General features: G+C 38.1%; 3 protein-coding genes across 3 annotated transcripts; all 3 read left to right on the top strand.

The window, feature by feature from the left end:
- The first annotated feature begins 28003 nt into the window (after window positions 1-28003).
- On the top strand, window positions 28004-28936 carry LOC130880647 (olfactory receptor 2A5). The gene has a single exon (XM_057779789.1). The coding sequence runs from the start codon at window positions 28004-28006 to the stop codon at window positions 28934-28936; it is 933 nt and encodes a 310-aa protein (XP_057635772.1).
- A 12885-nt stretch (window positions 28937-41821) lies between these two features.
- Window positions 41822-42751, top strand: LOC130880716 (olfactory receptor 13-like). Its single transcript, XM_057779896.1, has one exon. It carries the CDS (start codon window positions 41822-41824, stop codon window positions 42749-42751), a length of 930 nt encoding a protein of 309 aa, XP_057635879.1.
- A 21078-nt stretch (window positions 42752-63829) lies between these two features.
- Window positions 63830-64762, top strand: LOC130879522 (olfactory receptor 2A12-like). The gene has a single exon (XM_057778145.1). The coding sequence runs from the start codon at window positions 63830-63832 to the stop codon at window positions 64760-64762; it is 933 nt and encodes a 310-aa protein (XP_057634128.1).
- The last annotated feature ends 7327 nt before the right edge of the window (window positions 64763-72089 follow it).

Genomic DNA, 72089 nt, shown 5'->3' with positions numbered 1-72089 from the left:
GAAAGCAGGCTCTGGGAGAGGACAGAGCTATAGATTGACTGAGACAAACAGGCTCAAGATAAGAGTCTGGGTGCCTGGCCATACAGATAGCACAGTGGTCACCAGCCTATCAACACCTTTACTCCCAGCCTTCTAAACAGAAAACAAGTTATATATCTCTCTTTTTGAAGAGATAACCCTGCAGGGTTTATCATTCCTGGTTTCCCTAGCGCTTACTTATAAGTACAAGGACCTCCATGTCTCCTACAGAGAGTTAGTGCCATAGGATCTCTAAGAGGAGAAATTAAAGCCTGCTGGAAAGGAGGGCAGCTTTTTACCCTGAAGTCTAGAGAAGAAGGGCCAGTCATGAAAAGTGCAGAATGGGATCTAACACAAGCTGAGGCTGGTTAGAAGAACGTTCTTGTTGTGTGTATTTGTGCTGTGGGGTGACGTCCTGTCCATGAAAAACACTAATACTGCTGGAAGTACATAAAGGCGCAAAATGGATGATCTTCCAATGTAGATAGTTGCACTAAATATGTGGGTATGATTATGTAAACATAACTGATGAGATGCTTATTATGATGTTTCAGAAGACAAGAGAAGCATCATGTTGAAAAACAGAGAATGGAGGAGGAATATCTAACAATACCCTGAGGCCTTAGGAAAGTGGTACAAACTGTCTCTGATGAAAATGACAGAAAATGTCTCCTACTATTGAGTGAACAATGATTTATAAATAATTACAAAATGATGTGCAATATAATCCCATAAAATGAATATGTGTAGAGTGTTAGTGTGTTTATGGACAGAGGAAAGAGGGCATTTACTGTAAGGATGCCAAGGTGAGAACAGATGGGTCCAATATTAGAAGGGAGACTAATAGTAACAAGATAAGAGAATAATGGTGCCTGTTTCACGAATCTGCACTTTCTCATATTGTGCTAGGGATGCCACATGAAGAAACCATGAGAGTAGTTAGTGGGGGAAATATGTAAAATATGTTTGTGCTGTTTTGCTTGTATTCACTGTCAAATTCAGTTAGAAAACCTTTGCACTGAGCCCCTTCCGACCAGTGAATAAGCACATCTCTGCTTCTACGTCAGTTATACTTCCCTGAGTCCCTTGTTGCCTCTTGGCCATCACTGTTTTCCTGACCCTCCTTCAGGCTATCATTGACTCCCACGGGTCCGTGTGTACTGTTACAGCCCTTCGACCTGCATCTCTGTCACTTACTTCTCACTCCTTCCAAGAGGCCAGCAGACACAACTGTAGATGGAGGCTCTGCTGGTGAGACTGGGTGAGAAAGTCTTCAACTGTACCATCATCTACTGAGTGAACCCTGGAGACTTGACTTGAATACTCTACATTCTCCACGGCTCATTTCGATGTACTTTTCTTGTATAATGTGAAACTGGACTGCAAGATTTTCTAAAATACCCCAATTCTAATAAATAACTCAGCAAATTCTTCAGCTGAATGTGGTATCTGTGCAGTAGGCATTTTCTCATATATATATAGTGATTTTTGAAACAATACTTCATGTCTTTCTGTTCATATCTACTCTTACCAAGAAGAGTAGCTGTCTCAGACAACTGTGATACTGTATGTACAGGGCAAACAATCAATACATATTTGATAGATAAGGTATTTGAGTTTCCTTTCACAGAAACCCTTCCATAAAGCTTTTAGAAGGATATCTTTTTGGTTTTATTAGCAAGCATGTTCAATTTCAAAACTAGAACAGCTATGTTATTTTCTGTTTCTAGATTGTAAATTATATTTAAAATGACAGATAAGATAATCATTTTGTTGAGCCTAGACATATGGGTAGATCAGTGATGCAATCTCATGTAAGGTGTAGAGAGCCCAACTTGATTGAGGAGTGGCAATGGGACCCTGTTGCTCACTCAAAATAAAGTTTCAGTTTTATAAGATAAGTTCTAGATAGCTACACTTCAACATGATGTCTGTTGTTCATGTTGTATCATGCATTTTGTGTTAAAAATAATATGTTAATTTTTCACAAATGAAAATAAAGAAGAAACAAATAAGAACCATGAAAGGATGAGAAGACATTTCCGATTATATTTTGTCCCATGATTGGTTTGAGGGCATCATTGGTGTCTGAAGAAATCTGTCACTTATTTCTCCAACCACAACCAGTAGACACAACAACCTACCCATTATATTTCGGTCACTAATTTAAAAATGTACAGGCCCTTTGTGCACATATTATGGTTTCTAGTTTTGTGTTTTTATGGGTTTTCTGTGTGTGCAGGTGAGAGAAAGAGAGAGAGAGAGAGAGAGAGAGAGAGAGAGAGAGAGAGAGAGAGAGAGAGAGAGAAAGAGAGCGCTTTTGGGGGCGTTTTTCTTCTGTTCGTTTCCTTGTTATGTCGTATTCTGGTTTGTTTTTATTTTATCTTCTTCCACTATTTTTTTTGTTTGTTTGTTTTTTTGGATGCCTGCTTGTATTCTAAAGAGAGAGAAAGAAAGAAAAGGTGTGGCTTTCGGTGAGTGAGGAAGAGGAGAGGGTCTGGGAGGTGTTGGGGAAAGTGAGACCATAATCACAATGTATTGTATGAATTTTGTTTTTTGTTAAAAATATCTCTTCTCGATTAAAAAAAAAAAAGGTAGAGACGCTTCCAAATGGTGTTTATTTGGTGCTGCCTCCATCTAGTGGTCAATATAGGTAGTGCTCAGCTAAGGAAAGATTGGACTGTCAGTGCTGAGACAGGCAAGGCCTCTCACCTGGTCCAACATCCTCTATTATACTGTGAAAAAAGTCAATATTTGAAACTAAGAATCTTCTCCTGATCTACATTAAGCTGAATATCTCTTACGTGAAATTCACTCCTCATGTAACCTACCACAACAGGATGGCATGGAAATGAATTAAAATGGATGGAAAGATATATGAATTAGTCGGTGAATAAAATAGCTTCGTATGAAGGAACAATTTCAATAATAAAAAGTACGGTGATTAAATAAAACGAGTTTTTATTTCAGGAAAGGTAGACTTTGCATTGGATTTTGAAAGCTCTGTAGAGTTTGGATGGCTAGAAAAGCCAGGATAGGATAATGACAGTGGGGGATCGGGAGGAGGAAGGCTGTGTTAAGGAACAGACAGCCTGGGACGATATGAAACTGGAAGGCAGTGTGCTAAATCACAAGTAAAATGCCAGTTGGCAACAAAGGAATGCTTTAAATCTATAAATGTAGGGCACTGTGCCCAGCGAGTGTCACACATGAAATCAGAGGCACAAGCTTGGAGATAGTCCTTTCAGTGCTTAAACAATCACAGCCAGGACCAGCCTGCAAGCAGAAACCCGCCTCCGGGCTGCATGCCCCACCCCCCGCCCTGGAGCTACCCACCGAAAACTACCGATTAACCCCAGGCACCTGAACATCTTCCTCATGGCCAGCCCTCCCCCTCAATCTCAGCAAACTACATATGCCCAGGTGCAAACCACATCAGTTGGAAAAACAGACGAGTGACTGGCCTCCTAGCTGGACCTCCCCAAAGTCCAGACTCTAAACCTCAGGGCATATCCTGTACCTCTCCCACTTCCATTCAAGCACCAGCAAGGGAACTTGCTGGTTCCGTGGAACTCCGCTGCTATGGTGCAGTCCCCGCCAGCTGGGCAGCAGGTGAAAGACCTGCCTCCAGGCTGCACCACCACCCCTGTCATCTTCTGTACTCTGTACCTCCAAGGCCCGTTCTGCCGCCCAACCCCATGCACCTAAACATCCTCTCCATGGTCAGCCCTTCCCTGCAACCCCGGCAGAATGTATAGGCACAACCACAGGCACAACCCACACCAGTGTAAGAATACATTCAACCACTGAATGTATATGGTACCATCAAAACCCAGCGATCCTGCAGCAGCAAGACTGAACATTCCAATGCATCTGAAGCACAACTTTAAAAATAACTTTATGAAGATGGTAGAGGCCCTTTAAGAGGAAATGAAAAATTCCCTTAAAGAATTTGAGGAAAAGATAAACAAAAAGTTGGAAGAAATCAATAAATCCCTTAAAGAGAGCTAAGAAAGAGAAAGGAGGTGAATAGAACAGTTCATCGAAATAGAAACAATAAAGTAAACATAAACGTAGGGAATTCTGGAAATGGAAAATCTGGGTAAATGAACAGGAACTACAGACATCACCAATAGAATACAAGAGTTGGAAGAGAGAATCTCAGGTATTGAAGATACAATAGAGGAAATAGATTCAACAGTCAAAGAAAATGTTATATTGTTGTAATAAGAGCGGCGGGGCTGCGTCCCCGGCACCCGGCTGCCCGCATGGCTTTACCCAAAATAATTAAACAGAAACTGTATTCTTTTAATCACTGCCTGGCCCATTAGTTCCAGCCTCTTATTGACTAGCCCTTACATATTGATCTAACCCATTTCTAATATTCTGTGTAGTACCACGAGCTGGCTTACCAGGAAAGATCTTAACCTGCATCTGTCTGGAGTGGGAGAATCATGGCGACTCCCTGAATCTGATTCTTTCTCCCAGCATTCTGTCTGTTTACTCCACCCACCTAAGGGCTGGCCTATAAATGGGCCAAGGCAGTTTCTTTATTAAATGAAAGTAACTCCTCCATCATTTCCCCTTTTCTTGTTTAAACAAAAAGAAAGGCTTTAACTTTAACATAGTAAAATTACATATAACAAAATGGTTATCAAGCAAGAATTACAGTTACAATATTTATTTCTATTTTATCTCTTATCATAACTAAGGAAAACTATAACTATCTATCCATTCTTCAACTCCATCAAAGACTCCAGAAGGATATAATATTACCTAAGTAAACAAGAAATCCAAAACTCTAGAAATAACAGAGACATTTCGCTGCCTGGACAGTCACTCAAAGTTCCTCTGTACCGTTGTGGCATCCATCTTCAGCATACAGGCCCATAGTATCCAGCAGACATTTTCATCAAGCAGGAAATTCCAAAGACAGTTCAGTCACTTTTTGCTGTGTCTTGCAGAATGTCTCGCAGACTCATGAGTCAGGAACCCCGAAAGACCATCTCACCTTTAGGCAAGTTCAGCAGTCCTCTTTCTGTGGGTTCTCTGTGTCCAGTTTATGCAACAGTCCAGGCAAGAGAAGTTTCTTGCCCAAATGGCTATCAAACTCCATAAGGAGCCTCTTCAATGCCCATCTTCCTCTTGAAGTAGCTGGTGCTGCCAGAAGCAGACGTGTCTCATTGTCATGAAAAGCCCTAAATTATTAAAACATTTAAAATGCCATATTCTGTAGTCTTTGAAAGATATGAAGAATGCCTATCTAACTGAAATATATCTCTATATATCTAGAAAATCTAACTAACATGACTACAAGCTTGACTATTATTTATGATTATCCATTAGCAACCTATATTTCCTAATTATACATTACATTTTTAAATGAACTACACAATCACAATACCTTAATCAAGATCAGAAATACATATACATATAACAAAATTGACCTTCAAATCCACACCAATGCAAATTATTCATATCTATATCATATCCCCCTTTAAATGTAAAAGAACATTTATAAACAATATTTGGGAATATGGGCGTAGTTTTTTCTCTCCAAACTGCTTCCTGCTGAATGGGGGCGCTGTATTCAGATCTTTCATGGTGTAACCTGTGTGTCAGGGTCATCTCAGTTGGCAGTTGAATGAAGTAATTTTCTGAAGGTGTTCACAGCAACCTTTCAGGAGGGCGTGGTCTATCATACCATATCGGGATAGACGCAATCCACAGAGTCTCATCCTCTGTGAAAACAAAAGAAGACCCTCTCCAAAGCATCATATCCTTAGACCCATATTCTGAATAGAACAGTTCATCGAAATAGAAACAATAAAGTAAACATAAACGTAGGGAATTCTGGAAATGGAAAATCTGGGTAAATGAACAGGAACTACAGACATCACCAATAGAATACAAGAGTTGGAAGAGAGAATCTCAGGTATTGAAGATACAATAGAGGAAATAGATTCAACAGTCAAAGAAAATGTTATATCCAATAAACTCCTAACACAAAACATCTAGGAAATCTGGGGCACCATAAAAAGATCAAACCTAAGAATAATAGGGATAGAAGGAGAAGAACCCCAGGTCAAAGGCACAGAAAGCATATTCAGAAAAATCATAGAAAAAAATTTTCTCAACCTAAAAAATGGACATGCTATAAAGGTACAAGAAGCTTACAGAACACCAAATAGTTTGGGGACCAAAAAAAGTCCCCATACCACATAATCATCAATACACTAAACATACAGAATAAAGAAAGAATATTAAGAGCTTCAAAAGATACAGGTCAAGTAACATATAAAGGCAGACCTATCACACCCAACTTCTCAATAGAGTCTCTGAAATCCAGAAGGTCCTGGACAGAGACTTTGCAGACATTAAGAAACCACAGATGCCAGCCCAGACTACTATACCCAGCAAAACTTTCAATCAACACAAACATAGAAAACAACATATTCCATGACAAAACCAGAATTAAACAATATTTATCCACAAATCCAAACCTATGGAAAGTTCTAGAAGGAAAGTTTCAACCCAAGGAAGCTAGCTACACCCTCAAAAACACAGGCAATAGATAATCTAACACCAGCAAAACCCAAAGAAGGGAAACACAAAAACATATACACACATACATTCATGCACACACACGCAACTACCACCACCACCAACAAAACCAAAAAATAACAGGAATTAATAATCAATGGCCATTATCATCTCTTAATATCAATGAACTCAATTCACCAATAAAAAGACACAGACTAACAGGATGGTTATGAAAACAGGATCCATTCTTCTGCCGCATACAAGAAACATACCTCCACTTCAAAGACAGACGTTACCTCAGAGTAAAGGAAGTAGAAGAGAGACTATCAGGGAAAGGGAAGAACGCTGAAGAATAGGGAAAGAAAGAGGGAAGAAGATGGCAATGTACAACACATCACAAATGCATGTGGTGAAGTAGCAGAGTGAAACACACTTGTTTGTAACATGCGTTGATGGATATAATAGCAATAAAATGAAAAGACATGCATATTGGAAAGAAATAGATAAAGTATTTCTGTTCAAAGATGACCTGATAGTTTCTGTAGAATCTGCACAGAAACTCGTAATACTAAGGAGTCTACCTAATTTAGTATGAGTGAGACATGTCTGCTGGAAACCTGAAGGTCATATGAGAGAAATGGAATTCTTAAAGTATTGTGTTTATGGATGGGAAAGTCCAAAGTGAAACTATGTTGTTATTTTATTTTTGCAGTCCTTATAGTAACTTGAAGAAATGCAATTTCATTTTGGAATTCTGTTCATGTTTTAGGTCTCAATTTTAGTCTTTCCTCTCAATAACTTATTTTTTAACTTCCTTATATAGTAGAATAATTTTCCTTTGTTTCTGTGATGCATGCGATTAGAGCCTGATGAATACTAAGTGAACACTCAATCACCAAGTCACATCCCTAGCCTCAATCTATATTTGGGACATTCTTCATTTTTCGTTTCATTGCATTGAATTAATTATCTGCTACTGGTAGGTAATTACCTGCTATGAATGATGATGAACGCTGTTCTTTGTGCTCATTTCCCTGCCTTACTTCTCTCTCTTCTCTCACCTGATTTTAGCTGATCATGTCATCATTACGGGTGTTGAGTTTTATCATGCAAATGTACTCCTCAAATCTTCAACCAAGTTTTCCCAATCCAAGTGGAAAATTTTGAACTCTGGATGTGATCTCCCATCATTTTTATGTATAAAATCTTGTTATTTATTTTTACTTATCTATTTCTTTGATGTTTATTTAGCATTTACATTTTTCCTATATTATTCATCATACTTGTATTCATCATAATCATGCATGTAGAGTCAATGCTTTCTACTGGTCCTTCCATTGTATATTTTTGGGTGGACTGATACTCTTTTAATCGAATTGCATTCTACACCATATGTGCCTTTTGTTTGAACAACCGCTTGGCTGCATATAAAACTTGGGTGATATATAATTTCCTAGAAGACTCTAGGTGTTTCTCTACAGACTTCCGCTTTGTGTATTGCTTTGGTAATGTGTATGTCTGGGCTGGTTCTGTAGGTAAATGTTGGCTTGTTTGTTTGTTTGAGTTGCTCTCACTGTGTAGCTCAAACTATCCTTGAACTGGTGTTCCTCCTTCTTCTTGAATTGGAAAGTCAAAAATTCTGTTATGTTTCCCTGGGACAAGAAAATGAGAAACACTTCACAGTTAAGTCCTGGATGGCGCACAGATTCCACAGAGAACAGAGCCGGAAAAGCATTCAACTTGCAATCAGGGCAAGTTTCACAGATAGGGAAGATTATGGAAGAACTGGAAAAACACTTGTCTAGTGGCAAAGTAGGTTTTTAAGCTGATGAAACTGGCTTTATACGGACATTAGCAAAGGAACCTGCATAAAATGTTAGGAGTAGAGGGATCTATAAGACCTAACCATATATTTCCTGTTGGGGAAGCTGCTCAACATTTGCACACTTGGTACTTTAAAGAGCACAGCTGTCATAGATAATGGGCCTTAGCAGTGCTTTATGGCTCCTTTAAACTACCGTTGAAGCTGACAGTACTCTCCTAAATAACTTTGATGGATTCATGAGACAGAAGAGCCCAATTCATAGCACTCTTCCTTATTAGCCAGTTTTCTATGTGTTTCTGAACTGTACTCAAAGACATCTTTGGGAGTTGTTTTTACAGTGAAAATGATCTCTTACTGGCCTTTCTGCACAAAGACCCTCTTTGTACAGGTAAGATTTGTCATGTTGATGCATATTCCATCCGTCTTTTCCATTTATCCGATCCAAACGAGGTCCGTGGGTGGTCTTACCGGCAGTATGCCTACTGAGCTCCATGATAGCTTCAGCTTGGTGCTTGGAAAGATGGAAGGACCCCCCGCCCCCCCAAAAAAAAGCTCAGAAATCTATGTGTTGAGGAAATAGAGTTCAGACTCCTGGAATGCTAACCTTGCTAGAATTAGCAGGACCATAAAGAGAAATGTCACAGCAAGACAAAAAAAAGAACTCCTAAGAGCCACACATTTCCCTAACTGATATCTGAGTATTGATCAACACACAATAGGGCTGGGGGAAAGAAACTGCGGGTGGGGATTGCTTTATGCAGCACCTTGAATAGTTCTTGTGACCATCATCTAGAATGAAAATACATCTTAATTTATGCACCACAGAGCAGAATCCTAAGAAAATGGGAATAGATGAGAGAATCAATAATTTGAATCAATAATGGAAATAAAAGTCCCTTGCATTCCAGGCTGCTCTGTACTTAGAAATATTGCTAGCTGGCTTCAAAATAGCAGGTTATCACCACATGTTTAAATGCTTCTCAAATAATACTCAAAAATATTTTGTAGGAAATAAAAAAAGGCCACACAAATATGAGATTTGAAGATGTTCCAATTTACACACCTATTTTTGTGAGACATTTATTACAGGCGAACCTAAAGAATATTTGTTTAGTATCAGAATGGTCACATAATATTTAGTTTCTGGTTGATAATAGGTTTAAGTATATTAACAGTGGTTAAGACAACCTTCTTTTTCTATTATTAAAATCAAAAACACCAATGATAGCCTTTGCTGGAGAGGTTGTGGAGTAAGGGGTACACTCATCCATTGCTTGTGGGAATGCAAACTTGGCAACCACTTTGAAATCAGTGTGGCAGTTTCTCAGGCACCACCCACAATGAACTGGGCCTTCTCCCATCAATTACTAATTAAGAAAATGCCTTACAGCTTGATGCAAGAAGTACTTCTGTATATGTGTTGCTTTTATTGGTTAATGAATAAAGAAACTGTCTTGGGCCTGTGCAGAGCAGAATAGAGGTAGGCAGAGAAAACTAAACTAAACTGAATGCTGGGAGAAAGAAGGAAGAGTCAGAGAGAAACCATGTGACCCTGCCAGAGATAGATACCTGAACTTTACTAGGTAAGCCACAGCCTCTTGGTGATACACAGAATAATGGAGATGGGTTAATTTAAGATATGAGTTAGCCAGAAATACACTTAAGCTATTATCCAAACAGTGTTACAGTATTACAAAAAAAAAAAAAAAAAAAAACATGGAGAAGAAACATCAACTCTGTAGCTTATCTAGTGTGCACAGACCACAGTCATGGTACATGATGTACAGTCAGCCTTCTTTTCATTTTTCCAACCTAAATATCGTGTTTCTTTCTTGTGTTTTATTGTATTTCCTGTATCATTCATACAGTACTGAATTTAAATCGTGAGAGAATCTTCACATTCTTCCTGTTCCTGAGGGGAAATTATTTAGTATTTTATCATTTGAAGCAGTTCCCATCTTTTCTTAAACTGAGCAGACTACGCATCATAGTGGATTAATTCATTTTCTCTAAATTTTTACTATTATAGAAATTTAATAATTAATATCTGAACATTTATATCTCATTCTCATATGTTTACTAGTTCCTATTATTAACACTTAGACATGGTTTCTATTTGTCATTTATTTTTGTTGTTTTCTCAAGATAGCTAGACACTCAACACACAGAAACACACATCAGAGAAAGTACATACATGTGCCCTCAAAATACATGGCACTGCCCAGGACATTTTTTATTGCTGTTGACTAAGGGTAAAGGATTCTGTATCTAGTAGATGGGTATTGAGGATGAAGCTAAAAATTGTATAATTCATATTGTTCTCTCTGCAAGAAAGAATTATTCAGTAAATATGTCACTAATGCTGAGTTTAAGGGGAAATCTACAAGTGGTGTGTGTGTGTGTGCATGTGTGTTCACTTAAAATATTATTTAGGAGCCTCTAAGAAACCCCAGAGGATAAAAGCACTTGCCGTGCAAGTGTGACAATGACCTTTGTTCAATCTCTAACTCAAGGTTGATTGAAAAACCAAGCACTCATCCACTCACACACACCACACACAGACCTCCAACAACATGCACTCCTACACTTACACACTCACACACAGAGACCTCCAACAGCATGCACTCCTACACTCACACACGCACACACACAGCCCTCCAACAGCATGCACTCCTACACTCACACACACACAGCCCTCCAACAGCATGCACTCCTACACTCACACACACACAGACCTCCAACATCATGCACTCCTACACTCACACACACACAGACCTCCAACAGCATGCACTCCTACACTCACACACACACACATTATGCACACTTTATAATCATAAATGAAACTTAGAAAAATGTGAATTTAGACATTGCAAAACCCAATAAAGCATGCAGTACACTCCTTTCTTCATCCCTGAGTAATATAACCAGTATTACATAAGAACAAATATTAAATACAATAAATTCATACAAATCACATGCATGAAATTAAATATTGATGAGACAATATCACCTGAAAAGAGATGTTTGAGGTTAGTTTTAAATTCAGCATCTAGTCATTGATGTAGGATGTCCTTCTGTATATGTGTTGCTCTTATGGGTTAATGAATAAAGCTGCTTTGGCCTATTGCTCAGGTTTCTTATTGTCTAGCTTTTGTATCTTAAATTAACCTGTTTTTATTATCTTTGTATTGCCACGAGGCTGTGGCTTACCAGTAAAGATTCTGGGCATCTTTCTCCTTTGGCAGATACTTGTCATCTCTTTGACTCCTCCTATTCTCTCTCTATATTTTTGTTTAGTTTTCCTGCCTAGTTCCCTGCCATAGGCCAAAGCAGCTTCTTTATTAACCAATGGTAATAAAACATATTCATAGGATACATAAGGGAATCTCACATCAAATCATGATTGCTTTCTTTGGTTAGCTTTGTATTTGTTTAGTCTCATTTCCTCTCAAGGGTTTCTCTCTTCCCTTGTCTGTTATGCTATTGACATTCTTTGAAGACTCTAGGCTGTTTGTTACGTAGACTGTCCTGGAGTTTGAATACCTCCTATTTAGATCGAGATATAACTTAGTTTTGGTGAGGGGAGAACTCTGTACAGAACACGCTATGCTGCTCCCCAGCAGGCATATGATGTCAGTGTCTCATGACTGATAACACAAAGTTTGGTGTTTTGGTTTGTGACTCCCACCAGATTTCTCCACTGGAAAGGGAAATCTCCCTGTCTTAGTAATTGAGAGTAATTAAGGCATAGAAACCTCCCTGCCTTAGTAATTAAGCACTCCACAGCATGGCAGTATAAGTCTTCAGGCCATATTGGGGTCCTGTCTCCTAATATCATTGCCTACTTGAATCTGTTATTAAGGAAGCTGGTAAATTATGGTTTTCTACTTCTATTTTTTTTACATGAGTGGGGTAGTATTCTTTCCTATGTATCCATCTATATTACCCCACTCTCTACCCTTCCTTCTTCATTGTGTGAGGAAGCTTTAAGAGCAAAATGGGGCTGTGCTGCCCTAGGGTTTCTAGCATTCTCCAGATTCCTCCCTTTTTCCCTCATGATATTTCCACAATCACTCTATTGTATATATGATCTTATGTCTCCTGCTTCTCAGGGGATCCTTACACACTCTGTGATATATTAATCCCAAACATGTCCCATACCATGATCTGTGATAAAGGCTTGCAGAGGGGACTGGACAAATTGGTACCAGTTCATTATTTGCCTTGTCAAATAGATCCTATTGTATTAGCAAATTTCTATCAGCAAATCATCAAAGGTGCCTTAGTGGAACACATGTCAAGGGAAGGATGGAGTTGGACCTGGCGATAATAGCCACTGGAATAGACATTTGCTAGGAGCATGAGATGTTAAATGTGGAATAGTCCATTGTATACATTTTATTAGCATCAAAAGAATATGGAAAAGGGAGTGGTCCCTGTCTCCCTATTCACGAAGGAAAAGCAAGTACAGGCAAGTCTTGTGACTCCAGCAACAGTTCTTGGATTTACAACTGAATCCAAGCCTTCTTTATTTTTCTGCTGAAAGCCCAGCATGAAGGCTGGCATGTTCTTCACACCTACACATAGTCCCTTGCATCCCACCTTAGACGAGGTAAGAAAATATATAAAGGGCCTACTGCAGTGTTTAAAGTGTCTAAAGATGTTTGATTTATTATTCTTCAGATAAATGTGTGTGAATGGGAAGAACTTCATTCATTAATAAGAAGTTGGGATCGTCAGTCTCCCAGGGAGGGTAACCGCTTGCTCTAGTGCCCCTTAGCTGAGTAACCCAGACTTTACCCTAAGACTAAGGGCACCTGGTCTCCTGAGAGGATGCCTGGGAAGACTGCTTTTGTAATTAATAAGGCTAAACTTTTAATGAACCCCACAAGGAGATATTTTCCATGGCACTTTTTAAATCTTGCCATGGTTTCTATTCCTTGGAGATCAATTAAAAAGGTTTTTTTTTTCCTTCCCATTTCATCTTTGCCAAGATGCCAGAGGCGGCTTTCCAGCTGTGTGTCTTTAATGAGTTCTCTAAAGGGCTCCTGAGCCTGGAGGAGTGGGCAGGAAATCCAGGGCAGCCACGGTTTGGAAACTTCTGAGAAACCCGATGTCGGTTACCTTGGACAGGCTCAGAGACACACATTCCTTTCAATTGGAAAACCCCTGGACCCAGTCACAGCCTCAGAAGAGGACAGGAGGCAGACAGGGAACCCAGAGCTTTAACGGACCCTTTATGGGAAAAGCTTTCCCACTTAGTGTTTTGATTGGGGTGCAGGTTCTGGGCCACTCAGTTGTCTCCCGTCAGTAACAGGAGGCGCTCCAGACTGACCAAGTCTTCAATCGACGTCATGTGTCCTATCTCAGGAATTCTGTGCTCAGACACAGACTGCCCACAACTTCTTAATTCAATGGATACATTTGTTGATCTTCAAAGCCTAGAATATCAGGCCTCAATGTATAGAAAAACCTCTCTCCCCCAAAAACAGCTAAAAATTTTGATTGAATTGATTAGTTACCTCACAATGAAAATTATTTAGTTTAAGCTGCATTGTAGAAGGAAGGTTTTGTCCCTTTGACCAATTAATGATATAATGACTTTAAAACAAAACAAAAATGTAATTATTTACTGGGTGACGGGGCACTGGAACACCATGGTTTCTGTGTGTGGAGGCCAGAGGACAACTTTCTGACGCTGACACTGTCTGTATGCTCTAACAATAACCATGCTTATAAAAACAATTCTAATTAAACACAACGGATCAAAGTGGAATAGGGCATGGAAATTCGAGGGAAATACTTGTAAAGAAGAGGGTTGCAGGAGTGGGAAGAGTTCAGAGGGGGTAATGAGTGGTGGATATGATCTCATTTCATTGTGTATATCTGAAATCTCTGAATACTGGTATTAAATTTCACCGAATGTCCCTTCCGTAGCACCATGATTGAATACTATAATTAAAGCCTCCTGATATTTTTAAGAGCTACTGTGAACATTTCTGAGCATGCTTTTGTGCAAACATAAACCTCTGTCTCTCAGAAATGTTCCAAAGTGTTCACTTGCTGTTCCACCTAGTGAGATCTCTGTGTCATTGGTGAGTATATATGTTACATGACAGTGACTATTGTTGTCCCAACTTATATTTTCTTAGTCAGCTTTCTGTCACCATGACAAATAACTGAGATAATCACCCTAAAAAGATTAAAGATCAGGAGGATGGAGAGAGACCTCAATGGTTAAGACAGTTTACTGCTCTTACAGAGGACCCAGGTTCACTTCCCAGCACCACAACAGGTAGCTCATAATCACCTATAATTTCAGCTCTAGTGGATCAGATGTCCTCTCTAGCCCTTAGGGCATCCACACATAAATACATATAACCATGCACAGATACACATACACCTTTTAAAATATTTTTTTAACTATTAAGGCTTATTTTAAATTGTGTATGAGGAAATTTTATTCTCTGACTGGTTTGTCGTGTTTCTCTTGGATTTGTGACAGTGCAGCACATCATGGCAGGACTGCATGGTGGAGCACAGCACAGCACACCATGGCAGGACTGCACGGTGGAGCATAGCACAGCATAGCAGGGTTGTATAGTGGAGCACAGCACAGCACCACACCATGGCAGGACTGCGTGGTGAAGTCCTTCACTGTGCTTCTTAACTGTTTCATGTTTTATTCTGCCAGGTATCAGCTCGGTACATTTACTTACTTTAAATTAGGCCATTTATATTCTTATTAAATTATACATTTTCATTAGATATTCTGAATACAGGTTCTTTGTCAGAAATATAATGCATAATGAGGCTGTTCCAATGGTGCCATTAGTTAACACACAGTACATATACACTATATTATACATATTCTTGAATAATTAATATTTTATTGAATATGGTAGTTTTTACTTTTAAAAGGCAATCAATATTCTCTGCTTTAAGAAGAACTTGAAATTTTTTTCAAAATAATTTATACACTTATCTGTTTATTTGGCTAGGGAGGTGAGTTCAAATGTAGAAAAAAGTCAGAGAAAAACTTGCAGGACATTGGGTCTCTCTACTGTATAGGTCCCAGTGATCAAACTTAGGGTGGTGAAGCTTGACAGCAGACCCCTTTACACACTGAACGTTCTTGTCAGCCCCTTTTCACTTTCTTAATGTGATTTTTCAAAGAGCAACACATTTTCACCCTAAGAACAATTTATTTGGGGAAATCTATGCTTTTTAAATGCTTATACAGAAATAGTTGTGGGTATGTGTATAAGTATGCAACTGTGCCACTCTAGAAGAACTGGTTTCCTGTTTTCATTGAGCACACTGAGAGCCAGGTCATGAATTGTAAGCAGTTCTTACACAGAGCATCAGGACTGCTTGAATAAATGGCTCATCCCAGAACAAAAATATACAAGATGCCATTTCTATGATGTTGTGTATACCAGAAACTAAGAAATTTCTCCAAGAATGATGGCATGTGTTGGAGGGAACTGATACTATCCAGAAGGGACTCTCACTGTCTCCAAAATCATAGTACTTGGGAGATAGAGAGAAGAGGATCAGAAGTTCAAGGCCAGTTCTGTGTATATCACAAGTTTAACGTCAGCCTGGGCCACACAAGAACCCATGAAGAAACAAAGAGGTGATGAAGGAGAAGAAAATAGGAAGAAGGGGAGAGGATGGGGGAAGGACAGCAGGAAAGGATTAGATGACAATCCACAAACATTCCTGTTGGAGGAGGTCGCTTATTTGTCCTAACCACCCAAAATCCAAGATAACTATACAGAAACTATATTATTTAAATTATTGCTTGGCCCATTAGCTCTAGCTTCTTATTGGCTCACTCTTACATCTTAATTTAACCTATCTACATTAATCTGTGCATCACCACAAGGTTGTGGCCTATCAGCAAAGTTTTAGCATGCCTGTCTCCAGCAGTGGCTCCATGGCTTCTCTCTTACTCTGCCTCCTTTCTCCCAGCATTCAGTTTAGTTTTCCCCACCTAGCTAAGTTCTGCCCTGCTATAGGCCCAAAGCAGTTTCTTTATTCATTAATGGTAATCACAGCATACAGAGGGGACTCCCACATCACATTCCTGAGTTGATGCTGATCTAAATGAATATAAAACAGTGGAAATGTAAAAAGCTCCCTCTTACAGGAACGATGGTCATAAATGCAAAGCAGCTGTGGAAATAAGTTTTCATTTGGCAGCTTTACAATATTGGTGTTTGTAATGGACCTATGAGATGAGTTAAACCTTGTGTTAAATGTCTGATAGGAATCAAAATATCCCCATGCTATGAAAATATCTATCATAAACCCTAATGAACCACAAAGAGAACAGGAGGCTTTACTGTCAAAAAGCCTTACAACAACGTATTATTGAAGTTAGAATGTTACCAGGAGCAATTGGTTCAATACCGCATGGCCCCTGATGTATAGACAATATCCCAGATAATTCCTTATGTGCTCTGGACAAGCAGCTCTAACCTCTGTCTGTTAGGAATCATTGGATCAGATAGAGGCACACATTACAGAACACAAGGTCCATAATCTTTAAAATTATTGAGGATGTGAAAGTCAGGGAAAGACTGAGTGCCTAGAAGAGGATGTAAAATGGATAAATAATGCAAGATCATGAGGAGAAAGTAAAAGAAACCCTGCTGAAAAAGTCCCACAGCCTCTGTATATGAGACAATGGTTTCAGAAATGTTTTCTCCATAGCTCAGCACATTGTGTGGCAGCTGTGTGAGATCGTGTCTGTGGTCATGAGGTTCGTGTTGGAGAACTGAGTGGTGATGAGGAGGCTTATCTGCTGTTTGCTTTTAGGTAGTTCTGAAGACAAGGACAGTGGATGAGACTGTGCACATGTTAGAAGAGACTGGAAGAGGATCTGGGAGGTCTGGGTAGTGTATTTGCTAAGTTTTTCTCTGTAAACTGCTTAAAATTGGCTTACTTTTAACAGAATCATGAAGAAAAGAAATTCATTTTTAAGGTGAAATTATCCTTTACAATTTGCATTAAAATGTTAAAACCTCAACTTCAAACTATGAACTGAAGTTTTACACTTTTCAAAACCATTTTTGCCAGTATCAAATGTTTGGATGCCCTTTCTTTAATAATGCTGGAATTCTCCACATGAACTAATTTTTTTAAATTCAAATTTTAATTAGATTGGCTTAATTTATTTTCAGCCAAAAACAAAAGAAATATTGAACATATGATATGACCAGGTGAGTTAATAAAGTGTAAAAATAATGAAATGGCTAAAGAAATTACAAAGCTTCTGCCATAAGAACTCAAACATTAAATGGGAAATTTACTTACAGCAAGTGAAACACAGCATCTATAAATCTTAATAAAAAGTAGCATGAGTGGGACTAGAGAGAGGGGTCCACTATTAAGAATACATTGTTCTTACAGAGAACTTCTTGTGTCCAGTTCTCAGCATCCACATGGCAGCCCACAAGCATTTGCAAGGCCAGCTCTTGGGGACTGGATGTCCTTTTCTGGTCTCCACAGACACCATAGACCTAAGGTTCACACACAGACATACATGCAGGCAACACAACCACACACATAAAATAAGAACAAATAAATACTTTTAATCTAAATAATAATAGTAGTACAAGTAAATTAGTAATTACTGCAAAGTTCTTGACCAACCTTTATTTTCTCCTTCCCTCATTCTCTTGTCTCCTCCTTCCCTACCTCCTCATTCTTCTTTCAGTCACTCACTCGCTCAGCAAGCATTCAGCATTTATCAGCTAGGTCCTAGGATGTGCACTATCGGCAGAAAGATGTGTCAAGTGAACAAGGGGTGTAGACAAGTTACTCAAGAAAAATGAAAGTCCAATGGCCTAATTGTCTATTTGTCCTTTCATCTTGCTCCAATTAGGACTCCCAGTGTTGGTCAGTATTGTACCCAGTTTGCAGATGAAGAAATGGTTCCTGCATATTAGACTTTTACCCACAGTAATACAAGTAATAAACTGCAAAATAAGACTCAGGTCACTACCTCTACCTACTCAAGTCATAAATATGAATGTGTTTCTAATTTTATTCAGCAAGCTTCAATCTGAAAATTAAAGAGTTAAGCCAAAGTACAAAAATCGTTTTTGTTCACAAAAATATTATTGTTTATTTCATAGAAAAAATTAGCTATCTAAGAAATAATTCACTAATTATGTTTTGTTAACATGGTAAAATATTATTGTATTTATTTGCATTGATAGATTACCTAGATCATTATGATAAGTTGTAAGCATCATAGGAAATGTTACAGTATGAACGTTACTATATTAAAATCTGTAAAGTTAGCAAATTTAGTTCTGAGTGATGATTTTCCTTTATTTCTACCACAAGCGTGTATGCCAAAGCACTTCCCAAGATGTTCCGTGTAATAAACATAAGGATTATTGAAGCTGAGCAGACAGCAGAGTGTCTGGCCATGTGGCTTGTACATCAACACGTCTCTGAGTTTCTCACAGTGCAACACGCCAGACAAAGAACAATGTGTTAGTTAAAGGCATGGGATTTAAAGTTACGCATACCCAAGTTTAAGGTTTGAGATTCCTTTAATCTCTTGGATTTTTAAGGTTCTGATTCATATGCAGTCATTCCATTTTGAGTATGTATGTTGCAATTGCTGCATAGAATGCATAGGAAAGTTTTCCAGCCCAGTTCCTAGCAGACTCTAAGCCCTGAACCTATGTGTCTGTTACCATTACTTATTAAGCTACTAAAGTGGGGATTATCTTTCCAGAAATAAACATGAACTCAGGTCAAGGTTTTTGTATACAGAAAGCAGCGAAGCATGCATTGACACAGGGTGTATACCGAGGAAAATATGTAAGTTTAAACCAGAACTTTCTAGTGTATGCCAAAGGAATTTATCCATCACTGACCACTCAGAATTTTACTGTAATAGACAATGCATCTTCTATGTTCTAGTTCAGATGATGGGGATTGGGCAGGCACATCTCAGATATTTGATTTTCTCTATATGACCAAGGTGAGGTATCTCAGAACCTTGAGTCTTTGAGGCCATTTTAGATTCTGTGGGCAGACATTTCCGTATCAGACATCATTAAATACTGTGGATCTCACCTAGACCTTAATCTGGGCAGTTGAAGAAAAAAACATAGTCTCAACATTAGCTTCCCATATTCCTGGATTTTCTTTTGATTATTCCTTATTTGAGGTATTAAAAGATGAAATCTTTTTACTTGTTTGATCAACAACTCTTTGATAAATATTCAGATATGTCAAGTGTTTCACAGAAGTTATTATTAAGGAAAAAAGTCTCCTGACTCTTCTGAGACTAACCATAGCCATAACCACTATACGATAAAAATCGTTGATCACTTGCAAGTAACTCACTGCAGACGTTTAGGGAAAAGAAATTATTTAACTACTAAAGATCAACCTACTAGCTATTGGTTGAGAAAGGAGGAAGAATGAATTAAAATTAATAAGATATTTTCTTAAAGTGAAGCTTCTTGGATTACGATGGAAAGCTATGTCACTAGACTCTGACTTAACCCAAGATGGGGAGGCAGGGGATCAAGGAGACCATGAATTAGTTGGACCTTCAGAATAATGGTTTTGGGAATTTTCTTGTTCTGTTTTATTCATTTGTTTTAGATTCATCTGTCCTTGCTATTTTTAACCTTGATACCAAAATTCTTTTGTCTGAAATTCTTAATTAGTTTATGGCCAAACCATGACTGGACGCAGTCTATAGTGTGAAGAGGAAAGGGCTCCTGTTGAGGAGAAAGGGCAGAGAGAGCGAAGAAGCAAAAGGGCGGTGACAGAAAGACTAGAAGACCAGCAGGGAAGGGGGAGAAAAAATACGAGAGAGAAAAAGGGAAGGGAAGAAAAAGAGAAATGGAAAGGTGAGAGGAACTGAGGGTAGAGCTTACACGTGAAGTGCTGGATCAGCAAGCAGGAGGCCCTGGATTCAACCCACAGTTCACAAACATAGAAATGGAGGAGAGAGTGAAAATGATAGGAGTTAAAAAACAAGAACTTAAGCCAAGGAATCGCAATATCTGAGTGCCTCACAGTCCTGCTGTTCAGTGACATCAGCTACTAGAGCAAAGACAGCAAGTTTACATACAGTCAAACACACATATACACTAGCAAATAAAACAGAAAATATGAAATAAAACTTTAAAAATATACTTGTCATAAACAATACAAAACATTTTTCCTACTTTTTTTTTAATCTCTTGAAACCTTTGTTGCCCAATCTTCAACAATGTAAACTCCAATTTCCCTTTAAATATTTGAAGACACAAGATCCTCTTGCCCTGATGCTTCTTTAACCACATCCTTGTTTTTTCTCTCTGGTCAGGGCCAAAAAGACAATGGACCAGAGCGATGTAGTGTATGGTGCTCAGATTTTTCCAGCCTCCAGTTCTCTACATTTTCTTGCCCTTAATGCCAGGAGTGTGTTATGCCCTAATGTTCTCGTGTATTCTTGTCACCAGTAACACTACCAATATCTAGCAAAGCAGCACATGTCACAAAGTAAAATCACACAGTTGCTTTCCCATGCTTTTTTTTTTTGTCTTCTCTGTTAGAAGCTCCTTTCTGAGCAGCAACTGTGTCTAGTTTATGTCCTTGTCCAAAAACCACAAATAGTGTGAGTTAAATGAATAAGTCAGTGAATAAATCATACTTAGGCTTATTTCATAGCAAATATTGAGAATATATCAAGGGTATTATATATTAGTAACTTTTTATACTTTCATGGAATATGTGCTGTTTAAAAACTGTGTTTTCGTAGTTCACATCTGGAATCTCAGCACTTGGAAGGCTAAGGTAGGAAAGCTGTCCATGATTCTGAGGCAGCCAGAACTACAAGGTGAGACCTTGTCTCAAAAGTAATTTAAGGGAAGTAATAAAACTTAACAGGATGGGGGGGAGAGGACTTTGGAGAAAACTAAGCACCTCATGTTGACTCAAGCAGGTTTGAGATGCCTGAGTTATCCTAAATCTGCTCTTGATCTTGGAGAACCCTCACCCTTCTAGCCCGAGAATATTTATGGTGAATGTGACAGTCTTGGATAAAATGTCTTTATGGTTTTCTAAATTTTAAATTTTGTAATGTGTTTTTGGCTCATTCAAAAATAAAACACTGTCTTTGGACCATGCTTTGAAAAACACTCTTATATTATACATAAGCCCCACCAAATACTGAGCAGTGAAAAGATGGTGGAAATAGGGGTGATGGGAGGATTTATGGTTTTCAAAAGAAAAGGAAAAGAAGAAGAAACTCAAAGATATGCAGTTCATCTTTGGGAATCGTATTATTAATACCCTTTAATTCCTTTTGTATATAGCACTGACTTTTCTGTGTTTGAAAGTGTCATTGTTCCTTTTCTTTTCCTTTGGGTCTGCTATGATCTTGGGAGATGTAAGAAGTTGAAGGGACTCTAATTCCATAACTGGAGGAAGCATGAAGTGTAAAATTCCATGACTTTTCTTGCCACCATCCTATTCTGAATGCGTTGAGAGATTACGAATGTGTCAGTGGCCAGAACACAAGGTGTGTTTCCGGGGTAGTGCTAGATGCTCTCTCTGTTTTAACACAGTTGACTTCTGCCAGGGAGACATGTCCATGTCTTCCTTCTGCAATCACTGATTATACATTCATCCACTTCCTGGCAGTATATTCTCTCATCAGCTCTGATTTTATTTATCTGGTAGCAATTAATTTTTTAGCTTTCTTTATAGTTATTCTTTATGTCTTTCACATTATGCATTTTGATCTCATTCACGTCCCTGTTTATTCATATCTACCCTCTGCCCTTATAACCAGCCCCCAAAATAAAATAAAATAAAATTTATAAGAAAAAATACAAAAGGAGAAAAATAATCTTGTCGCCGAAGCTGTATTGTGACACAGTCAGTCACGCAGTAAACCCTTTTACCCATATATATTTACTTCAAGTGTTCATTGCAAAGTATCATTGCACTGGTTCAAGGCCTCAGGATTCTGCTACACTATCGTTGTTGGGCCCAACTGGGACTCCTCTTGAATATCCTTTTGTTTCCCTGTGTCGTGGATGTCCTGCAGCTTTGGGTCTTCAGGATTGGTCCTTTCACATGCTCCTGCAGATCATAGGTGGGGTGGATGTTGGGGTGGGCCAACTCAACCCTGGTTCTGGGCCTAGATAGTTACAGGATTGATCAGCTCTGCCTTGTCCTCACACCAGGGTGAGCTCTCCTGCATTGCCCTTCCTAGTTCATCCCTTGCAGCAATGATCAAGTGATGGGACCAGCGAGGAGCACACCCACTTTGCTGAGTGCTTCAGCTGGTAAGGGAGAGGGTCAGCTCCCTCATCTGTTGCAGACAGCAAGGGGCAAGGAGTTGGTGGGGGGGCAACTCTTCCCCACCCACGCCTCTCCCAAATGAGGCTGGCTCACTTACACCTCTGCCAACAGCTCTATCGTGTTGCCCAGGCAAGATGCAGGACCTGCTCTCCTGAGTGCTGCAGCTGGTGAGGGGCAGGGGCAGCTCTCCTAGTCTTATGACCTCAGGGCCAGCTCTCTACCTGCCTCAGGCATGGGGAATGGGGTGGGGATCGCTCCCCAGTTCGTGTAGTCATATGGCAGATGAGAAGTGGGACCAGATCTCCTGCACTCACTTCTCTGACCTGCTTGTCCCCCATGTCACCATCCACCCCCTCTCCTTGTCAACAGGGTCTGTGCTGCCCAGGCGAAGTGCAGAGCCGGCTGCTAAGTTGCAGCTGGTAAAGGGAGGGGTAACCTCCCTAGGCAATTGGAGGCAATAGGAGTGAGGGGGTGAGCATCTTTCCCTCTGCTACACTGCAGACAAGAGAGGCTTTGCCAGCTATGTCTCTCTCACAGCCTCAGGGCTGACTCACCTATGTGCTTGTTTAGAGGGTCAGCTCTACTGTGGTGCCCAGGTGAGGCACAGGGCCTGTTCTTCCAAGTGCTGCACCTGGTGAGGGGCTGTGTCAGGTCCCCCACCTGCTGCAAGTGGCAAAGGACAAAGGGAGGAATCTTGCCCTCACCACATGGCAGGTACTGCCTGCTCTCCCATTCTCATTCCCTTAGGGCCAGCTAGCCCCTGCTCCTGTGAAGAGGGTCGGCTCTATTTGCTGCACAAGCCCTCTCTACTGAGTGCATCAGCAAGTGGGAGGCAGGACCACAGTGCTCCATAATGAAGCAGCCAATGAAGGGGAGGAACCCATTCTGTACAGCCTTAATTCTTCAGTCTTTGGTGGTCACAGATATTAAAACAGACTACGGTTGCATCAGAGCCATGAACCCAGACATGAGCCCCAGCAGCAGCCTAGGCTCAGACATCACCATGGCCCTAGCTAGCAATGAAGCCACCCACATCAGCCTGCTTCTCACCTCTTTTACCTCTCCATATCTGCCTCTGTCCACGGGACATGAACCATGTGTCCCGGCTCTCTCTCTCTCCCGTACCGCACCATACCTTTGCTGGCCGTAATAGTGCCCCGTCTGCCTAGTGCTACATGTGGGTCTCCTTGTCTCTCTCAGTCTGTCACGTCACTGGGCAGGACCCTCTTTCAAGAATTATAATACTGTCTGATTGCCTAGTGCCAGAGGCTTCAGGCTGGCTCATGAGTGAAATTCTTCCTGCCCCAAATCTAGAGACCTGAGGCAGAACTGCCAGCAAGTACTTTTAATTTTCCTAGTGCAAACATGTATTGAAAGTTTGATTGACAGGCTAATGACAGGCTCTTTGGAAAGAAAGATTAGTTGTTTCTGAAAAATCACTCTGTGCAGGTCAGGGAAAATGGGAAACAATGCTAAGATATGTTGTATCTTTTTCCTGGGACAGTGATGGTTTCTAGTAACTCGAGTTTTATTTTATATTTATTATAATGTTTATTGTTTATATTTATATAGATTATATATAAAAAATATACTCAACAATGAAGGTGTAAAATCCAATGGGAAGTTCCACAGCCTCAGAATGGCTATTCTAAGTATATGAAACTTTATTGAGATGCATAGACTTTAAGTCTGGTTAATTTCAGTGTGCAATGTCTTTATTTGTAAGTCTTTTATAATAAATTTATGAAATTAAAGTAACTACCACAATACATCTTTGTTTATGAATAAAATTCTTGTTTCTGAAAAGGCATCAAAAGTGCTAATGATTGAAGTGATCATTTTATTCCACATCTCTAAACCACTAGCCATACTAAGATGATCTTCATGTTCTTTCTTTTCTATTGTTTTTATTGAGCTATTTTTTTCTCAACTCCCCTCCCTTCCTCCCCACTCCCCTTCTACCCTCTTCCCCATGTTCCCAGTTTACTCAAGAGAACTTGTTTTTTTTTTTTTCTACTTTTCATATGGATTAGATCCATGTATGTCTCTCTTAGGGTCCTCTTTGTTGTCTAGGTTCTCTGGGGTTATGGCCTGTAGGCTGGTTTTTTTTTGCTTTATGTCTAAAAGTCACTTATGAGTGAGTACATATGATAATTGTCTTTCTGGATCTGGACTACCTCACTCAATATGTTTTCTAGATCCACCCATTTGCCTGCAAATTTCAAGATGGCAATAATTTTCTTCCACTGTGTAGTCTCCATTGTGTAAATGTACCGCATTTTCTTTATCCATTCTTTCTGTGTACTGTGTCATCTTTAATTTATATTATTTATTACCAGGGCCTTGACAATCAGATCTATCCCAAATACATATCTTTTATCCAGGTAATATTTTTGAAAAATTTCTTTTTCTCTTTTTTAAAAAAAAATAAAACAAACTATCTTTTTTCATTATACATACCAATCCAAGTGTAGTGGGAGCTGCGGGCAGCGTTTCTGCCGCCCCAGCTCCTGGTCTGCCTGGCTAGCTTATGCCCCAAAATAACGACACACAAACTGTATTCTTTTAAACACTGCTTGGCCCATTAGCTCTAGCCCTACTGGCTAATTCTCATATCCCGATCAACCCATCTCTAATAATCTGTGTAGCACTAGTCTTACCGGGAAAGATTCAGCATGTCAGAAAACATTAAAGGATCCTTTATTTATATTTTACCACATGAATATGAATAAAAACGTCTCTCAGTCTGAGGCATTATTATTATTATTATTATTAATTATTATTATTATTATTTGTCCAGTCAGGGTTCTTCTGTAACTTTGAAACCTGTCCTGGAACTCGCTCTGTAGACCAGTCTGGCTTCAAACTCACAGAGATCCATCTGCCTCTGCCCCACTATGAGGCAAGACAAAGGCTCATGAATCCATTACCATCTGGGAGTATAATCTGTAGCATGGTCCCAAGAGTGCATGCTCCTCTTACTGAAAGAAGTTACTATGTATTGATACAGTTGGATATTACATCATCACCTGCCTGTTCTCTCCTCTAAACATCCATCCCCAAAGCCCATAGAAGCAAAGACACAATGATAAACAGCACTATGTTCTCCTGATACACATTAAATGTGAGCTTTGGGGATCATTGTCCCCTCAGGGACTCTTGGAGATAATCAGGGATGGCTTGGTGAAGATGAGCCCATCATAAAACCTATTCCACAGGTATTCTCATTACCCTGCAGGCTCCAGACCCTGCATGAGTTCTCATCCAGAGCATAGTGAGAATTCTTGTATGTGGGAAGTCTTTCTGCAGAAGTCACTAGAAAAGGTAAGATTCTCAAATCGGACTTTCGAATCTCCTTTGACCTCAGTACAGCTTTCTATAAACATGATCACCTTTATGACGCAAACCCAATCCTGGTACAGCAGTGAGTAAAGGGTCTTTTGCAAAGTACAGCCATTTAGTGAAGTGAAGCTTGGTCTGAGGGAAAGGAATCAGTACACTGAATGGGAAGCATGGATTCAAATTCTGAGTGATGAGTGTTCTGTGCTTAAGGTGGAGTTGGCATTTGCAGACATTGAGTCATAAACTTCACCTTGAGAGTGATCCCTTGGTCATTTAGTATTTGTGTATTTGTATGGAATAGTCAATTCCTTCATTCCTGTAGCTCATATAGCAATATTTGTGGTGAGATGGAAACTAGAAGGAAAGTTGAAAAAATTGAGTAATATGCAGTATATCCTTTTCATTTTATTCTTAATGCAATACAAATTCCACTCATGCCATCCATCCATCCATCTACCCACTGAATTAGGTATTAAACTGTGTGGGTTACTGTTCTAGGAATAGCATCCTGAAAAAGCAGCTTTGAAAAGGAGTGAGATGATGTAGGAGTAAGAAAATCACATTGTTTAATCTTTGATTAAATAACCTCTTACCTTAACACTAGCTCAAGAACTACTTCTGCTGATGATCACGGGAACAAGCACTGCTGGCCATGTTACCTATGCCGTTCTTTCCTCATTCCTCCAAAGTAAATACCCAGAGCTGAGGTATAACATCAAAACCAAAATGAATAAAAGATTTATTTGCTGAAGCATTAAGACTAGTAAACACAGAGTAAAACTCTCTCTAACATTGCATTTGTAATCACTTCTTAATTAACTCATTTGCATACTTACCTTTAGTCATGTCCATGTGCAATGGACTCTGCAAATCCGTAAAGTAGGAAAGACATATTTTGGAATAGAGAAACAAAACATAAAAAATGAATATAAAGCAAAATGTATGCTATATGGTTACGATCTCTTCTTTAAAAATGAAATAGCCAGTTATTCTGAAAAACAAAAAGTCTGCCTGTCACGATGATAGCGAAAATGTGAATCTTGTGATCAAAAATAATCCACAAGGATGACCCCAGGTAAGATTCTAAGCAATCATAAAGAGGGTACCAAAAGTGGTTTTGCCCTGTAATGAGATTGATGACTACCTTAATTATCACCATGGAAAATTCATCTAGCAACTGATGGAAGCAGATGGAGAGATATACCATTAGCACTGGGCCGAGCTCTCAGAGTCCTGTCGAAGAGAGGGAGGAGTGATATTTTGAGTGGAGGGGTCAAGACCGTGATGGGGAAACCCATAGAGACAGCTGACCCTAGCTAGCGGGAGCCCACTGACTCTGGACTGATAGTGGGGGAACCTGCATAGGCCCAAACTAGGCCCTCTGAATGAGAGTGACAAATGTGACTGGGCAGTCTGTGGGGGCACTGGCGGTGGGACCAGAATTTATCGCTAGTGCTTGAACTGACTTTTTGGAACCCATTCTCTTTGAGGGTTAGCCTAGATATGGGGGGGGGGGCTTGGCCCTACCTCAAAGTGATGTGCCAGACTTTGTTGACTCCCCATGGGAAGACTTACCCTCTCTGAGGAATGGATCTGAGGGTCAGGAGATGGGGAGGGAGAGGGAACTGGGATTAGTATGCAAAATGAGAAAAAATTGTTTTAAAAAAAATTTTAAAAATACAGAAAAATGCAGAAAGAGAAAAATCATATGAAAGCTTGCGATCATGAGTTATCGGTAATGGATTTTTATTCTTTGTTACTATGGATTAAACATTTGATGTAATGACTCTGAAAGTGGTTGCTGATGAAAAGACACATGGTGTACATGATAAACCGATCCTTTACTTATGTAACAGCTAATCTATATTTGCCTTTGCTCCTCAGAGCACATTTCACACTGACAGCAAAGACCAGCACAGGGACTGCCACAAGGGTATGATGGAGAACCAGACATGGGTCCCAGAGTTTATCCTGCAAGGATTCCAACTCAGCCCGAGGATACAGACGCTTCTCTGTGGCCTCTTCTCCCTGTTCTATACTTTCACTCTGCTGGGGAATGGAGTCATTCTGGGTCTCATCTGGCTGGACTCCAGACTGCACACCCCCATGTACTTCTTTCTCTCCCATTTGGCCATCGTTGATATCTCGTATGCTTCCAACAATGTCCCCAAGATGCTGGCAAACCTTCTTCATGAGAAAAAAACTATTTCTTTTGCCCCATGTATAATGCAGACATTTTTATACATGGCTTTTGCTCACACTGAGTGTCTCATCCTGGTAATGATGTCCTATGATCGGTATGTGGCTATCTGCCGCCCCTTGCAGTACTCTGTCATCATGGGTTGGAAAGTGTGTACTATCATGGCTGTTGTTTCCTGGGCATGTGGCTCTCTTCTAGCCCTGGTCCATGTAATTCTCATCCTGAGGCTGCCATTCTGTGGGCCCCATGAAATCAATCACTTCTTCTGTGAAATCCTGTCTGTCCTCAAGCTGGCCTGTGCCGACACAACGCTCAACCAAATTGTCATTTTTGCTGCTTCCGTGTTCATCTTAGTGGGACCCTTATGCTTGGTGCTGGTCTCCTACGCACACATCCTGATGGCCATCCTGAGAATCCAGTCAGGGGAGGGTCGCAGAAAGGCCTTCTCCACCTGCTCCTCCCACCTCTGTGTGGTCGGGCTCTTCTTTGGCAGTGCCATCGTCATGTACATGGCCCCCAAGTCTCAGAACCCGGAGACACAGCAGAAGATCCTTTCCCTGTTTTATAGCCTTTTCAACCCCATGCTGAACCCCCTGATCTACAGCCTGAGGAATGCTGAGGTCAAGGGTGCTGCCAACCGAGTGCTGTGGAAACAGAGATCAAGGTGAATACCTAGGGGAGACTTGAAGATATCCAGTGTACTTTCTATGAGATAGTGGGATGGGAAATAAAAATGCCCTAGTCTGTGCCCTTCAATTGTGTTTTGAGATCTCGTTAGTAATGGGTAATCAGGGATAAAACCAAATCAATATATGCTCAAGACCTAAGAAATCTACAATACCAGCACAGTAATAAGAGCCTATGAATCCTCTTGTCTCTTCAAGAATCACCTGATGTTGGAGGAGGGGCTGCTTGTTGGTTCCTGGCTGCTCAGCCTGGAAATAACCACACAGATACTGTATTAATTAAATCACTGCTTGTCCCATTAGCTCTAGCTTCTTATTGGCTAAGTTTTACATATTAATTTAACCCATTTCCAGTAATCTGTGTATTGCCATGTGGCTGTGACTTACAAGATAAAGTTCCATCCTGCTCCAACAGAGCTCCGTGGCTTCTCTCTGATTCTGCCTCCTTTCTCCCAGCATTCTGTTTAGTTTTACCTGCCTAATTCTGTTCTATTCTATCAGTTTCTTTATTCATTAACCAATAAAAACAACACATACACAAAAGGATCTCCCATCCCAACCTGAGATGTGATTTCTCATAATTTAAGTTGTAGTTCTCTGTGATTGACACAAATCTATGTGTATGTTGTTCCAGTATATACCTCTAGCAATGTAGAGTAAATACTGAGATGTGATTTCTCATAATTTAAGTTGTAGTTCTCTGTGATTAACACAAATCTATGTGTATGTTGTTCCAGTATATACCTCTAGCAATGTAGAGTAAATACTGAGATGTGATTTCTCATAATTTAAGTTGTAGTTCTCTGTGATTGACACAAATCTATGTGTATGTTGTTCCAGTATATACCTCTAGCAATGTAGAGTAAATACTGGTTGGTCTTGATTAAGCAACCCTGCCTTAAGGGCTAGGGATTGAGGCAGTGCTTTGTACATGACTTTATTGTGAAAATCACCCAAATGTGCAGATGAATCTAGTCCTATGGAAAGCAAAGTTCAATTTTAGGGTTTTCTTTTTTTTTTTTAATGAAAAACACTGAATAGTCAGTGTATTTGTTTAATTTCCTCCCATTCTACACCATTTCACTGGAACAGGTTTGCAGAGAAATTGCATTTAAGATAAACATAAAAGAAGGCATTTGAGGAATCCAGATTACAAAGAGATGTGGGTTGCAGTTCACCATTATTGCATTTGCATAAAACTGCATAAGAATTGGGGAAGGTGGGGAGATGGAGAAGAGGAGAGAGAGGGAGCTGGGACTGGTTTGTAAAATAAGGTTATTTGAAAAATAAACAAGAATACTATAGAAAAGAATGAAAATTACTGCATAGGAAAACGACATCGAGGAAAACAGGTAGCTGCTTACATCCTGTAAATCACTAGGCTAAAAAGTACAGTAAATATGACAACAGGACTTTTTGGAATCTCAGCAAAATTCTAAGTGCATGTACCCTAGGTGGTGTGATGTAAGTAAACCATCCTGTCCTATATAGTCCGAATATGAAAGAGCTGTTGAGTTTATTTTAAGAGAGGATCAGGACCTGAGCAAAAGGCCTGGTGTGGATAAAGTGATTTCTTTCTTTTTTTTTTTTCTTTTTAAAATTTTTTTTAATTGAGCTCTACATTTTTCTCTGCTCCCCTTCCTGCCTCTCCCCTCCCTCTTCAGCCCTCCCCCAAGGTCCCCATGCTCTCAATTTATTCAGGAGATCTTGTCTTTTTCTACTTCCCATGTAGATTAGATCTATGTCTCTCTTAGTGTCCTCATTGTTGTCTAAGTTCTCTGGGATTGTGGTTTGTAGGCTGGTTTTCTTTACCTTATGTTTAAAAATCACCTATGAGTGAGTACATGTGATAACTGTCTTTCTGTGTCTGGGTTACCTCACTCAAAATAATGTTTTCTAGCTCCATTAATTTTCCTGCAAATTTCAAGATGTCATTATTTTTTTCTGCCGTGTAGTAAATGCACCACATTTTCCTTATCCATTGTGTAAATGTACCACGTTTTCCTTATCCATTCTTCGGTCAAGGGGCATTTAGGCTGTTTCCAGCTTCTGGTTATGACAAAAAATGCTGCTATGAACATAGTTGAGCACATGTCCTTGTAGCATGATTGAGCATCCTTTGGATATATACCCCAAACTGGTATTACTGGGTCTTGAGGAAGGTTGTTTTCTAATTTTCTGAGAAATAGCCACACTGATATCCAAAAAGGTTGTACAAACTTGCATTCCCACCAGCCTACAGAATGGGAAAAGATCTTCATTAACCTCACATCAGACAGAGGTCTGATCTCCAAAATTTAGAAAAAACTTAAGAAATTGGTCACCAAAAGAACATATAATCCAATAAAAAAAAATTGAATACAGTCCTAAACAGAGAACTCTCAACAGAGGAATCTAAAATGGCTGGAAGACACTAAGGAAATGTTGAACATCTTTAGTCATGAGAGAAATGCAAATCAAAACAGCTGTGAGATTCCATTTTACACATGTAAGAATGGCCAAGATCAAAAACACTGATGACAGCTTATGCTGGAGAGGTTGTGGAGAAAAGTGAACACTTCTGCATTGTTGGTGGGAATGCAAGTTTGTACAACCTTTTTGGATAAAGTGATTTCTTTAACAGTGTGTTTCTAGAGTATCTTCTCATGTATATGTCTAGTGTTGGAGACATTCAAACGCATCATCCTTGCTTCTACATTATTGCCTGCTGTCCACAGATGAGATAAAGCAGAAGAAGGAAATGTTTTCCTTCTACTTTCTCTTCACAGGTATTATTCTGTTGGTTGGTCTGCATTTTTAATATATCTGGAAAAAACATCTTGCCTCTTGTCACAATAGGCAGACTCTTCCAGTAATCAAAACTCTGCAACCTTTGCACCAAAGCCTACACAAGAGGAAAAAGTTGGATAAAACAATTTTGCCTTTTAATGTCACTGTAAAGTACAATAGAATCCTTGTAGTATCATTATTGCTAGATAAAATCAAGATTTTTTTCATCTATCTTGAACTATTTTTATATTCTTTAAATTGTTTAACCACATAATTAAGGATTACATGTAATCCTTAAGACTCATTGGAAGGGGAAAAAAAGGATATATTCGCTCTCATATCAGTTCAAAAAATGCTGAAAAAATTAGACCAAAAAGATTAAACTTGTAGCATAAATTAATCAAACTTGTAACTAGTACACATGAATTTCAAAGACTTGTCTTCTAGCTTATCAGAGAAACTCTGATAGAAATATATACGCACACATATGTGTGTGTGTAAAAAACCTCAGAAAAATCTGAGCATAGATTGCGATTGTCTTTATATTTAAGTACACATTTCTTAATAAACACATATTAGTGTCATGACCTATTTAGATATATTTATTCCACCTTAATCATAGCCTTCAAGGGGCTGAGGGAAAGTTAAAAGTTGCTTGGATTTATGCTTAAAATACTCCCCAGTGCTCCCCAAATGTCACCCCGTTTTCCCCAACAACGGATGAGAAAAGCATTATTTCCCCAAATTAATGGATAAGGGAACATCATTTCAGAATGATTTAGTAGCCTGTCCTGTGCTGCACAGCCAGGAACCACACAGAATTGAGAGTTAAGCCTGGACAGCGCTCTTTGCAAAGCCCTTGCCATTACTCCTTCCCCAAACAGCACAGGATGCCTCTCCGCAGGCATTGGGCTCAGCAGTGGAGGGAGTGGAATCTGTGGAGCTTACTTTATTATGGTCACTGTTATCCTTGATTATAGTAGACACTCTCACACAGTAGCCTGGTCAGCCTCCCACAATAGCTCCCAGCTCCTTACTTCTTAATAAAAATCCATGAAGCTGTTCTCAGGCTGGGACCAGGCCTGTATTCCCCATCTCCTTACTAACTGCAAATCCACCACCTTATTTTCTTTGCCTTTACAGAGATTGTTTTCCCAGAAGTTTCCCACCCCACAGATGCTGGGTGGAGCTCTGACCCACGCTCTGTGTTCACAGCATCTTCTGCAGGCTAGGCTGAGATGCTTGCTCTGCTAGATTTGTGTTTTAGTTGTGTCAGAATTTCTAAGAATGGTTTAGTTTCTGCAAGTTTGACTGTCCTCACAGGTCAGGCAGTACAGATGATAATGTGCTCCTGGTCGCTTCACATGACTTTTGCCAGTACTAAATGACATTATACATGTGAATCTGCTTTGAAGATAGATTTTTGATAAGGAATGTATATGAATAACAAATGCAAAATAATCACACAGTACGACTGAGTTATGGTAAAATTCATGAACATATAGCCACGGAATTTTGTAACCTAATTTTGGAACTATGTAATCTAGTTTTATTTTAATGACTCATAAATTATTGCAGCACTTACTAAATAATGACAATTTCTCAAAATCTTCAGCTATTTGAGCTTGTGGGGTCTTGTGATTTTGGTTTTGTTTGGTTGTTAACTTAGGAAAAGATCTTTAACAAAAGAGATTGAAAAATCATGCACTACAGGTTTGGTGTAAAATCATTTTTATTGACAGACAAAATTGGGAGAATAATCCTACATAAAATGTTGTATTTTACCCCACTCTGGCCACTTCTCACATTGTTCACCATGTTCTCATCGGTATCCAGGATGCTAGAAAGGTCAGTGTAGAAGTATTCAGAAGAACAATCACTGAATGAGCAAATGCAGCAATTGTTGTAAATGACTGGGGGAGGGGAAAAAAGAAAAAGAAGCTTTACTTAGTCTTGAGCTTGGACAGAGCTTGTGGGTGTTGATACATCAGGTGCAAGTTCATAAGTTAAACTTCCCTGTTAACCTCATTTCTTTATGGTCATCCACTGCCTGAGGTTCATATAATGTTTTTACTCCCGTTTCTACCATTCCTGAGTGTTGGGAGGAGGAACTGTAATATAGATTGTGCCATTTGGCATTGAGCTTTCTGAAGTCTTGGCACCTTGAATACTTTTGGATCTCTGTATCTACTGGAAAATAGAAGCTTTTGTGATGAGGGATGAGAGATGCAATAATCTAAGTGCACAAGGATACATTCTTAGAAATCGGTTGATTACCAGTTCCACCTAAATCCTGGAATGGAGAAAGGGGATGGACATGAAACCCCAACCCTAGCAGAGGGGTATTGATAGCTGCTGGGAGGAAGTGAGTGTGGTGCCCGGTAGGTTGTTCATACTCCAGTGGATAAATAAAACCAAAGTGTATATGAGCAGAAAAATTGGACTTACTGGATTCTTAAACAAAGAGGACACAATTTGGGAGGGTAGGGAAGGAGGGGGTCAATCTGGAAGAAGTTGAGGAATGGGAGTGCATATGATCAAAATACATTGCATGAACTTCTCAAGGAACTAAGAAAAACCAAAGAGAAACTGAGTAATCATCATCCTTCATTCCAAAGAGCATTGGGTAAGAGGCAAAAGTAGCTGTTTATTGCCTTTCCAAAGGGAAAAATGAGCCAATAGGTAAGTTTATTAGAGAGGCAGAATTAAAATCAGTACAAGAAAATTTGTTCTGGCAATATGAACTGTCTATCTGGGAGGAAACTTCAGTCCAAAGGAGGGAACTATTTCAGATGTCAAGAAGCAGATAGGATAGTGAGGGCTTCTTTCCAGGCACTAGGAAAGGTCTGGTCAGCAAGAGACATAATGACAACAACAAAATTACAAGGATATGAGACACTTGTCTTGAGCTGCCTTCTTTATAACTCTGAACCCTGGACAATGAAACGCTCCTCAGAACAGTGGCGGAGTGTGTTTAATATGGCATGTCTCAGGAGGATTCTAGGCATCACATGAAGAGACAGGCTTGCAATGATGACATGAAGAAACATCTCCATCTACAGAAGGAAGTAAACTACAGTATATGGCAACGACACTTGAGATACTTGGACCATGTTATGAGAATGAATGATGAAAGATACACAAAGACAGTACAGCTTGGAGGACTGCATGGGATAAGGTGAAGAGTAAGGCCCCCAAAACACTGGATAGACAACATAAAGGAAGTCTGTGGAAACTTGGGTATGACAATAACACACGCATCTAGGACTGTCAAGGATAAGAACAACTGGAGAACCACCATAAATGGACTGCCCATGCATTCTTAAGCATTGTTAGGGCATAGATGATGATGATGATCATGATGATGATGACAATGAGTAGTACAGCAAAGAGGTCTTGTCAATGACGGTGGGAATGTGAAGCATTCATATTGGAAAACCATTTCAAGATTCTTTCCAAGTTCTCTTCAATCTTTAGCATTTTATGATCTCACAACTTTTCTTTTTTTTTTAATGTAAGAGAATTTAAACTGATTTGAAACTACTTTGTAATGACTCAAAGACATTGAAATGGTATCTCCGAGAAAAAGTTTAAAATTCTGCCTTGTTCTCCTGAGGAATGAACAGAGTCATCAAAAGAAAAACTCAAGCAGGAAAACGTAGCTGCAAATGATCCATATTTGTAGTTCTCTTTAATCCTACACCATCACAAATATACTTACAAATGCACATGCTTCCATATTTTGAAATATCAGTCCAATCTCCAGTGATAACAGCTCAATAATTTTTGTTTTAAACAAAAAGCAGTGACAGATAGGCCAGAAATAAAGGAATTAAAAAAATATGAAGTGAGCTTCTACTGTAACATAAACACGTCTGTAGAGAGAAGCAGAGCACACATACAACTCTGTGAGAAGTTCAGACACCATGGACGTGCTGAAGGATCTACAAGTTGGCTTCAGTGGAAATTGTGTTCTTAATGAACTAAAGAACTTAAAGTCATTTGTATAATAATGAGAGTATAAATGCTAGCTAGGAATACATATTAAAAATATCTGTGAATCTTCCTTCCTTCCCTCCTTCTTTCCTTCCTTCCTTCCTTTCTTCCTTCCTTCCTTCCTTTCTTTTTTTGGTTTTTCGAGACAGGGTTTCTCTGTAACTTTGGGACCTGTCTTGGAACTAGCTCTTGTAGACCAGGCTGGCCTTAAACTCACAGAAATCCACCTGCCTCTGCCTCCCAAGTGCTGGGATTAAAGGCATGCGCCACCACCGACCTGCTCCTGTGAATTTTTCTTAAAAGTAGGAGATGGTAGAGGACAGGAAGAGGAGAACTCCTGTTAAACAGTCTGCCAGCCATAGACAGCCTTGTTGACAGCAGTCCTGTGTGAACTACAAAGTGAAGTCACGACACGGCATGGGCATTGTTCAATCACTGCAGCCAACCATGGCTGCAGGTACAGAGTCTCAGTGCACTATATCTTTGAAGGGAAATAATTCAAAATAATAACCATGTGAGAAGGTGAAGCGGCAGGGAGAGTACTGGCTCTATACAATAACCTAGCAGTATAGTTTCTGAAAGTGTCAAGAAAAGCAAAACAAATGTAAATTGGAATATGGAGTTCTATCTCATGGTATCTATCTTGTGTCATCAGAATGTGCTAACTCATAAACATTTCATATTTACATATTTTAAATTTGTAAATAGGTTTTTAAATATATAATCATTACTTTAAATGGTAATATAAGAAATTACCAAGAAAGGAAGAAACAACAGATCACTAAAGGGCATATTACAAATCATAGAAATAAACCATATGCTCACTTAAATAAAACTAAACATGCTCAGTTAGGAAGAAATTCACCAAATGTGCTCATTTCTAGACTAATCACATAGGAGGAGAAAAATTCTATCCATTGTGCTCTGTGTTTTTATTAGTTGAAAGATATTTTAATTACTGCTTCTATCTCTTGGATTGTTGAGTCAACTTATTTACCTCACTATAATTCAATTTTGATAGGTTGTGTGTATACATAAATTCAAGTTTAATCGAATATAGATGCTTAAAGTAGGTCCTTTTTGTCCAGTCATAGCCATTAACGTTTCTACCAAAGATATAAGGCAGAAAAATTTTACAAGATTTTGTAGCCAAATATGTTTGTTTTTCTTTTTAAGTGGTAGTTTAGTGAGGTATAAAATTCTAAAGCAGCTTCCAATATCCAGGAGAATAACTACATGTTTTTCTTTGTGTTCACCTTCCTATTTAGCTTCTCTAGGATCACGAATTATAGGCTCAATGTCCTTTATTTATGGCTAGAAACCAATTATGAGTGAGTACATCCCATGTACTTCTTTTTGGGTCTGGGATACCTCACTCAGGATAGTGTTTTCTATTTCCATCCATTTGCATGCAAAATTCATGATGTCATTGTTAAAACACTTTGCTCTCTGAGTTCTGAGAGATCCTGATCTGAGAATTATCCAGAACTGACTACTTTTTTTCCTGAAAATTTTAAATATTTCTTCATACTTTTATTTCCAAGTTGTCCTTATTGACTTTGTACTAACCAAGGGGGAAGGCCTTTACATTTAGTCAAGGATTATTGAAATGAAAAAATTAGTTAACTACACATTGAAGTAAAGAACTTAGTAAAATGTCTCTAAGAAATCAATAGAAAATATTAAAATAAGGAAATACAAGTTCAGAGATACAAACATACATGTTTGATGTAATAGATGCATAAGATATCCTATGCTCAAAAAATAAAGCAAACATATTTCACTAAAATCATTACAACAATTACGAAAATTGATTATATACAAAGGAATAAAACAAATTTTCAAAGTCAATACTGCATGAGCTCATTTCTTATCATAGTGAGAATAAATTTAAAATTAGCATTGAAAACAATAAAAGTCGAAATTTAAAAACTAAAAAATACATACATGTAATTCATCTTTAAGGATGAAACATTGATAGTTCTAAATAATAAATTTGAAATGTATAATTTAAATAGTAAAATATATAAATTTAAGGTGCAAATTATATTTATTAAAAAAAGGGGCTGGAGAGATAGCTCAGTAGTTAAGAGTATTTGCTGCTCTTTAAGAAGACCCAGCTTCAATTTCCAGTACCCACAGGGCAGATCATATTTGTCTGTAGTTCCTGTTTTTGGGAATCCAACACTTTCACACAGACATACATTCAGGCAAAACACCAATGAACATAAAACAAAAATAAATTATTAAAATAAAATGACACATTAAAAGAAAACTTAAATGTTTAACTCAGAGCTTACAATGACCATAGGACATTATTGATATAAAATGATTAAAAATGTAAGATAATTAAAATAAAACATGGTTCTATATTATATTAGAAAAGACAGTATAATAGTTGACATCATAGTAATAAGGAGATGGGAGCATATATAAAAATAGAAACAAAAAATTTAGAGAAAAATACAGTAACTTAAAAATGAAAATTTCCTAATTAAGAAATTTCAATACATTTTCCAAATATTTAACAGCTTACTGTCATGTTATATAAAGGTTTTGAAACTAGAAGAGAAGCAAGTGACCCAACTCACTTTATGAAGTTAGCAGAACACTGATACTAATCATGGAAAGGGACAGTAGAAGAAAAGCAATTGACCGAGCACACCTCAGTAACAAACCTAACCATAAAACTCTAAGTGCAGTAAATCAGATTAGTAATATTAGGGAGAAAATGTGGTTTCTGAGTTTGTATGTTAGTGAACTGGACAATAAACAATGTAAGGGTTAGACTGATTGATAACTTCAGACATGCGCCTAAGTAAGTGCAGCAGAAGCTCTCATCACCAGCCAGCCTCTTACTGAGCATGGCTGATGGGCAGAAGCCCATTCTAAAGTCATCACGGGTTACCTTTCTGCCAATTAAATGTAATTAGGTCATTACTTCCTTAGTAGGTTGATATAAACAGTGAATTAACTAATATTGAATATATATATATATATATATATATATATTCTCTTCAGTTTTGACTATGAGAAAAAGAAACAAATCAAAGAATCAAAGAGTATTTCAGCCACAAAGACACTGTCAGTTGTCTCTGTTACAGTCCATGGAGTTATAATACAGGGTCAGCTCAGCTGTAGTTCAAGCAGGAAAGAAAATAGTAATACTGATAAGTCTGGAGGAATCTTAACCTTTTTTCCCCTCTGGGATCAAAATCACTAGAAATTGAAGAAGAAAAATTGTCCCCTGGTGAAAATATTCCCTCTTTGTTTGTACCCAGTCAAATTTACAGAAGAATATCTAACAAGTCCCTTTGGGATATTATATCCACTTTCTTGACTCCTGAACATGTTCCCCACAGTGGCTGTTGGTCTTATTATCTGATCTTATTTTATGAATTATACCTCTTGTGGTACAGACACACACACTTGTGTAAAGAAACAACAGTAAGCAAGCATGGAAATGATTCCAACTTCCTTTAAATACTATTTAGTCTATTTTGATAGCAGTGGGTAGGGATGTTTTGAAGATCTTAAAATTATAATAAACCAAGTGATTGCATTACATTGAAAACATCTTGACTTAGAAGTCGTTGCACTGATTCTTGGATATGGGATCATGGACCCCAGTGAGCAAGGACAACATGAGTACTCTCACAGCTTGTCATAAACGTTTCTCCGGGGTAAACCAGTTAAGAACAGTGGCAGCCCGTTTTCAATGAAAGGGCCAAGCTCCGGTGTGTGTGGTGGTTGTCTTCACCACCTCTTTCCAAGGTTTCAGCATATGTTAAAGGTGACTGAGCTACCAGGAAAATGAAGTCATCTCATATGAGAGAAGCTCCATCTCTGAGGATTTGCTCAGAAGGAAAGAATTTCCACAGTACCAGCTTCTTCTTTCTCTCACGCTGTATCAAACACATCTTCACATCTTCATTTTGAGGAAAGTTCCTTATATAATCTGAACTTTATTTATTATGCAATTTCAGATTGGGTGAAAATCACAACTAAAAAGGTAACTATTGCTGTCTATTCTTTCTAAATCCCTACTATTAATAGACTTAGCTACCAAGATAATCTGAAAGCTATCAACCCTTTAGATATACCTAATGTGGGTAATTTTCTTCCAATGCTGCTGCACTTCTTATTAAAATTGTTAGAAAGATTAGCTCTTTGAGGTATTTGCTCATAAAGATTTCCATTTCCTCATGAAATTACTGGAGTAATGAGTTAATGGCACAGAACAAAGGCACCCAGGAGGATTTATTTTTGAATGTGAAACTCCTTTTTCTGAGGGGAAGAAGCAGGAGGATTACTGGATGTTTGTATCTTTCAACGAAAGGGTTATCTGTGCTGCGAGGAGGGTTATCTCATACACCTGTCACCACAGCACGTAGCGGGTTACAGTGCATGGTCAGCAAATGTCAATGGGTTTTTACAGTTTGTGCTTCTGCCAATAATTAATTAGCATTGACTGTACTTTTTATGAGACTTTACAGTCATCATATGAAATTTTAGAAATATTTTACCATGAAGGTAACTTAGCAACATACTCTAAACTTTAAATAAAATTGTTTTGAACATGAAAGTAACATTTTATCTTCATTACATCCAAAGATTGTAAAAATATTGTATTGAAATAATCACTTTTCCATACCTTGGATTAACTGAATTCTCTAGTTGAATTAGCATCCTACTTCATCCTCTCCAATGATGTAGGAATTTTTCTTGAATAAATGGTCAATGAATCTCTATGTAAAAGACCGACTGGAATGAATTTTAATTTTAATTTAAAAATCCCCTTTGTGGGAGATGATTCCAATAGTCACAAATATAATTCATGGACTTAGATAATATTGGCTCTCAATAATTTCTTGTATTTGGCTTAAAGTAAAACAAAAATTTATTCACTCTTGTTTATTAAACCTTTCAAATATTAAAAATATATCTGAGATATATTGAGAGGAACTAAGCTATAAATTTTTCTGATATTTTGCTTTAAATGTGAAATTCACATGAATTCTGGACTAAAGAATGGAATAGAGTTAAGCAAACAAACAGCAGCAATGGTTTAAAAGTTGCAGTTCAAAGCTTTTGAATTGCTCTCCTCTGTTGAAAGGGTTTTAAACATCTGAACAGCTGCAAAAGACAATACCACTGGGATCATAGAAAAATTTATTTACACAGCAGATTATTTAAATATGAATCTACAGTGAAAGACTAAGCTCTAATCTTTGATTCAGATCAACATTTTCATCTAAAACTTAAAAATATCATTAAATTATCTACATGGCATTTTTATGAATGAAACTGAATAGAATAGACCAAAATAAAGGCAAATTATGACAAGTGAACTGAATGATATTAGGATCCAAGAAAATATATACATTTATATGTGTGCATTTTGAGCATGTACTACATAGACATTTCTTAAGCAGGATGTTGGGGAGATGACAGAACTTTCTGAGTGTGAACAGGAAAGTTTATGTGCATAAAATGAAGCATAGACTGTAACAGAAGCAAAGATAACTCTGTTCTGACCCCAGGCCATCTGTGTGGACATAGAGGAAAAGACAGTGGTCCCTAACATAAACTTGGCTGGAGTTATAACAAACTTACAATCTCTCTACATCATTCGAGTTTGTACTATGAAGTCATTGCTGTAATACATGCCAGTAAAGATCAAAATTATAACATACTTTGCATGTGTAGAAAAGTTTGATGCTTCTGTCATTGGCGTACACACCCCTCACCCTCATTCCACATGTAAATGACCATACACAGCATACATGGACACACCTGTCTGCTGCAACTGAACCATATATCCACTATCATAATGGGAACTTATTAACATGTTTTAATGAAAATTGCTTTGAACTTGAAAGTAATATTTGCTGGAAAATGTAATACAATATTAGCATTTAGCTTACAGAATGTATGTTTTCTTCTGATTCATTTAGAACATACAACAACTTTTAGCAGGTCATGAAGGATTTTCTGAACAACACTCAACATGATATGCAAAGATCCATTGTTTAAATACCTACCTTGAACATTCACACTGTGTTCAAACTTGGTGAGTTTCCTTGTCTCTTTCACAGGGAAATGGGGAATCAGACTTCGGTTACACAGTTCATTCTTCTAGGATTTCTACTCAACCGAAGGTTGCAGAAGCTCCTCTTTACCCTCTTCTCCCTGTTCTATGCCTTCACCCTGCTTGGGAATGGGACAATTGTGGGGCTTATCTGCCTGGACTCGAGACTCCATATTCCCATGTACTTCTTCCTGTCTCACTTGGCCATCGTTGACATTGCTTATGCTTGCAACACAGTGCCCCAGATGCTGGTGAATCTTCTAGACCCAACCAAACCTATCTCCTTTGCTGGATGCATGACACAGACCTTTCTCTTTTTGACATTTGCACACACAGAATGTCTCCTTTTAGTGGTGATGTCCTATGATTGGTATGTGGCCATCTGCCACCCCCTCAGATACACTGCCATCATGAGTTGGAGAATTTGTATTATCCTGGTGGCAACTTCCTGGATTCTAGGAGTTCTCTTGGCCCTGGTACATCTCATATTACTATTACCATTGCCCTTCTGTAAAGCTCAAGAAGTAAATCACTTTTTCTGTGAAATTATAGCTATTCTCAAACTTGCCTGTTCAGACACCCACATCAATGAGGTCATGGTTTTGGCTGGGGCTGTGTCTGTGCTTGTGGGACCATTTTCTTCCATTGTGGTCTCTTATGCTCATATTCTGTGTGCCATCCTGAAGATCCAGTCACACCAGGGGCGCCAGAAAGCCTTCTCCACCTGCACCTCCCATCTCTGTGTTGTGGGACTCTTTTATGGTACAGCCATTGCCATGTACATTGGCCCTCAACATGGGGACACCAATGAGCAGAAGAAATATCTCTTGCTATTCCATAGCCTTTTCAATCCTATGCTCAATCCACTGATCTATAGTTTGAGGAACAAAGACGTCAAATGTGCTCTGAAGAGGATGCTCATGAAGGAGGATACTTCTTGAGAGCATTAAAGAATAAAGACTCTGCAAAGATCTTAGAATTACTTCCATTAAGAATTGGCCAAAACACGTAAACTTGCTCAAAAGCTTTTTTTCCATTTTCTCACAGGAGACTTCTTGCACCTGCCAAGAACCTCCCTGTGTTTTATCTTCTCTAGCTTTGAGAATGGAGGAGCACAAGCAACCCAAACATCCATGTGCATGGCAGTGAACAGGCTTTTAATGTGGTTGAAAGTGAGCATCAGTCTCACCCAGATACCAACCCTGAGAGCTGCAATAGCAACTAGCCTGAAAGATATATCCACTGTACAATAGTGGCACAAAACGCTGCTTTAGTCCTGGCAAGAAATGCTGGCTAGGATCTGCTTAAAGACAAACACATGAAAACAGAGTGGGCTGGGAGTGAAGTGGTAGACAAGATGGAAAACTAGGCACTATTTGGGGACCAAATAACTATAAAGAATCAGTAGAGGGAAGAACTTTTATTTTGCTGAAGAAGCATAAAGAGTCTGTTTATCTCAGCAAAAGATAACAAGTCAGTAACTCACGTGAGCACGTCTCAGGATAAGGTATAAAACATTTACCACACCTTCTCCCAACCAGTGGGTCTCATCCTCTCTCACACACTGAGCAACTTTGACCTTCACTTCTAGTAGATTGTTTAAATGTTGTGCTTTCTTGGTCTTGATACAAATGGAATATAGGTCCCTCAAAGTGTTCATTGTTTTAATATACCCTCTCAATCACTGTTCTGTTTGTAAGATTTGTCCATAATTTGTGGAGGCATAGTTTGTTCATCTCTATGCACATCACAACGTATTGATTCTATTTGGGGGAGATACTGGAACTGCCTACAATGTAAGCTGTAATAAACAATTTGTAAATGTTGTTAAACATATCTATCAGAAGGTATCCGTGATCACTGTTTTTAGATATACAGCCAAGGAAGTACTGGGTAATGAATGTCCCAGACTTGAATCTTCTTTACTATGAATGCCAAACTGTCTGGCTATGAAATTACTATCATTTAATCATGAACTGGAATACCCTCACATTGAACAGGAATTGGTAATGCAACAATGAGCTGAATGTTGCTTCTACCAAGCTAAGTTTGTGGTCTAATAAGGGTGATAGTTTGGTATTAATGCTCAAAGATATATTAATGGCTCATAAACCTATCTATGTTTCTTCTGAGCAGAACAAACAAAAATAAGTCAGGCATTTGTGGCTGATTTCATCTTCTCAATGAACAACAGCAAAAATCTGGGGTGCCGGTGAAAATGAAATTTAAGTTATAGAATTGTATGCTGGAGTAATGGGAAATTTAAACATTTAGGTTGACAATATCTTAGCCTCTTTTGATATAATAATAATCCTGGAGAATAAACATGGGCCTTTCATGCATCAGGCAATCACTCCACCATGGAGATAGGCTCCTAGCTATAAGCCTCTTTTTAGTCTAAGTATATTTCCAAAAATATATATTAGATTTGGGTGAGGGTTGAGTATTTTATGCTAACTTTGATATCTCTGAGCCTATTCAAGGACCTGTCTAGTCTTCTATCATGGAGCATGTAGCTCTGAAGGTATGTTCTTTGATTATACTTTGTCAATATCAACTGCTTCGCTGTTGTGTCCGCCCCCCACACCCCTAAGTGATGTGGTGTACCTCTGTCCTCACATACAAGGTTCTTCTATTCTAATTGTAACCACAGCAATTTCCTCTGAAGGCACTGCCTTGCTTTTCTGGCATATGCCTTGACCGCTGCCATCTGGGAGCCCATACCAAATTTCCTTCCCCAAAACACGGAGGAAGTGAGGAGCTTGGAAAGGCCCTTCAAGTAAACCAAAAGCATTCCCATGTGTCCCTGCTGAATTTATTGTGAAATGACTTCCTTTCTTGATAGTCCCACTCCAGAAATATAACTAGGGAATGGAGGGAAACATTTCCCATGCTTTCATGTCTGTTGTTATTATTTGTAGCAATACTATGACATTTAAAAGCATGAGAAACCTAACATATAGACCATGCTTCAACAAGGATACCAGTTATCAGGGTAGCGGCATGTGCATTAGAAAAATAAGTAAAGAGTGCAAAGATACGAGTGAAATAATAAGCATAGGATAGTATCAGGAAGGAATTCCAATGAATACTAAAATTCACCTGCATTTAATTTTCCATATATTTTTATACCCCAGTACAACAGGGGGAAGAAGACAAAAGACTGCTTTAAAATGATACAAAGAACAATGAGAACAGTTATTTGCTTCAATACTTTAAGATATCAAGTCATTACCATTCTGTTGTTTAGGGCAATGAACCCACCCTAGACCAAGTATCCTGAAGGCAGCCACTCCCAAGGTCAAACCTCCTATTTCAAAAGAAGGAGCAGAATTAGCTTGAATTCTCTGACCTTGGTCAAGGTTGAGTGGTTTTACTTGTGTGGGCCACCCTCAGGACAAAAACACCAAGTAACCACACCCTAGGTCAGGATGTGTAGCCACACTTATCAACAACATTGAACAAGAAAAAACTCTCTGATCTCCAGACAAGGTACAAATATGCTCACATTTTTGGGCCTCTACAACCTGGCCACCTATTTTTTAATCTGTGTTCCTTTCCCTTATACTTCAGTTGAACTGAGGGACAGACTTCCACTCTTCCCAAGAAGCCTGACTTTTCTCTACCAGTTGTGTCTAGAAACTTCAGTGGATCTATTAACCTAGATCTCACTTTCTAAGTCAAATCAAGCCAGATATATCAAAGTTTCTACAACAAAATCATATTAAAAATGAGGAAAAACAGAAGTGGGGCAAGAGAATGGAGAGACAAAGTTCAAGAGAGACTCACTGAAAGTACCCATACTTAATGTGAAAAATAAAAGATTGCTTTTTGCACAGAATTGGCTTTGGGAGATCTTGTCAAATATTTCAGGTAGGAGGGCCCACCCAGACAGAACTAGAGAGAATGATTTGATTGCTGGTTGTTGTTGTCCATTGGCCAAAGATATGCCTGACTCCATTGGATATTAATTATCATACACTGGAGGTAACATATGCATTGCCATCATGGCCAACAGCTAGTATAAAACTCATGCCCAGGGGCAAAAAGAGATCCACAGATCAGACAGCAATAGAAATGCTAGGTGATGGGAGGCAAGGTTTTGTTGGGTTGTATTTGGCTATTAACAACTGAACAATGGAGTGTAGAATAACTCTTTTTACCCATGAATCTGATTAAATTATCCTAAATTGAACTTTGTATTGTGGGGCTTATTTGTATACTTATGTAGCTTCAAGCCACGCTCACTTAAATTTAGCATCCTACCTTCTATCTACAGGAATAATAAAGGTTAGAAGAGTCTGTTCTGTTTTCCTGATTACCTGTTTACCTGTTTCATTTCCTTGTTTTCCACAAGTGTGGGAATGTTACTCCTATAATATGCCAGTGAAAACCATGTCAAGGCAAAGCACCTTCTTAAGATAAAATATTAGGAGTGCGAACTTTGGAAATCAGCATGTTGGTATCTCAGAAAATTGGAAATCAATCTACCTCAACACCCAGCAATACCATTTTTGTGCATATACCCAAAGGATTCTCAATCATACCACAGGGATACTTGCTCAACTATGTTCATAGCAGCATTATTTGTAATAGCCAGAACCTACAAACAACCTAGATGCCCCTCACCTGAAGAATGGGTAAAGAAAATGTGATACATTTGCACAATGGAGTATTACTCAGGAGTAAAAAACAATGACATTATGAAATTTGCAGGCAAATGGATGGAACTAGAAAAAAAAATCCTGAATGAGGTAACCTAGACTCAGAAAGACAAACACAGTATGAATTCACTCATAAGTAGACATTAGATGTAAAGCAAAAGATAACCAGACTACAATCCACATCTCCAGAGAAGCTAGTTAACAAGGAAGACCCTAAGAGGGACACACGGATTGCTCTGAGAGGGGAATTAGATGAGATCTCTTGGGTAAACTGGGGTTTGGAGGCAATAAAGGAAGGGGAGTGAGGGAGGAGAACAAAAGAGACTGGGATGGTAGAAGTGGGGGAGGGATGGAGGAGAGCAAAGGAAAAGGGATCATGATACGGAGGGTCATTATGGGGTTATGGAAAGCCTGGTGCTAAGAAAATAACCAAGTATCCACAAGGACAACCTCAGCTAAGACTCCTCGCAAACAGTGGAGAAGGTGTCCTAAATGACCTTCCTCTATAATCACATTGATGAATACCCCAACTATCATCATAGAGCCATCATCCAGTAACTGATGGAACAAGCTCCAGAGATCCACAGCCAAACACCAGCCCGAACTCCTGGAATCCAGTCAAAGAGAGCGAGGAAGGAATGTATGGTCAAGGGAGATCAAGATCATTATGGAGAAATCTACAGAGACAACTGAACCAAGCTCATGGAAATTCATAAATTTTAAACCAACATCTGTGGAACCTCCATGGAACCAAACTAGGTCCTCCATATGTGGGAGACAGTGATGAAGCATGCACTATCTGTCAGTAGGACCAGGATCTATCCCTGGTGCAGGAGCTAGCTTGTAGAAGCCCATTACCTATGGCGGGATGCCATGATCAGTCTCAATAAGGGGGAGTGGCTTAGTCCTTCCCCAAATTAATGTGCCAACCTTTTTTGACTCCCCATGAGAGCCCTTACTCATTGGGAGGAGTGAATAGGGGGATGGGCAGGAGGGGAACTTGGGATAAGGGATAGGAGGGAGAACTATGGTTGAAATGTAAAATAAAGAAAAAATAAAATAAAAAAGAAATATGATTTATATCTCATATAAAAATATTACCTATATAATTAAGCAAATGAACATCATTGTAAGTACATAATAATTTTAAAGCCAAACAAGCTATGCTAAAAGAAAATTGTGCTTTCTTTTTGTGGTTGTAATGCCAGATACCGTTGTTACAAAACTTTCAATATGTAAAGAGTGAAATCAATACAATATCCTTTATATGACAAGTATCTACATCCTTAGACACCAGGAGTGAACAACAAGAAGTTTGTCTCACATTTGATTATAACTAAGGAATTTAGAAGACAGTAAAACTATGCTATAAAAGAATTAGCTGACAGTAGGAATATTATTTAAAACAATATTTAAGATGAAACAAAGGAGTTTTAAGGCATAAAAGTGAAAAGAGAAGGGGTGGGGAAAGGAGGAGAGTAAAAGGGTATGAGGTAAGAGAAGAAAATACAAAATTAAAAGACCTACAACTTGTAAAATTCATAACTTGTAATGCAGAAAACATTAAAACAAGTTCCATCCAACTGAAGGGGAGCTCCCTGATGGGCATATGCAGCTGTGATGTACTCATGACAGCACCATGTTTGTTTTTTTTTTCTTTTGTCTTGCTTGTGATTTGCGGAGACTTAGGAATATAGTAAGAGTTATTCTTTCATAGTTTTAGATTCACAGACAAAACCCTACATTACCTGTTTTGATTATTTTATTCCTCTTAAGCATTTGTTAGACTTTTATAACCAAACCATGTGCACTTCAAAGGCATCCCACATTATTTTGTTCTTACTCTTTTGTTTGGAACTTTTCTATTGGTAGTTTTTGACTTAATAAACTTAATTTCTGGAGACTGTGGTCTGCCTTTAAACCAATCAATGTTTATTAAATTCAAATTTCATGTGGTAAGTAAAATGGATGAAAAATAGAAAAGTTGAAAAATAGATGTAATGTTTTCATAAAGTCTTAATGTTTATAAAATAATGAAATGGTTCTGTAAGACAGCAACACATAAGATGAAAGTCTCACTATAATTTTCATTCTCATTTCTTTGATGGATAGAGAAGCTGGATATTTTTTCTTGTTTGTTGACCATGTGTACTCTATCTTTTGAGAATTATCTGCTCATTTCATTAACAGTTTATTCATTGACTGAGTTGTTTTATTTCCTGACAGTTCCTTGAAGTTTTTGTATATTCTAATTATTCATCATCTTCTCTCAGATGTGCGGTAAGCAAAGATTTTCTTCCAGTCTGTTTGTACCCACTCACTTGATTACCCATTTCCATGTATTGTAGAAGTCTCTTGGTTTCCTACAGTCTCATTTGCCAATTGTTGATGTTTGCAGAATGATTAGAGTCCTCTCCAGAAAGTACTTGTCTACATCTGTGTTAGACTAATTTCCATATTTTTCCTGTAACAGTTCAGAGTTTGATGTCTTATCCTAAGGTCTTTCATTCATTTAGAACTGCTTTGTGTAGGTTGAAATAGGGGATGATATCTACTTTTCCCAGAATCATCTAGAGAGGTTGTGTTTTCTTTGTATTTCTTTGGATATTTTGTCAAAAATCAAATGTGGCTATAGTTGCATTTATATCAGGGCCCTCTCCTATTTCATTGCTCTACACGACCCATGCTTTTGAATTAGTACCATGTTGCTTTTTTACAGTGGCTCTGTAGGATAATGAAATCAAGTATGTTGATAGCTCATGCATTGTTTAGTTGTTGTTGTTAAAGATTTCTTTGACTGGTCATGGATTTTTATGCTTCTGTAATAATATTGTATTTTTAGCATTATTGTGACAAATGTAAAGGAAAGATTTTTTTCATTTACTTCTCAGAATGTTTGTTATTAGTTTATAAAAGGCTATTCATTTTTGTATCTTAATTTTGTATCTTGCCACTTTGCTGAAAGATCTTATCAATTCCAAGAGTATTTTGTGAAGTCATTAAAATCTTGTGTGCAGAACCAAAATATCCACAAATATGGATACTCTACTTCTTACCTTCCTATTTATGTCACTTTCTCACACTGAGATCAACAACTAAAAAAGGAGACCTCCTGAAAATGAGGAGCTTCTGTAAAGTAAAGGATACAGTAAATAAGACAAAACAGCAGCCTTCAGAATGGGAAATGATCGTCACCAACCCCACATTGGACAGAGGGCTGAACTCCAAAATAAATAAAGAACTCAAGAAACTAGACATCAGAATACCAAATAATCCAATTCAAAAATGGAGTACAGCTCTAAACAGAGAATTCTCGATAGAAGAATTTCAAATGCTTGAAAGACATTTAAGGTATTGCCCAACATTCTTAGTCATCAGGGAAATACAACTCAAATTAACTCTGATATACAGCTTTATACCTTTTAGAATGACTAAGATAAAAAAACACCGATGACAGTTTATGTAGGAGAGGATGTGGAGTAACATATTAACAATAATACTGGCCAACCCCCCCCCCAAAAAAAGAATAAGAGGAGTAGAGTAGAGAATGCAAAAGAAGACAAAAGAAAATGTCTGATGAAAATAAAAATAATAAAATAAATACATTTTACCAAAAACAAATGAATAATTTTTAAAAATAAGAATATATACACATATCTATCCCCACTACTTCAATCCACTACTGTATTACAATTATAAGATAATTTAACAAGAACAAGAAGTAAAAGACACCAAATTTGGAAACTGGATACTATTTTGGTTGGAGAATATCTTAACAAATAAACAGACAATTACAGATATGAGTGTGTGTGAGATAAAAGAACAAAACATAAAATAACTATGTATCTTAATATTAGCAATGAAGAATATGCAGATATAAAGTAATTTCTTTTGTAATAGTACTAAAAATAAAAAAAACAAGACACACACCATAAATAACAAAATATCATTGAAGGAAATAAAATATGAATGGATGACAAGACAGTCCATGCTGATGAGCTAGAAGACTTGTTATTGCTGAAAAATTAATATTGTGAGATTTTATTGAAAGACTAAGCATCATTCCCCTCAAAGTCTCTCTCTCTCTCTCTTTTTTTTTTTTTTGTTTTCTCAGAATCTGACACGATAAGGGCTTTTTAAATTTTACTTATTTATGTTTTATGTTTGAGTGCTCTGCATGTATACCTGCATGCCAGAAGAGGGAATTGAACTCAGGACCCCCGGAAAACAGTCAGCACTCTTAACCACTGAGCAATCTCTCCAGCACCAATGAGAGATCTTTAATAAAAATATAATCACATAATAGCCTCTTTCCTCCTTCCAATCCCTCCCATATAACCCCTCTTGCTCTGTATGTCAAACTCATGGTCTCAAGCTTTTTTCTTTAATTATTATTATGTACGTGCACAGACACTCATGCACACACACACACACACACACATACACACACACACACACCTACCCAGATGGAGCATATTTGTATTATCATGCTATTTAAATTAAGATGGATATGAAACCAACCAAGAAGAGCCAAAATACCTTGAAAATAAACAATTTAAAAGAGTTCCACCTTCTGGTTTTAAAACTTAGTACAAAAACATGGTAATTTAGACTCTGTGATACTGTCACAGAGCAGATGTAGAGTTCAATGGCAAAGAACTGAAACACTAAACATAAACATGTCTATTTACAGGCAAGTGATTTTCAGATGTGAAGAGTAATTTACGTGTCAATGTGACTAAGCTAAATGATGCTAGAGAACTAGTTGTTCAGAGAGTACTTGTGAAGATGTATCCCTGTGAGATTAATAATCTAACTACTAAACTGAATAAACGAGATTGTCCCCCACAATGAGTGAGCTTCTTCCAGTCCTTCTACGGAAAGACTATGACAGCAGCGTTTGAAGTTTTTCCTGCCTTCTTGGAGCTAAGACGTGTATCTTCTCCAGATGTTGGACTGACTCTGAGGACAAGAATCACATATCCATATCTTCAGTATCTCAGTCTTGGAAATCATATCCATTTGTCATAACTTCTTTTTCTCCCAAGACAGATGGATAGATAGATAGATAGATAGATAGATAGATAGATAGATAGACAGACAGATACATAGATACATAGATGATAGATAGATAGATAGATAGATAGATAGATAGATAGATAGATAGATAGATAGATAATAGATATATAGACAGACAGACAGATAGATGAGATAGATGGTAGATAGATAGATGATAGGTAGATAGATAGATAGATAGATAGATAGATAGATAGATAGATAGATAGATAATAGTTAGATATAGATATCGATGATATATAGTTATAGACTATAGATATAGATAGACAGATTAAAGATAGATAGGTTGATAGCTGATAGATGCTAGATAGATGGATAGATAACCAAATAGATGATAGACAAATACTAAACTTCAAATATACCTTTATATAATTTGTCCTAGCCTTTCTTTGTGTGTGTTTTGTATGTGTGTGTGTGTGTGTGTCTGTGTGTCTGTGTGTATGTAGGTGCACACGCCATAGCATACGCATGAAGTTAAAGGACAACTTTTGGTAGTCAGTTCTCTTCTCTTCCATTTGGGTCTGGCACTGACATTCTGTAATCAGGCTTGGAGCAAAGTTCTTTTACCTGCTGAGCCATGTCCTTGGCCCAATCTTCTGTTAATAAAGGCTCAACTGATGTTACAATCATGGAGTTAAAATAGTCTCAGATGTTGTTGCTGGGTTTTAACATGTCCTTTGTCTTGTAATTGTGATCTAACATTGAAATTATATATATGGAAATGACAGAAAAGATATTTTTTAAAAAGGAAAAACCTGGGAGTGGTCTCAAAGCAAAGGAAAAGAGGAAGATAACAAGAAAGAAATAAGATCCAATCTCTTTTACCATTAAATAGAAATAAACATATGTGAAATGAAGACTTTTGATAATTGATGCCTGATTTAGACTCTTCATTAAGCCAAGTTTGCAGTCTCCCAGGGGAGAACATAGCCCTGTAATTGTTATCTTAACAAGCTCCATGGGGGTTACATTTGTCACCCATGAAAGCTCGGTCTTTACAGAGACAGAGTGAAGAATCTGCACCAGCAGGAAAGGGGACAATGCTATACCACGGTTAAGGAAGGCATAGAATGGGCAGGAAAATGCTTTGTGCTTTGCTGACTGGACCCACAGGTATGTCTCTGGGGAAAGGGCTTGTCTCGATAGCTCAGTGTAAAGCCTGGGATGGAGAAGTTGCCAGTGTACCTGCATCTTACCACAGTCTGGGGACTGGGAGAACACCGAGGTCTCCTTTTGCTCCATCCTGTGTCAGAATGGGTAATTTCACTCCAAGCTCCTGTATCTGTGAGTTTTCTGATGTTCAAGCCCAATGTGTTGAAAATACCCAGAATATCTTCATCTTAGGTGTAACATTGTCCAGCTGCTGGGAGAGGGAGAGTAAGTTTACTTTAGAATACAGCTCAAAGTAGTTTGACTACCCAACTGTTAAAACCATACATACAAGCATATATGAGCCATACAAATACTACTCAGTGGGTTAAAAAAGAAAAAAAAGTATACAAATTTGGGTGGATAGGGAAGGGAGATGAATCTGGGAGTAGAGAGTGTGGGAAAATATGATAAAAATGAATCATAAGAAATTCTCAAAAAACTAATAAAAATGAGACTTTTACAGAGAAGTAATTTTCATATATATGTTATAGTAAAAATGACAAAGAACTAAAAGCACATGCTTTCTCCCTCCTTGACTTCATCCTCTTTCAGAAAAGAGGCTATTTCCCAGAAAACTCCCTCTCGGCATAGGTTTCCTTTTATTCTTTTGCCTGAGTGAATGAAATGACAGTCCCTCACCCTAAATCACTTACCATCAAAGAAAATAAAATTAAATGATTGAAATGGCTCCATCATTCCTGAAAACCCTTTTTTGTTGCTCAGAGAGGCATTTCTCAGACTGCTACCTCACCCCTTCGGAAAATCAGTAGAGGGTCAGTGAGAAAGTGGATGACCAGACTGCGAACAAGTTGTTCATCTGCCTGTTGGTCCAAATAACTCTTATTAAATCTTGAAAGAAGACAGGACATTTAATGAACAAGCTTTCTCACTCTTCAATGGTAGAGACTGAACCAACAGTTTCAAGCCAAAACACAATGGAGCTCTACTCTTAAAATTGCTTGGTGCTTCAAAACTCACATTGCTCTCGCAGAAGACCAGAGTTCAGATCCAGCACCCAAGTCGGGTAGCTCACTGTTGCCTGTAACTCCAGCTCAAGGGCCATTGGGTGCTTCTTTGGTCTTCACAGGTACCTGAATTCAGGGGCACAGACACAAACAAATATGTATTTTGAAATCTTTAAAAATAGCTAAGTCACAGAGACAGATGAGCATGAGGGCTCATCTTTGTTATTGGGAGGTTGAGCAAAGAAAGATTACCACAAATTTGAGACCAGCCTGGGTTGCAAAAGAAACCCTGTTGAAAAAAATAACAACAGCAAAAAGAGACACACAACGTTTAGAGCTGTAATGACCATATTTTTAATTTAATGAAAGAAATCTTAAATTGAGAGTATTTCTTTAAAAATTTACTCAGAGTTTAAAATAGATTATTGATGATAAATTTTTCAGTTATAGTAAATATTTGTTTTTGCTTTATTTATATGCATACATGTTTTCAAAATAGTGTGATTATCAAGTTGTTCTTTTTAAATAGGCTGCTATTTTGATATTTCTGGAATTTCATAGAAATATTTAGAATTCAATTTGCTAAATAAAATTGTGATCCAGTTATATTTTGCAGAGTTGCCTAATTTATTTCCAAATGTGGAAAATATGTCTTACATACCACTAAGTGAAAATGTTCTCTTAGAATATTGTAGGATGGCATTGTTCATTTCTAAGTACTGGAATCTAGAAAAAATTTAGGTATTTTGCTATACTTGTGATGCTCAATTTTGACTGTCAACTTGACTGGATAGAAGAATGTCTTGAACACTAATGAAGCACACCTCTCGAGGTATTGGGGTGACATTTCTAGTGACAATTAGATCATAAGGGTCTAACCCTTACAATGGTTTGATCCCTTGAAATAGCCACATGATGACATGACTTGGAGTGGTAAAGGTAAGGACATAGGGCATAGCTAAAGGATGTTGGTCACTTTTGAGATGAATTTTGAAGATTGTATCTGCTGTTGGTTCCTATCCATTTCTGATTCCTAGATCCATATAAAGCCCTCCTCCACAATCCCTGTATTGACACATGGACCTTAAGTAAAACCTCCCACCTTTACATATCATGCTGTAGGATATTTGGTCACAGTGATACAAAAGTAGCTGCTGCAATACCTTCCAGAATTCTCTAATGTGTACTCGTTAGGAGGCTTATTAAAATTAGGCTCTTTTTTCCTAAATGTGGGTAAGTGGAAAGACTGTTGAGACTTGAGAAAGAAATAACAAGGAGCATAGATCTTCTGGTCAGCGTAGTCTATGAACAAAGGGATACAATCTTCCTCTGTCCATTTCTCCCCGGATCATCCTTAATGTAAACTGTGTCTGAACTTTCCTGGTCTGTGATAAACCTGACAGAGATTATACAGAACCAGTGCAACAACCCAACACAGCAGCAATGCAAGGCTACATTGTGACCTCATTACAAATCCCAGATAGATAAACTCTGGAGAAGGCTGATTGTGTAGGAAGTCACATGCCCTTGACATCCCTCAGCATACAGCAGATAAGCCCTGGAAACCATGTTCAGAGAATATTCTAGCCACAGCTACAGTTTCAATCTAAAAGATTCCAAACTTGTATTTTGAATTCTTGTTCCAAAGCCGGTCACATTGCTTGGGTAGACTGTAAAAACTTTAGGAATGGGGACCACATGATGGAAGTAGATCATGGAGGACAGGTATTTGAAAGTCCCTGGTCAAGGCATACTTTGTTTCAGGGTTGACCATGACATGGGCAGCTATTGCTGAAAACCTGTACCCTTCGTTGGACTGCCAACTTCATCCATCTCCTGTACACATGTTTTCTTACTGATACATTGTGATAAAGAACATCTTACAATAACTTCATTGGGTTAGAAGGATACATCAAAACAGAAGAGTAAGTAAGAAAGTCAGTCCTCTATATTTCAGTGTGCCTATGGTTGCTTATATTGCTTTATTGTCTTTAAATAGCCCACTGAAATTACCTGTGATAAGGGCACACAAAAAGAAAAATGGGGAACTGACTCAAGGCCTACAAAGAAAATACTTTTGTGTCAGAGACAACCAAAGCTAAAAGCAAGTGTGAACCTAGCTATAAGTGTATTAATTTATGATAGTCAGAAAACATTTTGACTTCAAAACTGACCTTCACTTAAAAACTTTGTCACAATTAATAGAATTATTTGTATTTTGGAATATTTATTCTCACTAAAATATAAAATATTAAAAAAATCTTCAGAACCAAAAAGTCTAAAACTTCTCCCAGTAACTCTAATCATTGCAAAGATTGAAAATAAAAGTAGATTTAATATTCAGAGGAAGCTGTGCTAAGTACCACTTCATTATATTGCCCTCAACAAGAAAAACGCAATTGTACTAGTCATTACTACCTGTAATAATAAAAATAAAATATCCTTGGCTTTGTCCATGTATTAATGAGTGAATGTACTCTTCTCAAATGCTTTTACTTGTAGGTTAAAGAAACAATAAAAATACTGAAAATAAAGAATAGCTTGAGCAAAACTTTAAAACATACCTACTGCACAGGCTTTGGTCTAAGGGTAGAGCTCTTTGGGTTGGAATTATTGAGGAAGGCTGTATGGGTGCTTTGAAAAATTGGTACCGTGTTTAAGTCAAATGGTAAAGGCAAAGTAAAACTTATCAGAAACCATGTACAAGAATTTAAGTTTAGGAGCTATCTGAAATGGTACACGAAGAAAAATAGAGATGTATATGGGAACAAAACAAGATAAGTGGAAGGAGAGGCTGCCATTCTCACAGAAGTCTTGGAGAGAAAAGAAATCCTGCTAGTCTCCTCTTGATGCTCCTTCTGTAGCTAAAAAAGTAAGAATGAAAATTAAGAACAGAAATTTAGAAAGAAGGAGTTAGAAGTTTTTAAAATTATCAAAAATCATTAAATAAGTAACACACTCAGAAAGAGAGATTCATTATTAATGGTAGGACCTTGCTTGGATTGTGGAAATAGAAATGAAGAAAGCTAACAGATCTGAAAGGAAAGAAGAAAGCAATATATATATATAATATTATATTATATATATATTTAAAATGTGCAGTATGAAGTGATTGCTCTCCAATATGATCATCTCCACTTGGACGATCCTATTTCTCTGTAAACAGGGTCCATGTGGTTTGTTTCTCTTTAATCCCTGCACTGGGGAGACAGAGGCAGGTGGATCTCTGAGTTTAAGGCCAACCTGGTCTCCATAGAAAAACCCTGTCTCTAAATAAATAAATAAATGAAAAGAAAGAAGGAGGGAAGTGAAGTAAGGGAAGGAAAGAAGGATGGAAAGAAGGAAGGAAGGGAGGGAGGGAGGGAGGGAGGGAGGGAGGGAGGAGGGAAGGGAGGAGGGAAGAAAAGAAGGGAGGGAGGGAGGGAGGGAGGGAGGGAGGGTACTAGTGACTCTCAAAATTACATGTGGGTTATATATAGTTCACACCTATCTATTGGAAATGTTAAGAATTCTATTTATTCCCTTATTTCCTGACTTTTAGACTATTTATTCTGGTCTACTTCTTTCTTTTGGAAGTTTATACTTCAATATCACATGCAAAATTACATGATGCCAGATGCATTTGTTATTAACTTGATTAGTCAAACAATTCATGCCATTCGGCAATGCCATTTAGCTAAAGGAATATGTTCACATTCCATTGAGATGCTGAGGACTCTGAGGTGGTACTATCCTGGGTCCCCACACTCTACAGTATAGAAGCTTAAGAATATCCCACAGGTAAGAGCCATATGGGTTTGTACATCTGACAGCTCAGGACTCAACTTGGGTTCACTGATTAGTCTCCAGCTCTCTGCCCTTGATCTTTAAGCTCAAAGCTCAGCTCCCTTCTTGCATGTGTCCTTTGTATCCTGAAAATTACTATCTCTATCCCAAAAGTTGTCTACATATTTCCCCATGTCTTTGTTTCCTAAGGAGATAAACTGAAGGTGTTGTAAAGATGAGCATTAGCACACATCCTGTTTGGCAATGTTTCATTACTTTGATCTTACAGCAGCAACACTGCTCAGGATGTGTGTCCACAGGTTGGTGGATGCCACCATAAGTTTAAACCTTGATTTAAGATATACGTTACTTTTGTCCAATGAATAATCGAGGTCATTTTTAAGTTGAAGTATCTGAGGGGAAAGGTATATTTTTATATAGAGAAATGGTATTGAGTTTTTAATTTTTGCTCAACTCTTAGTGGTTGGTTATTTACGATTTCATAAGAGTGTCATCATTCCTTTGGAAGATCCAAAGACATCTGCCCAGTTCTACTAAAACTTGCTGAGTAAATGAGCAAAAAAGTGCAATTTAATTATATCTTACATTGTGTCTGTCTCCCAGATGGAAATAGTTTTATCTCTTCTAAAATTTCTTATAGACTGTTTATTAAATAAGCAAAATAAACAGCACTGTATGGGAAACTTTATTCAGGTTACAAAGCTGCCCCTTTTGTAAAGATTAGCAGTGAAATAGTCCTGTATTCAGTTTCATAGACTTTCCAAAGTATGTATTTATATATATATGTATGTGTGTGTGTGTGTGTAGCCAGACAAAAAATGCCATGCATATAAATGTTCATATTTTAAAATATAAATTATAGCATGTTATACACAAATCATCCATGTAGTGTAATAAAGATCTAACTGATCCCTATGAATAGCTGCATGATATATTTCTGTAATTTCAAAAGAACTTAGTATATAAAATCCATCAACAATTAATGTGAAGGATATGTCAAAGGGATGTGAATACATTCCCTTAGCCAAATGACTAGAACTATTTGACTAATAGAAGATCACAGTAAGTGAACTTGGGTCTCATGTAGATTTTCATACAATTTTTAAAAAGAAATTTTTGAACTTCTTCTGTTGAAAAGTCTCTGTTCAGCTCAGTGCCCCATTTTATAATTGGATTGATTAACCTTTTACGGTCTAATTTCTTGAGTTCTTTAAATATTTTGGATATCAGACCTTTGTCAGTTACGGGGTTGGTGAAGATCTTCTCCCAGTCAGTGGGTTGCCTTTCTGTCTTAGTGACAGTGTCCTTTGCTTTACAGAAGCTTCTCAGTCTCAGGAGGTCCCATTTATTCAATGATGTCCTTAGTGTTTGTGCTGCTGGGGTTATACGTAGGAAGTGTTCTCCTGTGCCCATGTGTTGTAGAGTACTTCCCACTTTCTCTTCTATCAGGTTCAGTGTGTTTGGACTGATATTGAGGTCTTTAATCCATTTGGACTTGAGTTTTGTGCATGGTGATAGATATGGATCTATTTTCATTCTTCTACAGATTGACATCCAGTTTTGCCAGCACAATTTGTTGAAGATGCTCTCTTTTTTCCATTGTATACTTTTAGCTCCTTTATCGAAAATCAGGTGTTCATAGGTTTGTGGGCTAAAGTCAGGGTCTTCTATTCTATTCCATTGGTCGACTTCTCTGTTTTTATGCCAGTACCAAGCTGTTTTCAGTACTGTAGCTCTGTAATAGAGTTTGAAGTCAGGGATGGTAATGCCTCCAGACGATCCTTTATTGTATAAGATTGTTTTGGCTATCCTGGGTTTTTTGTTTTTCCATATAAAGTTGATTATTGTCTTCTCCAGATCTATGAAGAATTTTGATGGGATTTTGATGGGGATTGCGTTGAATCTATAGATTGCTTTTGGTAGAATTGCCATTTTTACTATGTTGATCCTCCCAATCCAAGAGCAAGGGAGGTCCTTCCATTTTCTGGAGTCCTCTTCAATTTCTTTCTTCAAAGACTTAAAGTTCTTGCCAAATAGATCTTTCACTTCCTTGGTCAGAGTTACCCCAAGATATTTTATGCTATTTGTGGCTATCGTGAAAGGTGATGCTTCTCTGATTTCCCTCTCTGCTTCCTTATCCTTAGTGTATAGGAAGGCAACTGATTTTTTGGAGTTGATTTTGTAACCTGCCACATTACCAAAGGTGTTTATCAGCTGTAGGAGTTCTTTGGTAGAGTTTTTGGGGTCGCTTATGTATACTATCATATCATCTGCAAATAATGAAAGCTTAACTTCCAAAAGACACTTAAGATCGTGCTCAACTTCCTTAGCAATCAGGGAAATGCAAATTAAGACAACATTAAGATACCATCTTACCCCTGTCAGAATGGCTAAAATCAAAAACACCAATGATAGCCTCTGCTGGAGAGGTTGTGGAGAAAGGGGCACTCTCATCCATTGCTGGTGGGAATGCAAACTTGTGCAACCACTTTGGAAAGCAGTGTGGCGGTTTCTCAGGAAAGTCGGGTTCAACCTACCTCTCGACCCAGCAATACCACTCTTGGGAATATACCCAAGAGATGCCCAAACATACAACAAAAGTATATGCTCAACTATGTTTATAGCAGCATTGTTTGTAATAGCCAGAACCTGGAAACAACCTAGATGTCCTTCAATGGAAGAATGGATGAAGAAAGTATGGAATATATACATATTAGAGTACTACTCAGCAGTAAAAAACAATGACTTCTTGAATTTTGCATACAAATGGACAGAAATAGAAAACACGATCCTGAGTGAGGTAAGCCAGACCCAAAAAGAGGAACATGGGATGTACTCACTCATATTTGGTTTCTAGCCATAAATAAAGGACATTGAGACTATAATTTGTGATTCTAGAGAAGCTAGATAAGAAGGTGAACCCAAAGAAAAACATATAAGCATCCTCCTGAATATTAACCTTCATCAGGCGATGAAAGAAGACAGAGACAGAGACCAACATTGGAGCACTGGACTGAAGTCTCACGATCCAAAGGAGGAGCAGAAGGAGAGTGAACACGAGCAAGGAACTCAGGACCGCGAGGGGTGCACCCACACACTGAGGCAATGGGGATGTTCTATCGGGAACTTACCAAGGCCAGCTGGCCGGGGTCTGAAAAAGCATGGGTCAAAACCGGTCTCACTGAACATAATGGACAATGAGGACTACTGAGAACTGAAGAACAATGGCAATGGGTTCTTGATCCTATTGCACGTAATGGCTTTGTGGGAGCCCAGGTAGTTTGGATGCTCACCTTAATAGACCTGGATGGAGGTGGGTGGTCCTTGGACCTCTCACAGGGCAGAGAAACCTGCTTGCTCTTTGGGCTGAGGAGGGAGGAAGACTTGATTGGGGGAGGGGGAGGGAATGGGAGGTGTTAGCAGGGAAGAGGCAGAAATCTTTAATAATTAAATAAATTAATTAATAAAAAAAAAGAAAAAAAAGAAATTTTTGAAAATGTGGAAGTTGTCTAGAATAAATACTCAACAAAAGACAAGAATAAATAAAACATTTTAAAAACCAATACCAGTGTATTAGTAAAAATTGAGAATAGAATACAAGAGCCAGTACTAGTTACATGATATTGCTAACTGACGAACTAACTGTATTGTCATTTCAAATTTTTGAATTTATATTCATGGCTTATAGGGAGATAATATGTACACAATATAACGTACATGTGTGTGCATGGTTATAATGAATACACACAATGTCTTGCATACTATGGTAGAGGCACACTAAATTCATTTCTACCTTTCCATAACCCAATGTGCCTACCACATTCCTGCCCAAAGTCTGTTTTTCTACATTCTCTACCACTCCAGTTCTATGAATCAGTCTCTGGGAGCTCTGGTAAGAGCTGCAACATTTTCATCACTTCCAAGACACGTGTATCTCTGCTTGAGAGATGCTACCTATTCATCTTGCTTTGTGAAACTACTTGACTCAGGTAACTTTCTGCCATTTCACCTTGTTTGTTAGATTAATAATTACTCTGACCCTCAGTTCTCACTTGTTTATTCCTGAACAGAAACAATAACAGACACAGCCACTCTTGGTTTCTTTGCCTGCTTCACAAATTATATAAATTTGGCTAGGCACATTCCTGGGCTACAGAGGCATTATTCCTGAATGCAATTTAAGGTGTGAAATGTCACTGCCACTGGGATAATCGCTTCGTTAGTCACAGTTTTTTTCTCCAAAGCCCAGAACTGAATGAGAGAAGGTCCTGTACTCAAGGGCATGAGTTAATGTTTTGATGAAATACAAATTGCATGACTTTGTTTTCAGTTCAAATAAGCAAAGATCATAACTAAGAATACTTCCCACTGATGGTCCTGTAACAAGGATCCATGGTATTCACACAATCAGTAAACCTATAAATTTTATATTTCTAAAACATGAAATTTATGTTTTCTGGAAAGCAACAGGCTACAGATAATTGCAGATTTTGAGAAGTTTATATTTTAGCACCTGCAATTTTATTTTATAGTACACCCTCAGGAAATCATCAACTGGAGAAACATCCATGTGTGCAGTAAACATGAGAGAAAAATAAACCAAGAATTTCTGAAAATGTCAAGTAAGTTGTGAAATAAAATGCTGTTCCACCTTCATGCACTTATACTGTTAGATACAATTTAATATTCCTTTCTGTGTATAATATATATATATATATATAAATATTTTGACAAATGAAATTTTTACTCTGCTAAGTGAAAGTGATAGCTAAAATGTTTATATTTCTGTTATAATTCCACTCTAGGATATATACATATCTGAGTGTATATAGCTATATTTTTCTATAAAGATTTATATAATTTTATTATAGTCATTAGATTTTTAAATTAATTTAAAAATTATAATTAGCATATTAATGAAAATAGCCAATAAGGGACAAAAAAAGTCATGATTTTGTTAAGTATCTTTGCTATCTATCCCTTTCATGTCCCTTGTTTCACACTGATGGCTAAACAAGCCTCAGAACTTCCACAGAGAGCTCTCAAGAAACATCAACCACCAGTTCCATTTTATTCCCCTCTGATCTTCTTAGGATGCTTTGAACCTGCAAAATTGTTGACATGGCAACAGCTGAAGAGGAAGAAAGTGATCAGGGAATTTCATAATACTCTCATGCTGCCAAAGCTGTTCCAATGTCATTTTCCTCTAAATTTATATATTTACTTTGTGTATGTATCAGTGTGCATATACATGCACGTGTGCATGTGCAATGGTGCAAGTGTGGATCAAAATGAAAACTTGTGTTGGATTCTCCATTTCCACCATGTGGTCCCTGGGCATGGAACTCAGACTTCAGGCTTGGTGGTAGGTGTTTTAGCCACTGAGCCATTTCACCAACTCCAGCAATATCTTATGAACAAAAAATTCTGTTAAGTGGAAATTAAGATTAGCTCTGAGACTTACCACTACATAGCACAATAAAATGGGTCAATCAGAATGCAGTCATAAATGATCAATAATATTTACTGCAAGCACTGACAATGCATTTCCTTTTTAATTTTCTTATTTGTAAACATTGTCAAAATCTCATGTTAAATGACATTTGAGATAGATGCCTGGGTCCACACATGTAATCCATACATGTAATCCCCATACATGTAATCTAGGAATTCTTTGAATTATATACAAAGCTCAGCATCAAGTACAGAAGAGGTAAAGGAAATTGTTAAATCTAGACCCAATAGACTATCCACAGTTGCCAGAGGGTCCTCCTTGGGAGCACCAGAAAACTACTAGAAAAGCAGGTCATACCTGATTTTGATAAAACTAGAAAAATGATAATTTGCTTAAAATTTCTTATCTGAATTGCATGAGTAGAAAACATGAGAGAGGGGGATTGTTTGTGTGGGCATGCCCATGAAGAACCAAGGATATGAATCACTTGGAACACTGCCTAAAAATGCAACCTAACAATGGAACCCAAATCACCTTACTCTTCAAGCTATATAAATGACCAGAACACTCACAGGAAAGGGAAGTGAGAACACAGGAATCCTCCAAAATAGCACATGTGTACATATATGTATATGTGTCTTCTAATACAGCATACATTAAAATAGAACCTATTGGGTTAACACTTTGTTACACATAGGACGTGTATGTGTGTGTGTGTGTTTTCCTATTATTCCATCAGTACATCAATATTTATACTCATGCTACATTACATCTTGCAAAGTATCAGAAGATAAATTTAAGAAATTCCTCTTCAGTGGTACATTTTTAATTTGCTCCCTGTATGTCATTAACTATGATGTAACTTTGCTTCACAGTTCTTACCTTTTTATCTTGAATAAGTCTTGTCTTTGCCACAAGAGGATGGGAAGCAATGAGACATGGATCACAGAAGTTATTCTGCTGGGATTCCAAGTTGATCCCACTTTGGATTATTTCCTCTTTGGGATTTTTTCAGTCTTTTATACCTTCACCCTGTTGGGGAATGGGATCATTCTTGTAATAATATCCATGGTCCCAAAGCTGCACACCCCCATGTATTTCTTCCTCTCACACCTTGCCATCCTTGACATGTCCTATGCTTCTAACAATGTCCCCAAGATGCTAGCTAACCTTGTGACCCAGAAAAAAACCATCTCCTTTGTTCCATGTATCATGCAGACATTCTTGTATTTGGCATTTGCAGCAACAGAGTGCTTAATTTTGGTGGCAATGTCTTATGACCGGTTTGTGGCCATCTGCCACCCCTTACACTACACTGTCATCATGAGCTGGAGAGTGTGCACTGCCCTGGCTGCTGCTTCCTGGGGCTTTAGTTTACTGCTGGATATGGTTCATTTAGTCCTCCTCCTAAGGCTTCCCTTCTGTGGACCTCATGAAGTCAATCACTTCTTCTGTGAAATTCTGTCTGTCCTCAAGCTGGCCTGTACTGACACAACACTCAACCAAGTCGTCATCTTTGCAACTTGTGTGTTCATCTTAGTGGGACCCTTATGCTTGGTGCTGGTCTCCTACGCATGCATCCTGATGGCCATCCTGAGGATCCAGTCAGGGGAGGGCCGCAGAAAGGCCTTCTCCACCTGCTCCTCCCACCTCTGTGTGGTCGGGCTCTTTTTTGACAGTGCAATCGTCATGTACATGGCCCCCAAGTCTCAGAACCCGGAGACACAGCAGAAGATCCTTTCCCTGTTTTATAGCCTTTTCAACCCCATGCTTAACCCCCTTATCTACAGCCTGAGGAATTCTGAGGTCAAGGATGCTCTGCAAAGGGTTCTGTGGAAGAAGAGGCATGTGTGAGAAACATCCTGGGGATGTCAAGTTTGGTGCCTGTCATTTTCTTTACCCTTGTTAGACTACATGTTACTTTACAATGGAATGTTATGTACTTTCATTTAAAACCAAGACCATGTAAAACTAAAGACAGTGGAAAAGAAGATGAATGCCTTCATTCCTTACTACAACAAATCCAGTCACAGAAAAAGCACAGAATACAATCATATCAAATAATGCCTACTTTTTTAATATTAGACTTCTTTAAAATTACATGTTCCATTACCAAGAAATGGAACATGAGGCTAAAGACCAAATGGTAACTTTCATACCAATTTTTGTCTGTTTTTGAAACAGAATGGAGCTATGTAGAGCAAGCTGACCTCACACTTCCAGTCATCATCCTGCATCTGCCTCTACAGTGAGGAGCTAAGATTTCAGCACCCTGCCCATCATATACTACCTAGTATATAAAAAGCTTTCAGATGAATAATAATAAAAAATTAACTTACAAAAGCGCAGCAATAAAGTTGAATTGAATTCTCAATATAAACATGGTAGTTGATAACAGAAGGATTGGTGTTCCTCACCACTAGTCAACAAGAAAAGTATTTGCTATTTGAGTTGCTGGCTTGTGTTTTATAAAAAACAGTTACACAAATTTTGGCTTGAAATTAGAAAAGAATTTCTAACAGTTAATGGGATGGCTCTAAACATATATCTGCCAGTATTTTTCATATTAATACAAAGCTACATTCTCACTAAGGCCAACTGTAAAATCAAAATACTGTTCAACTTTTGAAAATGTTGAAGAGTTCTGTGTCCTGTGGCATCAAATACCCCAAGATTCAATTCTTTACGTAAAAAAAGAATTTATATTATTAGTTGGCAATTTTAGTTCTGACTTTAATAAAATTGTTAGGCAGTGGTGGTACACGCCTTTAATCCCAGCACTTGGGAGGCAGAGGCAGATGGATCTCTGTGAGTTTGAGGCCGGTCTGGTCTACAAAACTAATTCCAGGATAGCTTGTTATACAGAGAAACCCTTCTCAAACAAACAAACAAACAAAAGCTAAAATCATATGTCTCCCCCAAAATTGTTTTCAAATAAATTTCTTTATGGTTGCTTCTAAGTGCATGTTTGATTTCTGAAGTTGTTTTATAGACCTATTTACCTGGGGTCAAGTGGGAAAAGTTTAAGGAGCCCAGCTCTAGACCAATTCAAGTTTTCTATAGTAGACAAGGAAAATACTTGAGTTTGAGGATGGTTTTACTTGTCATGATCCATCTCTGCCAGAAGCATCCATAGATGTGTGTGAATGGGTAAGCATATATTCTAATAAAACCTTGTTTACAAAGCAAATAGCTGATCTAGTGGGTCACAGGGATAAACTTCAGTGAACCCCTGGTTTTAGAATCTAGTCTAGTCCCTCTTAGTACAAGTGACAGTCCATCACTTGGGAGGACAAAAGGAAATCAGTGTCATTAAGGGTGGATAAAAGCTCAACTACCACTTGGAAGTCATAGTTCTTTCCTCCAGACAACCTCTAAAACTTACAAGGATTCAATAGCCTAAGGAGCTATAAATGTTCATTGTTGATCCGTTGAATTCAACTATTAATTATCGAACCAAATAAAGGAACAGCTAGTACAAATTAAGTTTTAAATAACAAATTTGACGGAATTTTATACTTTATCTATTTTGTATTGTTAAAGCTTTGCAATTTTTTTCTTACTAATCTTTTTGAGACCCATTAAATTTAACCAGGATCATCTCTATGACCATGAGCAGGTAGCTATACCAATAGGGATATATATGACAATACTGACTACACTTCCCCTATAACCTTTCAGTAGCCAATAGTTCAACAGGGATAGGTAGGTCCTCATGAGCTCCTCCCTCATCTATAACTGGCTCCTGACAGGTCTGATCTTGTACAGGCTCAGCACGGAGAACTGCAGCTGCTGTGACTTCATGACTGCAATGGCTGTACCATGCCCAGAAGACAGAATTTCACCTCCCTCCTCCCTATATTTCAACTCTTACACTTTTTACAATTCTTCTTCTGTAATATTCGTTGAGCCTTAAGAAGAGGACATGTCTCTTTCTCTCAGTATCTTAAGCAGCCTAGAATTTCTGCATTCATAAATCAATGTGAAAAAAAGTTTTTCTGATTATGGGTGAAGGAAACATTTTGCCTGTAGGTATAAAAATGGATGGCACTATAACCAAACATATGGTAGTAAGTTCTCTTTTAAGGGCTATGACCTCCACAGTCATGGGTTTTTGACCAAGGTTTCAGTGCCAGGCTTAAAGCATCTTCTGCAGATCTGATCACATCCAATCAGAGAAGAGATGGTTGTCCCATAGCAGTCCTGTCACTCTGCATGAGAAGGCATATCTTTCCTGGTAGGTTGGTATTATGGGTCATGATGTTCCCAGCCATATTAGACCAATAAAGTCTTTTCTCCAATGCAAAACTAGAACTATATTATAACACCTTTTGTGTCCACAGTAGGCTGCTCAAGGTAATTAATTATATAGTCCTCAAAAGAAGACTTGAAATTTTGTTAATTCCATTTACTTTATTTGATAAAGACCCAAAACACTGTATTTTTTTCTGAGAGATAATAAGTCATTTTTTTGAAATTCATTGTAGGAAAGAGTCTTAGGGTTTTGTTACTGTGAAGAGACACTATGACCGTGGCAACTCATATAAAAGAAAGCATTTAAGTGCTTACAGTTCAGAGGCTTAGTCTATTATCATTGTGGCTGTAAGAATGGTGGCTTGCAACCAGACAAAGCTGCTAGAGAATGATCTGAGAATTCTACATCTTGATCCATAGGCAGCAGGATATGAATGTCACAGTAGATATGACTTGAGCATTTGAAAGCCTACCCCCTTAGTGATAGGAGGAGGGTGTTTGCTCATCCCGGCCGCCCAGGACCAAAATAATCACACAGAAACTATATTAATCAAAACACTGTTTGGCCCATTAGGTCTAACTTCTCATCAGCTATCTCTTATATCTTAATTTAACCCATATTTATTAATCTGTATATCACCACAAGGTCGTGGCCTACCAACAAAGTTTTAGCACATCTACCTCCAACTGCAGATCCATGGTGTCTTCTGATTCTGCTCTTCTTCCTCCCTGCATTCAATCCAGTCCTCTCCACCTACCTATCAGGCCAAGGCAGTTTCTTTATTTATTAATCAATACAAACAACACAGACAGAAGGACCTCCTATACCAATGTACTTCCTCCAACAAAACTATACCTACTCCAACAAAGCCTCATCTCCTAATAGTACCACTCCCTATGATCCTATAAGACACATTTTCTTTCAAGCCACCACAGAAAAAGTGACAAGAAAAATATGAAAATTAAAAAAAAACAAAAATGTGCTAGTCTTGCTAGGGCTGCACAGTGAAACACTACAGAAAATCACTAAGCACAGTCTTGAATCTTACTAACTTAATTCTAGCAAGCTAGAGTCCAGTGAGAGCAGAGGCTATTGCAAATGGCTTCATAAGTGTGATGAACAATTAAGACTTTAATTTTGTGCATGATTGTGTTTTGCTTGAACGTATGTCTGTGCTTACTGTATATGCCTGGTGCCCACAGAGGCCAAAAGAAGATCTCAGATTCTCTGTAACTGGAGTTGCAGGAAGTTGTGTATTGGCATGTAGGTTCTTGGAACTGAACCTAGGTCCTCTGGAAGAGCAATGAGTATTCTTAACTGTGGAGACATCACTATAGCCCATGGACTGGAATTTTGAAGTCAAGGCATTATCAAGGTTAAGAGTGGGAGTTTTTAAATTGCTGTTGTTTTGTTTTATTTGAAGACTGGAGAAGTATTTTCTTTATTGAAAACTGTAAGTTTGAGTCTCATGTATTCTTTGTTTAAATACATTTTATTTATTTGTTTATTTATTTACTTATTTATTTATTTTACATCCCGGCTGCAGTTCCCCCTCCTTCCTTTCCTCCAAATCTCTTACCCCATTCCCCTTCTGTTCCCTCCACCCAATCCACTCCTCCACCCTTTCTGTTTAGGAAAGGGCATGTCTCCCATGAGCATCAACAAAACATAGCATATCAAGTTGCAGAAAGACTAAGCACCTCCTCAAGTATTAAGGCTGGGCAAGGTGACCCAGTAAGAGGAGTAGTCCCAAATGCCTGTAAGAGTAGGAGAGGGTCCCTGTTCCCAAGAGTAGGAGTTTTATGGAGGAAACCGGGAAGAAGATGAGAGTGATTTCAACAAGATCGGTGACCAGACACACTATTAGTTACACTGATTGATTGTAGTCGGAAATAACCCATTGTCTTCCCATGAAATACTTTATTGATGCACTGCAAAAGATGATAGATGCAATGTTTATTTCAAGTTGCTCCTCATTCACAGTTTAAGAACGAAATTATGTGTATATGTGTCAGGAGTAAGAACTAAAAAATTTTTTATAATCTTTTGACTTTATTTCTTAATGACAGATGAGGTGGTTAGAATAAAAATTGTCCCTAGGCTCATATGTCTGAATGCTTCATCGTCAGAGAGCGGTACTATTTGAAAGGATTGGAAGGCTTAAGAGGCTTGGCTTTGTTGAAGGAAATATGTCACTGAGGTTGGGTTTTGAGGTTCAAAAGCCCTTGTCAAGTCCAGAGTATTGTTATCTGCTTATAGATGTGAGATGTAAAAAAAAAATAAAAAAAATAAAAAAAAAAAAAAACTTCTCAGCTACTTCTCCAACACCTGACTGCAGACCGCCATGCTTCCAGGCATTATGGTAATGGACTAAACCTCTGAAACTGTAAGCAAGTATCATTTAAAAGCTCTCTTCTCTAAGAGATGACTTGGTTATGATGTATCTTCACAGCAATATAACAGTGACTAAGATAGTGGGCAAGACTCATTTTTATCCACAGATTCTATCTAAAGATTGGAATGAATTCAGAGCTGTTCTGAATGTCATACACATCCAGATAATAATTTAAAAAAAGAGGCAGGTGAGGTAATGTAAGTATCAAATTAAAGTGGGCTTGAGATTTGAGAAGTGTGGGATAGATATTTTGTAATATCTCTTCCACTTTGAGAAATCTATTTCTCTGCTGGCATCTTACCAGGCTCCTTAATAAGACAGTCACCACCCCAGGTGGCACCAGAGGGGAGCCACTGATAAAATATGTACTAACAGTTATTAACTCATGGCAAGGTTTGCTTTTTTCCTTCTGAACCAGAATCTAGATTCTGACTAATCCCCATTGCCATCTGATCTCAGGCAACCACGTATAACCTGCCCTGTGGGAATAAAAAGTAAAAATGCATGGGAAATGATGGCATTGGTCCCCAGGCGGAATATTCTTCATTTCTCTCTGGAGTGTGGTGGCTGCATCAGCATCACAAGGCTCCATTCCCTGGATCATTAATTTTTGTCTGTTGAAGGATCTGGATTCAAAGGGTGATAAGCGAAATCTTCACTTGCAGAAGCAAGTTCGTCACAATAGTCAGAGCTCTGAGCCTTGGTTTCTGCTAATGAGGCTCCTTTAGAAAGAAAGAGCTCACCCAAGTCCTCTCTTACTTTCTGGCTTTCCTATTTGGGATTTCTTCTAAGCTTCTGACTACAGTTGAGGAAAAGATTGCAACTTATGCCACTGTAAGTGAATGTGTTTTAGATTTTTTTATTGTTATGTTTGGGTTTTTGTTTGTTTATTTTTGGTTTTTTGTTTGTTTTTGTTGTTGTTCATTGTTTGGGTTTTGGAGGTTTTGGTTTTTGGATTTTTTTCTTTGTTTATTTGTTCATTTGTTGGGGTTTTGTTGCCTGAGAATGAGTGAGAGAAGAGAAGTGGGGTAGAGGTCAGCAAAATACTTGGCTTGAGGTCATAGTGAGGTACCTAGTCCTAGCCAGGGTATGACCAGGGTCTCAAGTAATTCTATAGGATTCACTCACTGCTCCTTTGTGTCCAGGGTCCCTGTATCCTCCTCAGATCCTTAACCTATACCCCATGACTGCTCTTGCCAGGAAAATGTATAAGAAGGATATTTACAAGGCTTTGATCTGGTTGGTGAGCCTCAATGATTGTGTAGCACAGGATCCTCTTCTCCCAGATGATATACTGGAACCCTAGAAGTTTGGCGTTTTATGGGTCCTAAACCTCATTTTCCTACATCTGTTCCCTGCTTCCCCTGTGTATCTGTGGGAGGCAGGAAGTGACACAGAGAAATCATGAAATAGTATTCATAAAGACAGGATTTGAACTCAGGGAGGTGAGATCTAGAGTCTATAAGTGTTCCCTGCTCATAATTAGTACTAAGCGAATGTTAAAATTTCTCAGTGCATGTAGAGGTTTGACAAATGGCTGCTGCCAAGACTCTAGCTTTAACGGATCCAGGACTCATGTTCTGAGACACTGACTGTAGAAATGCATCATTTGAGTCAATATTAGTTATCTTAAATATTTCCCACCCCATTTCCCCAAACTGTTTACTCTCTTGCCAGAATTGTCCTTGTAGTTTTAAATCTGTATTTTTTTTTAATATTGGATTTTGGTCACTCAGTGTATCTTTCAAAGATCTTTGTAATTATAATTGTAAAATATAAATATGGAGATAAAAATAAAAGTTAGTGATTTAATAAAAATTTAAGATAAGTTAAAGAAAACTTATGTGCTTAAGGAAGACTTTGAAATAACAAGGCAATGGCATTGAACTTCCACTTTCAGTCATTTTGATTCTTCCTTCAAATTTGTGATCTCATTAATCCTATGACTGAAAACTAATTTTTATTAACCTCACAATGAGCACCTGTGTAATTGTTTTTCTTCTCATTCAGTCACACTCAGGATCAGGTTTTCTATCATTGCTAAAGTAGTCGTATCAGAGAAAATCACAGAAATGAATGCATGAAGCCTTTTTCTCCCTGTGTTGCTGAGGGTGTTATTTAGTAACTATCTATAATTTCAGAGATCTAGTTATTAATCACATCTTTCTTGGAGGAAAATTATTTGTCTTCCTGATGTCCTAAACCTAAGATGCAAGTTCATACCAGCAGAGACTAGGTAAGGGTATCTCCACCTTTCGAAGTGTTGCTCCACCTTTATTGGCTTTACAGTTGAGTTATTGAGTGTGTGCATGTATTGTGTGTGTGCATTTATGTGTGTTCAGGGTGCATGGTCCCAGCACTGTGGACTTGTCTTTTCATTGTCTTTGCTACAAAATCTTAAAAGTAGAATTGATGCAGGCCTTACATATGGTTTAGAATGGTTCAGATCTGATAAAATTGTTTCAGTATGAATTTTTTGTGCTCTTATTTATGTCTGACTTTCAAAAATTGCTTATCAAAAATACAACATG

Source organism: Chionomys nivalis, chromosome 1 (genome assembly GCF_950005125.1).
Source record: "Chionomys nivalis chromosome 1, mChiNiv1.1, whole genome shotgun sequence".
In the NCBI taxonomy this organism is placed as follows: Eukaryota; Metazoa; Chordata; class Mammalia; order Rodentia; family Cricetidae; genus Chionomys; species Chionomys nivalis.
This window is presented reverse-complemented; position numbering and strand designations above follow the sequence as displayed.

Excerpts from the sequence above, each read along its gene's own strand:
- LOC130880716 (XM_057779896.1), top strand. The coding sequence starts at position 41,822 with ATGGGGAATCAGACTTCGGTTACACAGTTCATTCTTCTAGGATTTCTA.
- LOC130880647 (XM_057779789.1), top strand. The coding sequence starts at position 28,004 with ATGATGGAGAACCAGACATGGGTCCCAGAGTTTATCCTGCAAGGATTC.
- LOC130879522 (XM_057778145.1), top strand. The coding sequence starts at position 63,830 with ATGGGAAGCAATGAGACATGGATCACAGAAGTTATTCTGCTGGGATTC.